This window comes from Ambystoma mexicanum, chromosome 9, assembly GCF_040938575.1.
Source record: "Ambystoma mexicanum isolate Mex_15411 chromosome 9, UKY_AmexF1_1, whole genome shotgun sequence".
NCBI classification, from domain to species: domain Eukaryota; kingdom Metazoa; phylum Chordata; class Amphibia; order Caudata; family Ambystomatidae; genus Ambystoma; species Ambystoma mexicanum.
The window spans coordinates 1,492,996,564-1,493,068,652 of record NC_090931.1 but is presented as its reverse complement, the minus strand read 5'-3'; the positions used below and the strand labels follow the sequence as shown (position 1 = coordinate 1,493,068,652).

Below are 72,089 nucleotides of genomic sequence, written 5' to 3'. Positions count from 1 at the left end.
TGTTCAAAGTTGAGTCTGCCTAGTTGCTGCAATTGCAGTCAGTTAGTCCAAGGAAATGTCCATAGCTATGTTGTTATAGGCCTTATTAATTTCTCCAGAATTGAACACCACAATAGCTGGCGCTTCGCCCACAGTCTTTTGTTTTTGTGCTAGTGACGGAGCCTTTTGATTCTTTGTTGAAAGCCAACGTACCCCCTAATTTGGGTGGGGCTGCCTTCATTTGCAGAGCTTCGTTGCTTTCTTCCTTGAGCTGGCTAAGATCAAGAATAACATCGTCATTTGACAAGTTACAGAGGTTTGTGAATTGTGCCCTTTGATCTTATGTGAAGTATAAAAAAATATGTTTTGGTCTCCATCCTTTTGTTGTGTTTTTCTATGAGCCCTTCTTTTAAGTGCTTGGAGATGAAGCCATGTATCTCTACGTGATTAGAATTGCTTCCTCCAGCTCAGTGGAAGCCTCAGGAGTATCTATACAACTAAGAGTAGCTTCTAAGTCCTGGTCGATTAGATTGGTTAAAGCCGAAGGACTGTCTGGATTATCGGAAGTGTGCAGAACCTCTATAATCATATCCTGGGGCCGTGCACAGCAATTGGGTAGATCATCTTTAGATGGCAACGGTAAAGTTTTGCACAATGTTTGAAACTATTCGATTTGCGCTGTATTGATGGAAACATTATGGCATAATTTAAGATAGTCAATATGTTGGTTACTTTCGTATGTGTCTTCAGAGTTGAGAAGAGCTTGCGCTTAAGATCGCCGAGCTGGATTGCTACTTTCCTCAACGCAAGATGTTTGGATTGCTTTTGAGGAAGTTAAGGTCTCTATTGTTTGAGTTCCTAGCGACCTTGTGGACAACTGCTGTAGTTTAGTGAATCTGGCTGAGCTAAGGGCCATGATAGTTATTTCAGCACACATAAATCCTTCAAGCTTATTTAATTTAGCCAGGATGTCAGACATTGATGTTGTTAGGTCCCCGAGCTCATAATGGGTGAAGTCATGGCCCTTGTCCAGCAAATTAAAATGCGCGTAAGCAGAGGAAATGAAGATTCAAGGTTCAGTAAGTCATGCGTTAACCGTAAATTACTAGTCGAAGTGCAGGATAGCTTCATGCATATTCAAGAATGCACGTTGGGATTGCAGTGACTTAGTTAAGTCGAAAGGTTCTTGAATGCAGTCTACATTTGGCTGAGTGTAATTAGAAGCATTAGGCTTGGGAGAACTTTCAATAGGCATCGAATAAATTGAGGAATTCTGTACATCATTTGTATGAGTGGTGTTTTTGTCAAATGCCGTTCCAAGGCCTATCATTATACTAATACACGTTATCATTGCCAACAGGCGGGGCCACTACTGGCGTACAGGGACCCAAAGAAAGGGGCACTCTTTTCTCCAATTCCGCCATTACTGCGGAGGCAAGGATAGAAACCTCAGACGGAGGAGCATTTAAAGGGTCAATTAATGGAGTGCTAGAACACATGTGTGAGCGTTCGCGCATACTGAGAAAGTTCCGTTGGTGTGAAGGATCAATATCAAAAGGCTTTTGGAGATGAGAAGTGTGCGGCTTTTGAGTGGCATCCAAAGGTGTATGCATTTGTGTTATGTCATGTATAGTGCCATCATCCTCATTATGCGGAGTAGGGTTGATAATGATAGAATTCTGTGGTGTGGTGGTAAAGAAGTGTGGTAGAATTGGTAGCTCGGGCAAATTGCCAACAGCCTTCTGAGTAGCTGTGGCCTGAGAAGGCCTGGTCTTTATTATCTTGGGTTTTACAGATCCTACCACTTCTAAGGCTTCCAACCATACTAAGATGGCTGTCCTGATAAGTTTGAGAGATAGGGTGATGCTAGATGTAAACGTGGGGCAGCTACCTAGAACGAACTGCGGAAATACAAAAGGATGAAGCACTAGGAAGTGAGTCCATTAAGGTTGAAACTTGCTGTGCTAAGACAGCAATATGAGTTAGTGATTGTCCAGCCGTGCAATCTACTGAAAGCGGCGCATCAGCAAGCAATTACAGCATGGTCCAAAAAGTAAGTACTATCAAAAGCAATGCTTGGCAAGCCAAGGCCCACAGTGAGAATTGTAGCATGTACCGTAAGACATAAATATGAGACCGTGGAAGGCTATTAGCGGCCTGCAGCATTAAAGTGGTTGTACCCATGTACTAATACGTGCAGCGCGATATAAGAACAAGCCATCAATTCAATTGGGGCCGACAAGGCGAATGCAAAAAAAAAAAGTCCACATGAAATCACAACACACAGTGAATCACTGCTGCCAATGCATTAAGCAGTATCCAGAAGTTAAGCCGCGAGAATGGATACTGCAAGCGTGGCACAGGAGTCCATGGTATAGAGTAATGAGCCAGCCGTATATTGAAATCTTCCCATGCAGCTCGTGCCCCGCTCAGCCAAACCGCACTTTGGTCGCGGTTCTGGTGCGTACGCGCTGGTGTGCATGCCCCCTTGCTGAAATAGGGCTGCTGGGAGATGGTGGGCGGGGCTAGGCAGCGGCGGTGTTCTGTAATATTTGGTATCCCATACCGATCCGGTATCCCCTGGTCTTCGGCTGATCGCTGATTGGCTGCAATAAGCCTGAGCACTGGCCCCTCTTGCGAGCTGTCACAGACATAAGCAGCAGAGCACCGCGCGAGCGGCCTCCGTTGCTGAATAGATAAAACACTGTTCATTCTGAGAGAAAGCTTTGCATTAAAACGCGAGGCTGCCCCTGAGGAAGCTGCTGATGTAAAGCTTTCTCTCAGAATAATAAACAGTAATTAATTTATACCCACAACGGAACGAAGCTCGGCATTGCATAAACTTTAACTTGTCATTAAAATACGAGGCTTCAACTGAAGCCATTAACGACTCATTACAGTTCATGAAATGTCCAGCTGCGCTTTGTGATAATAACAAGACAGTTACATCTCACCGATATGATTTTGTCATGAAGATGTATATTACTGCAAGTACATGGTTTTTTGTATGATCTTTGTAAAAGTTGATGTATGTACCCCCTACGCACCCCTCTATGCAGTGTCAAGCAAAATAAAATAAAGGTTAAAAAAAAAAAGACAGTTACATCTTATGAAAAGCCTCCCTATATTATCCTGTAAATGGAGTATTCAGCATTGCAAGATGTGTTGAGGGGGACAGCCACGGTGAAACGCCTGCTACTTTCCCCTCAAATGCAGTGCACGCAATTCCAGGTTGTCTCATTCGCGCCCACAAACCGCCCACCCCTGCCCCAATCTATTTTTTTGGTAACATTACTAGTGGCATCTCGCATTTTAACACAACAAAAATGAAAAAGGGCAGAATCATTACAGATGCAGGGAACTCATCTATTAGAGCTCTATCCAGGCGCTGTGGGGCAAAATACATGCACATCAACTCATTTGCTTATGGATTGCACCAACAGACATTACTTCACAGAAAGCAAATCGCAAGGAGCATCAACAGTCTTTGATACTTGGAGGCACCATGGAAGTGACTTTAGAATAAGTTGTCATAAGTAAGCCAAGTGGCAAATAATTTTCTGGTGCAAAATACCTAAATTGCATTGTTATATATGGAGCAAGTCAGGCTTTTTTTTTAAAATTAAATAACAGCATGATATATTAAAGCTTTGAAGTGAGTCACTTACAGAGCTGCAGATAAGACACAGGCCCTCCTTACGACCCTGGCGGAGAACCATGGTGCAATTTGCACCATGGTCCATGGCGCTAAACTGCCAACTCCGCCATGGTGGTTGGCGGACTTACCGCCCCATTCCGACCTTTGCGGGGCGGTAAGTCCCCAATCCCCATTTACCCTTCCCCATTCCCATTTTTGCCCCATAGGGTATAATGGGAGTGGGGAAGGCGTTAATTACGCCACCGTAAATTACGGTGGCGTAATTAACAACAAGTCCCGTAGCGCCATGGATTTTTCCGCCTGCAAAAAGCAGGCGTAAAAATCACCATGGCGCTACGGGAACTCGTACTCAGGCGGAAAGGGGCGCCATGGTTTACGCCGGCGTAAACCCCTTTCCGCCAGGGTCGTAATGAGGGCCACAGTCTGATTACATGGTCTGCCCAGGATCACACACTTTGGTTAAATGGTGAAACTGGGATGTGGACAATTTAAGCAACTGAGCACTTCTTCACAGTTTTAGTTTATATAGATTTTTATTAATGTTTCCCTTTGCATTTCATCTGCTTAAATAATACTTTATCTATGTAACTGGAGGGTCAGCTCATGAACAAGTGGGAGGACTTAAGAGCTAATGATACTTGAAATGAAAGGGATGGCGTCCAGCCACTTACTTTTAGTCTCTTGACCTAAACATTTTGGTCAAGGCTAAGTTATTCAGCATGCTTAGTATGGCAAAAGCTATTTCATGAAGCTAACTGTCATACATATACAAAAAAGACGAGCTTTGGAGCCCTTCAAAGGTGCACTGTAGCTTTTTATTTAGCCATTGTCAGTGAATGCAGGGGGAATTTTTTTTCCCGCATTTAAGTCTAACATGAAACTAATTCGTTTTCTGGTGTACATAAGGATCAAATTACAGTCATCTTATTAAACAAATGCAACAAAGAAAAGATAGCAAATGCTTAAGGGAAATTAAGAAACAAGGCAAATGAATGCACAATCGATGATTTGCCTAGATGTGCAATGGATGCAGCAAAACATGGTGTATTATTTAAACACAAGGCAAACACCTATGTGGGATGTGTGGAGTCCAGACCATGTGTCAGAGAAAAGACTTTCTTTCTTTCTGAGACTGGGTAGATTTGTTACTGGCTCCTAAAGGAAAGGACCTAGTCGTTGGTCAACGACTAAACACGGATCGAGTTGTGAAGTGGGAATGGGGGAATAAAGCCCTCAAAATGATGTAGTCCTGTGACGTTTCGGCGGAAAGCCTTCTTCATTTGCCTTGACTTGGTCTCCCCTATATGGAAAGCAAAGGAAAGAAAAGAAAAAGAGGGAAATGGGCTCAGAAAATATTGTAGAGCTCGTCTAGGAGGTTCAAATCTGATGCTAGTTATACTGGCATGCAATAAAATCTAATTGAGACCATGTGAGTGAACAATATGTCATTGTCCACTGGCTTGCTGGCACTTGGTTACTGACCTGGACAGTAATCAGAAAGTGGTGTTTTCTTCCAGTTGGTGGTACCAGAGGACTGGGAAAAATGAGTGGCGGACCTCTTCAAGCAGTAGGAGGGGATTTCTGCCGCTAGGTAACTGGTGTGCTGGATGCACTTGGGTATTGGGAAAAATATTTTAAAAAACACAGAAAGCATATATGTATGAGTAAATAAATGGTAGTCACTAATGTGTAGTGGAATGCTTGACTAAAACAGTTGACATACAAGTACCTGTTGGCACAGTCTTGCAGCCGTTTGGAGATTCTTGGCTGTGTTCAGTTGTGCGAGGACCTTATGAATGATGCTTGTAAAAGGCAATCAGGCGGTGGTCCACATATTGGTGGGGCTCCCAGGATTATGGGGTCTGAATTTTGCCGTGCCTTAATGTGGCTGCAGGACCCTGGAAATGAGAAACCAGGGTACAGTTTATCAAGAAGAGATTCAGAAAAATCTGATGCTATGAGACTTCTGAAAGCAAGGGGCGGAAGGCGCCCGCCCGTGTTGTGTTGGATCGTGCCGTCGTGAGAAGACAGGAGCTTAGGACACGGGTAGCTTCCGTGACGGGGGCGGTAAACCCCCGGCTCCTTCGTGGCGAGCCCTGCAGGGCGCTCTTACCTATGTGTCCGAAAAGTGAGTCGATCGCTTTCTTGGGCTGTGGAGGTCGGCTGCGAGAGCCAGCGTCGGAACAGAGACAGTCAGAGCTGTGTCGCAAGTACGCTCAGCTCAGGCGCAGGTAAGAAGTGTCTGTTCCCCTGCGCATGCGCGAACCATGCCGGTCCAAGGGTTGGCATGGTAACCGAACAGTGTATGCGAAGCGTAATATGGCGTTCAAGGAGTGGGGTGGAATCAGAGCTTCTATCGTGTGGGCTGTGAATGGGAATATTGAATAGGGAAGATGTTGGTTGCGATTACGGAGGGCACAGATGTACATCCCCAATATACTGGTAGATTCTTATGGATTGAATAGTAAGGCAGTTTGTTGCCGCGATGACTGTAGGCTGCGTGTTGTCTACAAAATAGACAGTGACACAAGCATTTCAAAACTCAAAGTAAATATGCTCAGCATCAATTGGTGTGCGTATATATATATGTACAAGTGATACCAAATAGGAGTGAACCATGGCATATGCAGGAAAGACAAGGTTGGCACAGGATGAAACCCATTAGCAAATAAACTCTTATTGTGCATAACATTAATTGCTTTGCATGAAATGATTTCGTGTACATTTTCACGAATGGTACATAAGGAAGCACATTGCTAGTTAGTGCTCCACTTTATAGAAAATATAAAGCACCTAACAATACGAGGACATGATGTCTACTTGTGCGGTCTGGCGTTGATAGCACACCTGGCATATTGCTCGAGTACAGCCACATAGTGGACTGTCCTATTTGTGTGAAGGAAAAGAAGTGGTGGGTCCACCCACGAGTTTAGTGAAAGGGGTTGGGACTAACCGGTCATCTGAAGGTATTTGGCATGGCCTCGTTGAGACCCTTAGTAGTAGCCTTAAGTTTAAAAATCCACCATGATTCCTTATTGTTCAACGCATTGTATGCATTGGTGGTGTTGACTACTGTATCTGCAATCCACCAGTATATATCATCCGCACTATGTTGATACTCCATGAAGTGCGAGACTAGTGGTGCTGTGTGGACTCGACATCGAATCCTAGAGCGATGTTCGCCAATTCTTTTGTTGACTTGCCGCTGGGTCTGGCCAACATATCTGAGTCCGCAAGGACATTCAATGATGTAGACACATTTGTAGTTTTACAATTTGAGAAATGTTTGATCTTCCATTCCTTTCCTTCAATTTGGAATGATGTTGTTTTCCTAGTAAACCTGCACACATTACATAATACTTTATAGCAATGCCTTGGAAGCAAAGCACATTAATAAGAAACTACCCTTTCATTATTAACTTTAACTGTACATCATTATAGAAATATGTTGAGGAATAAGAGGATGGATTTAGTTTTATTGTCCCCATCCTGCATGCAAAGTCACAATAGCATCATGCAGATTAATGTGAGCCTAACAAACCCCCCTTGGGTAAAGCCATACTCATTATTTCATAAAGCCTGCAGCACTATGCAACCGTCTCACACCTGATCACTCCCTCCCATGCACATTTCTAAATGGACAAATGTTCCTGCTAATAGTCCACCCTCCCTTCCATCAGTGCCTAATGGTTCACATTGAAAGGCTCTTGACACAGAGCAACTTGCGAGCCCCTCTGCTGCTGCCTGGAGCTCCTTGGGACATTATCCTGGCAGAGGTTTCGGAAAGGGTAAGGTGTCCTGCTGCCAGGACAATTACTGTGCTGAGCAGGAATTACTCAGCACACATTATCCTGCCAGGGGGACACCTTTCCCGTTTGGGCACCCTCATTGAGGTGCCGAACAGGACAGGTGGCCCACTGACGAAAGTCCCGGTCAGGCTCTCAAAAGAGCCTGTGGGGTGGCAGTGTGCCCTCCCCAGCCCCCGCTCGGTACGCCACTGTGTCCAGGTGTTCTCCAGCCGATCAAGATATGAAGCTTTACAGTCCCTGGTGCCACATCTATGAGTTTATGAACCACCCTTGTGCATTTCACCCATCCTACAGATTGAAGGGCTTTAACACACCACATAAGACTTCCTCCATTAGGTTCTACACTTTTTTTGTCAAAATGTTATATTCAAGAAAGAGCGTAAACAGTAATTTCAACAAAGTGATACATCCTCATCATATACCGCCACAGATTCCTTACATAAATCAAGAAATGCAACCTTTCAAATACAATTTTCCATCAAAGAGGCACTAATAAAAACAACCACAAACAGCAATACATAAGGAAAGTCGGTGGGTACAAGGTGTGTTTGTGACAGACAGCAACAGGAACATCGACAAGATGGAGCACACTGATACAACAAGCATTAGCAATGCGAACAGTTTGGGCTTTTTTGTAGGCATGGCAAAGGCACTTGTCAGGCACAGTCGTATTGGTATTAACTGCCCATTGGTAGTTGCAGGTGCAAAATGTGGCAGTATCTGGGCATCTAAGCAGTGCCCAGCAAGTTCCTAATATTATACACAAGCCAAAACTGTTGGCTTTGACAATGCTTGTGCTTAACAGCACTTCAATGAAATCAACACAGAGTGCTTATAAATTAAGTGGCTGACTGCAGACCTGGCTTCAGCATTTTTATTACACCAGTAGCGTGTTTACAGCAGCAATTAAGTCTGCAAGCTGTGTGACCCTCCTCATATGCCGACACCTGAAGGGCTTCTGTCAAAGAGGCTGATACCTTAAAAGTAGGTACTGGGACAAGGAAGAGGAACATGGAGGTAATATGCCTGAGAGATATGTATAGAAATGAGTATTTCTACACATGAAGTTGACTTACGACTGTGCCGGCCAGGTAACAGCGGTGCCGGTAAGCCTACCGGCACTGTTGTTACCGGACCGGCACAGTATGACTCTGCGGGCAGGTGCCGTCCCGCCCGCAGAGTTTCACGGAAGCACCAAAACCGTTATTAACGGTGACGTTGCTTCCTTGGTCCCCATTCCCATTGAGTCCTATTGTTAACAAGATACAGTATTATTCTTCATAAAGTACCTATGCTGCTATCACACCCGGCTGGTGTGCATAGTGTAGTTCATTCCACAAGCAGGAGAGCCCCATGGGAGCAACCGCTCTGCCTGCCGCTCTGTGCTTTTCTGTGCAGCGCCCTGCGAGACCCTCACACGCCTCCTCGACCACGAACGGCGTGCCCTTGTGGCGTCGGGCAGAGCGTTGCGGGCAACACAGTATGCTGTGCCGAAACATCAACACAGTAGGCATACATGGTTCTGCTTCTCACCCCTTACAGCATCTGCAGGTAAGAAGCCCTCAATTCTTCCGAACACAAGTGGGATACTGCTTTGGTGCATGGGTGCAGCAGGCACGCATTATGTTGCCTCACTTTTACAATGGCCTGGGCTCAAACCCTGAGTCAGGAGATAAGAGAGATGTTGTGCTGCTGCAAAGTGCCACATCTTCTCTCCTGCATGTCCTTTGGTCTCACGTCCTTAGTTCAGAAGATGTGCATGAGTGGAGTACTGTACTGATGTATTCCTCTTTTGTACAGATCAATACAGAAGCCCTGCCAGATTATTTGTCAGTGAGTAGGATTGATACAGCCTTCCCTTTCAAACCCCACTGCCACAAGCGTGTTAAAGCATGTTCGCTGCTTCTAGTGCAGTTCTTGGTGTAATCCCCTGGTTTAGCAAAGTCTTCCATACCAGATGATACTCTTAGAAAGTGGAACTGCTCCTATTTCATCAACCTTGCGGCAGTGGAAGCTGCCAATGTTGTCAACGCTGTGAGGCCTCATTAGAATATGTTTCACCATGAAAATATATTAAATAAATAAAATAAAAATTGTACCTACTCCTGCTCACATGGAGATCACGGTAGCAAGTGTATTAATCCTCTCCACAGCAATATTACCAGTCTAGCTATTTTATAGGCTGTGTATATCATACATTTGTTAAGAAGGAGATGCATACAGCAGGCGCAGGCAGTATGTAAAAACAGATTAATTGGCATGCTTATTAATGCCGTTCAAGGGTGCCCCAGTGATTGGTGGTGTTCCACAGGTGGGGATTATATTTATAACATGTGTTTATCCCTTCCATGATGATTTTCTGGATGCCATATTGGATGCTGGAATGGTAAGTGGGGAGCAGGTGCAAGTGGATCTCGGTCACCTGGCCTAAGCTCCGCCTACCTGGTGCCTTCCTGCCTGCTGCTCTTTTTCACCACTTAGCAAGCCCCGCCCACCTGGTGCCTTCCTGCTTGCCGCTCTGTTTACCTACTTAAGGAGCCCTCCAGCCTCTTTTCCTTTGCAGATGGGGAGCAGGTGCAAGTGGATCTAGGTCACCTGGCCTAAGCACCACCCACCTTCTTAGCCCTGCCTCTTCTTTCCTGCTCTTAACTATTAGATCAAGGGCGTCTCTCGCCTGGGCGTCCTAAGCGAAGGGCAGACGAAGAAAAGGGCAATTCCTGTTTGGGCCTGCTCAGACCAGGAGGACCCAGGGCCCGACCCCCTGCTCAGACAGCAGGTACGCATGCACCAACATGTGTTACCCCCTCTGTCCCCACAGGCCATTCCCACCCTCTCTGGTCCCCCTGTGATGTTCCCTTGTGCCCCAACCCTTCTCGCACACAGGTGTTGCCTGGTTTGCTTGATTCTTCTACCCTGCTCCCCCTACCCCCTTCCAGGCTACTTCTACAGGAGTCTGTCCTGATAAATTCTGGTTTCACCATCACCGTCTTGTGGCCAATGCTGGATTTGACTTTTATGGACTTCATTCATTCACGGTGCGTCACTCTTTCTCAACTCTCATGCTGGATTTCCTTTGCATCTTGTACTCATGGTTGCCCTGAATCATGCTGTTCCCATCTTCATCTTGTATTCTGGCTTGCAACATTATGCGTTACGACTGACTTCTGCAATTCTATTCGCTCTCCACTCTTGCTTCTCCACTCTTTTTGGCTGCTTACTCTCTGTTCTCTCCTCTTTTCCCTTCTCCCTTTTCCTATCACCTCCCCTTACTTTCTTCTATGCACTTACTCTATCAGAATTGTCCCTGGACCTAATATGATAGCAACCTCGTCTGTTTCCTCCACACTTCCATTACTGTTTTTTCCTCCCCACTCCACCTCCAGCACTATCTGAAATGTCGTCACGCCTAGTATGATAGTCGCTTGTTTTGTTCCTCCCCTCCCTTTCTGCACCCCTCTCCCTCACCTTTTATTTTTCTCCGGCTCTACCAGAAATGTCGTCAGGCCTAGTACGGTAGTCGCCTGTCTGTTTACATTTCCTTCCCATTCCCCCCCTCCCTTCCTTATCTATGTCTTAGCTCTTGCACTATCTGAAATGTCGTCAGGCCGAGTACGATAGTTAATTACACATCCTTGCTGTTCATGGCCTGTAAGAATGTCATTGTATTTTCCCTTGTTCCCTCCCTTGCCTTGAAGCGCTTTGAAACACATTGTGTATAGGCGCTATATAAATAAACTATCAGCCGGTCAAGTGGCACAGCGAGTAGAGCGCCCGCTTTGACACCCGTGCAGAGCCTGTTAACGCAGGTTCGAATCCCGGCGGGGCCAAACTCAGCCTTTCATCCTTCCGAGGTCGATAAATGAGCACCACACACCGTGGGTAATAATAAGCAGCGCTCAGATACCTGAGGGTTTGTAGCGCTATATAAAAGCCTAATTATTATTATTATTATTATCATCATCATAAGTGTTTGTCTTTATCTCTCTCTACCTGTCTCTCTCACACAATCTTTGACAAAACACCCTCCATAAACTAAATGCACTCTTGCCACTGCAATAATACACCTTGACCATTAACCTCATATATAATTTCAAGGTCTTTGATAGACCCTGAAAGTATAAAAGGTGCAGTCTAGAGGTGTTCCTCAGATCTCTGTGGTGGGGACTCAACCCACAGAACAACCTTACTGGCTCAACAGATGGCTATAGTCGGCATGGTCCATAATCGCTGTCCATGATCGGCAAGACTTGACCATGATTGGCGATGCTTGGCAATGGTTAGCTATGATTGGGGATGGTGGGCCATGGTTAGCCATGATTGACTTGGGGATAGGCAACTGTGGTTGGTTTGGACGCTGGCAAATGTCAGCAATGGCCAACTGTGTTTGGCAATGGTCGCCTGCTGTCTGATCCTAAAAAACGTTTGGTAATATGAATAATGCAAAATGCAAAACCTTTTAACTGCAAATAACCAAGACTAAAGACAGTTCAGCCAAACAAAAGCCAGACTCTGTATCTGTCTCTGCCAACCCTTATGTCATGCTTTCGCCTACTTGGCGCTTATCTGATCAGGTTTCATTTTGGAAATGCTTTCAAATTGCGTCCCGATCCAAGATGGCTCCCAGACGCTCTTGCCACGCGGTGACATCATCGCGTTCACGTGCTCGGCAACATCTGATACCCGGAAATAAATAAAGGTTTCAGAAGGCTTCTCGCATTGCAATTGTTTTGTATTGCGGAACGCTAGTTTGCCTTGCAACCTCGTGTTTTCTACTTGTTCCTGGTTCCTGTAAAGACAAATTCCCAGAATAACAATTGTACCTGGAACGTCTTCTCAGCACCCTGTTTTTTTCCCCCTCAAGGTTTTTTCCCCCCTGGGACCTGGCTCCCGGGGTAGCCGTAGTGCTTACCTGTTATCCTGTAATCGGGTTGCATGGTGGCTACCTGAAAGGACAGGCCTTACCGCTTCCCAGCAAAGCAGTCGAGAAGCAAAGAGGTAAGGACTGAACCTGATGCCTTATCTCCTAGTCATCATTTAGGGCATTAATTTTGGCTCACATGCAGAGGGGAACTAAACCACCACCTGATGGAGCCAAAACTTATAAATTCAAATGTAATCAGTACTCAAATAATTCTACTAAAATAAAAAGTCAAATAAAAAATGAATCAAATAAGAGATAAAAGTAAGTTTGAGTCCCTGTAATATAGCCAGGGGTGTTAATGTCTCTGTTACAGAGATATTCGTGTATCCTACGGGTCCGAATTTCCCATTCCCAATTAGATTGCACAAAGGGTTAATATGCCTGCTCTGATTTGTCTGTTACATGCACTGCACATTCCTACCATTCCAAACAATGGAAGAGCTGTAGCCCCTGCAGCCCACCCCTGAAAAACAGAAAAATACATTACATTTGCTCCTCATAAAAACAAATGTCCCTTCTTCTGGGTGCTCCAGCACGGGAGCAGGACTTTTGTCATTTCAATAGGGCACTGCTGCTACACCAGAATTGGACAGCCTTTGAAAAACTGCCCATGCTGGTGTGGCAGCGGCGCACTATTTAAGTGATAAGCTCTCCGCTCGTACACATCAGCTTAGAGCTTTTCATTTAAATAGGACGTTGCTGCTACACCAGTACAGGGTAGCTTCTGAAAGGCTTCCCTGAGCTAGTGTGGCAGCGGTGCCCTATCACCCACCAGATACAGAGGGACACCCTGCGGCAGACCGGGTTTACAGCCGCCCGTCTGCCTCATGGGGTAGAGCTTGCTGAGATGGGTCGTAGAAAGGTTCTGGACCGAACAGGGACTTGCCTGTACTTCAGATTCCTATTCTAGAATCAGAAGACGCTGCTCTAGTATTTGTGTGAGTGGGTTGGGGCTGTGCATGGGGGATGTAGCCGCTTCTCTCGTGTGCTGAGGAGGGACACATTGAAACAATCAGTGAGGGATCCTAGCATTCTCAGTGTCCCAAAAACGAGTCTGTTTGGGTTGTAGCTGAAGACTGTGATGGGAGGCAGGCCTAGTTCTCAGTTGTCAAACCCTCAGAGGAAGCCACTCCCCAGGGTTATGATCAAGCTCAGTGGGACAACTTGTCAACTAACTGCCAACTCACCCTAGTTTTGGCAGAGCCCCCATTGTTTGTGATTTCCCAGATACAATTCCCTTTCACACTTTCCCTTCAACATAAAAAACATACAGTAGTCACTCAGTGGCCGATTAAAGCTTGCACCCTATGCCTGTTTAACCGCTGTGAGAAACCTGAAGGTGTCACCCTGGCTAAATCCCAGAGATCTGTCGTCCAGGTGGCCAGGACATGGCCATCGCTATTGGATCCTGTGGGTGGACTAGTGAGGGAGGACCACCTGGATGGGGTGTCCTCGGGGAGCGGGAGTGGGACACTGACGGGTGAGACGTGGTATCCCCCTTCCTTCAACACCTTTTCCCCATCCTCTTCCGTAGGACATTCAAAAACACTGCCCCCCCCCTTTTCCGACACGAACACTTTCGCACAACATGAAAGACAATGGACTAACACCAGAGCCGTTTACCTGACTTGTCCCAATACCAGGGTCTGGCAAAAGTCAGGCAATTTATCAGAATCATACACACCTGACGGCCCTTTCCCTTCCCCAGAGGGATAAAAATGGGAGCAAGAGAGCATAGAGAGCACAGCACGAGCGAGGCAGACCGCACAATGAGACAGCTATCAAGACCAGGCAGTTCAAGAGGAGGAGAAAGGCGACAAACATCGAGAGGCAGACAAGGAGCGACACAACCTTGCCCTTCTTGACAAAACCCAGCGAAACCTCTGCAAAAGGAATCGTAAGACCGAGGACAATAGACCAAGTGTCCTGCAGCAGATGTCAAAGGTACACCGAGCGTATTGACGCTGATAAACTGGATCGAGGGAGACTCCTGCTACCATGGTACCGGCCTTGACTCCAGTTGTGAAGAAAACCAAGCGGTTCATCACAGCCAGTGAGTCGAAGGAAAAACTGATAAGAACTGGGCTGTGAGGAATGAAAGTAAAAGAAGTTCAAAGGAAAATTGTAAAGGGGAGACCAGCTGGAGAAGGGGACCAGCACCACGTGGGTGCTACTTCGAGAAACTCTGGTTGACTCTGATTGATCCCTGAGTGAAACTACAGATACCAGAAGGCCGTTGGAGAGCCGTCGAGATAGCTCAAAGTGGTCATACAGGAGGTCAAGCAAAATCCCTGTACAGTCGAAAGCCTTTGACCTAAGATCTATAAGAAAGCAATGGAAGTAAGGAACAAGTTACTTACCTGTAACTGTTCTTCTCCAGCATGGGTCTGGGATGGATTCGCTGGGAATCCTTGGTAAAGAAAAAATCAGTTTCAGTTTTGTTTCTGAGCTGTCTTTCTATTAGTAACCAATGACTGGCCTCTGGGTCATACTGCCCCCAAACAATGACTGCCCTCTACCTAAGCCCCTCCTCTGGCAGCCATCTTCAGATTTGATAGCACGTAAAGTGGCAGTATGACCAAGAGAAGAGTCGCAGAGGGGTTGGAGGGAGGGTTCACATGTGAATCCATGCCAGAACCATGCTGGAGAACACCAGTTACAGGGAAGTAACTTGTTCCTTCTCCAGCATGTGGTCTGGCATGGATTCACATGCTCATGAATACAAGAATACATAGCAGTACACACATGCAGAACCACGGGAGGTGGCAAGGCTCAACATTAAGCATTTCAACAACTCAACATTAAGCATCTCTTACCTCCTCACCAGGCTCACCTTCAGGCGAACAGGTTGCACAGCACTGCCTGGCCGACTCTGCACTCCTCCCTGGAATCCCGGTTGACGCAGTACAATCTTGTGAAGGTGTGCATCAACCTCTACGTAGCAGCCCTGCAGATGTCCAGCAGGGACACACCAGACAGGGTAGCAACAATCGCTCTGGTTGAATGGGCTCTCGGACAGCCAGGTAACGGTCGGTTTGCCAACCGGTGACAGAGCATGATGCAGTGCATGATGCAGCCGGAGAGCCATCTGGAAATGGAAGCCTTTGAGAGAGCCTTCCCTTGGTTCATAGGTCCAAAGTTCACAAACAGCTGTGATGTCTTCCAAAGACTCTTCGTGCGGTCCACGTAGAACTTCAGCACTCTAGCCACATCCAGCGAGTGCAAAGTCCTCTCAGCCGGCGACGAAGGCAACGGGAAGAAAACAGGTAACACCAAAGGAATGGAAGTCCGACAGCACCTTGGGCTTGAAGGAGGGGTGCATCCTCAGCACTACCTTCATCTCGTGGAATGTCAGGTATGGAGGTTTACAGGAGAGGGCCTGGATCTCTCCCACTCGTCATGCAGAGGTGATGGTCACAAGAAACACTGTCTTCCACGAAAGGAACTTCAACGGTGCCAAATGCAGAGGCTCGAATGGCGGCCCCATGAGCCTGGTCAGCACCACGTTGAGCTCCCATGCCGGGGCCAGAGCCTTCACCGGCAGGAACGACCGGAACAGTCCTTTCATGAACTCCTTCACCAGGCGATGAGACCACAGAGATGACCGCCCGAAGTTCTGGTGTAGCGGGAGATAGCCGCCAGATGGATCTTGTTGGAGGCATGTGCCAGCCACGACTTGGCCAGCGATAGTAGGTACGGCATCACTTGAGGGGCCGTAATCCGCAGAGGGTTAATCTTCTGTGCACGGCACCAGACAGAGAACCTCTTCCATTTGTGTCCATAGCACTTGAGAGTCGAGGACGCCCTGGCGTTTGCAAGCACGCACCTCCTTGCAGTCCGCCGGGTTATTGTACCCTCCGAACTCTAGTGCTGCAGGAGCCAGGCCTGCAGGTTCAGCGATCCTGGGTCATGATGGAGGAATAGCGCCTCCTTCCCTGGCGAGAAGATCCGCGTCCGCCGGAAGTTTGACCAGGGGGACGCTGACATGTCCAGAAAATCCGGGAACCAGATCTGCCTCGTCCACGCCGGTGCGTCGAGGATCATCCTGCACCGGGACCGTCTGAGTTGACCGAGTCGCAGCAGCAACGGCAGCAACGGCAACGAAGGGAACGCATACAGGAACAGGCCGTCCCAGTGGAATGAGAAGGCATCGCCCATGCTCCCCGGCTGGGGAAACCTGCTGGCGAACCTCTGGCACTTGGCATTCGTCACCGTCGCGAATAGGTCGATCTGGGGATTGCCCCATCGTCGGAATAGGAGATCCACTTGATCCTGCCGAAGCTCCCACTAGTGGCACGAGCGCAGCTCCCTGCTGAGTGAGTCGGCAATGGTTTTCTTTATTCCTGCCAGCTGGAAAGGTACCAGGAACATCCCTTGGGCAATGGACCAGTGCTACAGATCCTGCTTCCTGATGAAGAACATTGTGGTGGTGTTGTCGGTGAAGACCCTTACCACCTTGCCCTTGAGGGACGGAAGGAACGACCTGAGGGCCCAGAACATGGCTTGGAGCTCCAGGACGTTGATTTGTAGTGACCTCTCCTCTGGGAGCCAAAGGCCTCTTTCGTGGAGATCTCCGGTGTGCGCTCCCCATCCTTCCAGGGAGGCGTCCATCGTCACCGTTTCCTGATGTGCTGGGTCTGGAAGTCCATGCCCGCCGCTAGATGCGCGCAGGTGCCCCACCACCGGATCGCTTGGCGGAAAGTCTCGCTGAGTGAGATCCTGTCTTTGAAGCTGCCTGCCACTTGCATCCAAAAGGCGTCGAGGAACTCCTGCAGTGGTCGCATCAGCAACCTGCATAGGCGCATGCAGTAAATGCACGATGACATCATGCCGAGTAGGGACTTGATGGACCTCACCCTAGCCACGTCCATGGTCAACAGCCGTTGTACCTTGCCAAAGATGGCCTTCGTCCTTTCCTCCGACCGCAAAGCCAATCGTGCCACTGTGTCGAGTCTGGCTCACAGGAACAGGGCGTCTTGCTACAGTAACAAGTAGGGTTTTGCGCAGTTGATCGAGAATTCCAGATCCGTGAGCAGTTGGACGGTCTTCGCTGTGTGATCGACGGCTTCGGATGAGCCAATCGTCCAGGTAGGCCACGAATCGTAGGAACTTTCGATGTCCTTTGAGAATGGGGATGTGGAAGTAGGCATCCTCCAAGTCCAGCGACGATAGGAAGTCGCCTTCCTCCAGCTGTCCCAAAACGTGCTGGAGGGTGACCATCCGGAATTTCTGGGACTTGATGCATTTGTTAAGACGACGAAGATCCAGGAGGGGTCGCCAACCGCTGGTCTTCTTTCGGGCGAGGAAGTACCGCGAGTACACTCCGGAGCCCCTGGAGCCTCTTCGGGACAAGTTCTATCGTGCCCTTTTTCAGCATTGCTTGTACCTCCGAAGTAGCTGTGGGACGTGGTTTTCCTTCCTGGCCACAGGTGGTAGACGGGGACACTTTCTTTGGAATTCCAGAGTGTGCCCGCGGCCCAGCGCGTCCAGCACCCAACGGTCGGTGGAGATGGACTCCCACACGCTGACGAATTTCACCAGCCGGCCTCCCACCGGGGTGCTTCGGTGGGGGCCCGATGCCGTGGCCGGTTCAATCCTGCTTCGCCAAGGCCTTGGCGTCTTGGCCTCCCTGGCGACGACGACGACGTCCTTTGGCCTTGCCACGGCCTATGTAGGCCTCCTGTGATGATGAATGGGCCGCTTGGCGGTACGACGAGGAACCACCACCAAATCCTTTGGGGGCACCTTGAGACTTGCCCCCGGAGGTCCGAAAGGGTGGCCGTCGTTGTTGGAGAGAACCCAAGGCCCGGGCCGTCTCGGTGTCTGCCTTGATGGCCTGCAGTAACTCGTCCACTGCCTTGCCGAACAGGTTGTTCCCGTCGAAGGCCGTGTCCAGTACCCTGGTCTGCATGTTCTGACGGAAATCGGTGGCCTTAAGCCAACCGCGCAGACGAAGGCAAACGCTGTTGCCTATTTGGCGAAAGCCGGTGTCGGTGATGTCCGTGTCCACCGGGATGCCGTTGTCCGAAGCCACCTCACCTTTCTGCAGGATTTCAAGGGCTTCTGCCCTCTTGTCGTCTGGGAGGAAGTTCAGGAGGAAAGCGATCTTGAACCACAGCTCCCTGTTGTAGCGCACCGCGATCGCGAGGGCGTTGGCCGCTTTGATGGTCGTTGCCGCCGACGAGATGACTCGTCGCCCCATGGCGTCCAGCTTCTTCTCCTCGCCGTCCGGTGGGGAAGTGGAAGCTGATCCCGTCGCCCCTGCCGATTTCTTCTTGGCCGCTGCGCAGACCACCGAATACGGGGACGGCTGAGCTCTGAGGCACATCGGGTGGAATCTGGGACCCGGTACTTCTTCTCATAACGGTCCCTCATCGCAGGAGCCGTGGACGGGTTCTTGAGTAGCGACAGTCCTTCGTCCCAGATGTCGTCTAGTAACGGTACTGAGAGGACGGTCTTCCTCTTGGCCTCCCGTCGCTGGAAGAGGAAGCCCTCCTTCTTCTGTTCTTCGGTACAAAGTTGGAAGAGCTCCGAAGGCCTGGCGATCATGGCGTGGAAAGAGCCAATTTCGTCGGGAGGGGAGGCCCGGGCAGGAGGTGATGGGAGATCCGTCCCGTCGTCACCACCATCGTCGTCTGTCCCCGTCGTCACTGTCTCCGTTCCAGTCTCATCCCTCGGTGGAGGGGAAGGAGGTGAAGGCTGGAAAGGAGGGGGAGGATGGATTCACCTCTGCTTGTTCAGTGGGCTTCCCGACGGTCCAGGTGCTGCTGGATCATCCGCTGGGGTTAAGGGCATTCTTGTCCTTATCTCCGTACACAGGGCCTGGATAGCCATCAAGATTGCTCCTGAGTTGTCCTGTCGCATAGGCACCAGTTGCGACGGGAGCGACGGCTGGGGAGTAGGGTCCTCCATCTCCTCCACAGTCTGCGGCTCCTCGTCGGCTCCACCGTCGCTTTCTACGTCTGCCTCGTCGGGATCCCTCCCGTAGAACTGGACTTCCTCGAACCTCTTGTCCAGGATCTTTGCGATGCCAGCCAGCTCATCTTCAGAGGTGGTATCTGTTTCCGTTATTGCTACCGTGCCCCCCCCTCTTTCTCCACCCGGGGTTTCACGGGGGTCTTATTGATAGGCTGAAAAGAGGATTCCCTCCGGGGTGGCAGGGAAACTCTAGGCCTGGATGTCGTCTCTACTGGGTTAGCCTCCACAGGCTTCGCCAGGGTCGCCACGACTCCTTCGATCGAGGCCTTAGCCGGGTGAATCAGGGCCTTTGTGACTTTGGAAGCGGCTGAGGCCTTCACCTTGTGGGGAGGATCACTGCCTCGCTCCCCCTCGGCTGTCGCCGTCTGGTTCGACCGGGGCTTTCCCCTCCAGCCAGTTGGCAAGTCGGGTACAACGATCCCTCATTGTCCGTTCCGACATGTTCTTACAAAACGCACAGTCCTTCTCCACGTGTGATTTGTGGTTGTGAAGGCAGTAGACGCACCGGGAGTGCTCATCTTCCTTGAAGACATTCTGTAGTCCGCATCCAGGGCAGCTTCTGAACAGCTTGGGTCCTGGAGTCGTGTTTCCCTTGTCCTGGGCCATGACCACGCGGCGTAGGCCTCAAAGGTCTTCCGGAATCCTCCGAGAAGTGAAAACTCAACGAAAATTTGCCCTTGAGGGGCGTAGAAAATTCCGAAACTGGCCCCTGTTGATCGGAAGTAAACTCTTTGAAAAATCGCAAAATGCAGTAAAAGCTCGAGAGCTATAGCACGAGGACTCTTGAACGTGCGGTAAAAATCTGAAGATGGCTGCCAGAGGAGGGGCTTAGGTAGAGGGCAGTCATTGGTTGGGGGCAGTATGACCCAGAGACCAGTGATTGGTTACTAGTAGAAAGACAGTTCAGAAACGAAACTGAAACTGATTTTTTCTTTACCGAGGATTTCCAGCCTGACAACGGGGAATATTCATGAGCATGTGAATCCATGCCAGACCCCATGCTGGGGAAATCCTGCAAACATTGAAAGTAAATGTGAATGTGAAGTTGGACAGAGTGAACCCGGAAGAGTGATGCTGACTAAGAGGGGACAAAGTCTAAAGTCCCAAAAAACAGTGCCTTGACAAACGTGAACCTGGTAGAGAGATGTCCACTATGAACTGTTAGAAAAGACATTAAGATTTGGGAACCAAGAGAAAGCCATAGTGAACCCGGTGGAGGGAGATGGAAAGCAATGAGGGGTCTGCGCCCGGAAGAGGGGGACCCAGGGGTGAAGTCATCCCCTGAGGAATACGTAGAACAGAATTTTGTGTTTGTTGGTCATTTTTGTAAACCTATCAGGCCCTCGGAAACAGGAGACTCAACCACTGAAGGCCTTGATATCGATAGGAACTGTTTTAGGTTCCAAGCCCAGAAGAGGGGGTTTCCGGGGTGGAAGTCATCACCCAAGACCCACTGAAAGGGGACTGTATATGTGATTTGTGGAATGGGATTGGTACCTGAAAAGAAACTTTATGTTTGTTATTTTACTCACCCTAGAAGGCAAGAGACTTTTTGAAGATAAAAGAGACTTGGCCATCGAGGCTCCTGATAAGCTAAAACAGAACTGTCGTATCATGCTGGGAGAGCTCGAGACTGTGCTGTGCTCCAAGACCCCACCTTAACCCGTGCTCAAAACGTGGGCAAGGAAGACCCAGGCTACCATATCCTGACATATTATTTGTGAACACTTCTTTCTTTTTTTGAAAACTATCCCACACCCTTTTTCGATTAGTTGGAAGGCTTGGCAATAGGTTTCTTAGTATAGGCCCTTTTTCATTTGACACAATGCCACTAGTACTGCCTTATTTTCGTTTGATGGTCGACGCTTGCTCCTACCTTAGATTTAGGTTTAGATTAGACGTTTTTCCAACCTGCATACAGTCTAATAAACACCCTTGAACTGTGCTCACTTGTGTCTGTCTTTACTGTTGCCATCAGGAGTTCCTTACACCGCCCTCCCCCTTTTTCTATCTGCCCCCTCATCCACACAACTTCCTGACAAGAGTTCATATCTGCCAACTAGATGTATGCCACCACACGTAGTGCTATGGGTCTATAGGAGGTACAATTAGTGGGGTCTTTCCTGGGCTTCAGGATTAGCGTAATCATGGCTTCACCATAGAAGGAGGGAGGGAGCCTTACTGGAAAGCTTCTTGCCAGACTTTCAACAAGTGCATGGACACTTTAGGACTAAATTTGTTAAAAAAATACAGCCGTTAAACCATCTGACACCAGGACTTTTCCTCTACAGGAGCAGTTGCTTGGGGTGTGTATGCCTCAGGATCCTCTGCACCCTGGTATGGAGGCAGATAAGAAAGTAGAAGTGGAAGGGGAGGGGGTGAGACTAGGAATGGGGCACCGGATGGTGAGTGTTAGAGGTTACAGTTTGTCATATTAGAAGTTATTATATTTAAATGTCTATGTATTGATGGGCTTTGTGTGCAATACATCTCATCCATAACTTGGTTACTGTTGTCATAATATGTTCACTGACATCACCTCCTGGAATGTGGAGTCTCAGGATCTGGGGGACTCCACATTCCACTAGGTCAGTTGCGAAGATTTCCCCTGGCTGGGGGTCGTTGCTGTTACTAACTCAATAAAGAGTTAATTATAACTTTTGCACAGTGTGGACCCATCATTACGTGTCTTAACAGTGAGGGTGTGTAGTAACGGATCAATTGGTGAATAGCCATATGGGTGGGAGCCCGGAGAGGGAATTGAGACAGGATCTAAATTCCTCCTACAGGGGGGAGGAGGATAAGCTTTGGCTGGAATCACTTCTAGATGTAAAGCTCAAGCCCCTTTAGACCATCCTAGAGTCATTGCAGATGTTTAAGTCTGGGGTAATGAACACACTGGCTATCCTGGATGACTCAGAGTTCTAACAAAAAGAGTGGCAGAAATAAGTACGGTTGTGGTTGGGGCAAAGTCGGTAAGATACTATTGGGGGTGGGGGGGTTCAGGGGTGACCGTCCTGGCCCGGTCACTGAGGTTGGCGGGCTGGTGATGCCGGCAAAGGATAAGGCAGTAACCACACAGTTAAGCTCGGTAACTGTTAATACAAATTTTACGGGTACTGGGAGGTCCGACTTAAGCTTTAGGACTTTCATAGGGGACACTGGGGCTAACATGCATATAGAAGGGCTGTAGAAGAGCATTTTGAATTTACTGTCTGCAGCAGCCCCTCTTATGGGGATTATCATGGGTGTACGGGGGCTCCCTAAGTGTGGATTTGAATTAACTATTTCACTAATGAATAAAACAACCTATTGGATCAACACCAACCTGAATGGAACGAGCATTGACCAAAGCCTTATATTAATGGCAAGAAGGGTAGGAAGGGTAGGCCAAAAACCCAAATGTATGAAGGGGCACTGCATAGTGGTTTCCTTCTCGGATGCAACAATGGTTTGTTATTTGGTCAACTCTAATTTATCCAGAGGCCTAAAACCAAACAGCTACAGTCTCCATAGTAGGCCTGTCTCTCAGGATTTGTTTTACGGTTGTACAGGGAGGGTGGCTGATTCAGGGAACCGCTTGAGCAAATTTGTTAGGAGGAGGGAAGCACAGAGTTACCCCACGCACAGGGGCCTTTGTATCCACCTCTTGGCCACAGATTACCCTTGGGTTGGAGGTCCAACCCTAATTTAGAAAGATTGACCCCACAGAAGGGAGAGGCGCATACTATTGGGGTTGAGCTAGCTAATCGGTATGAGGCCCTAACCTCCTGTGAAGATCTGGACTGACGTACGGCTGACCGGCCCAGCCCAGTCGACTGGGAGCTTTGTGAGGGGGGGCGGGTCCTGAGATTGGGGGGTACACATGTTATCTAAAGCAGCCCCTTTGGTAGCTAGCTTGTTATCCTGGAATATAGCCAGGCCAGGGGAAAATTCAAAGGGGAAGTCACTGTGGAGATTTAAAAAACCCACAACTAGAAGACCCAAGAGTGGAACAGGGTACCCTGCGGGCTCCATCGTAGCCCAGAGCCCTTCCGCTGACCCTCAGAGGCGCACGTAGCCCGGTGCCTGGAGGAGAAGTAAACCACGAGAGCGAGACCCGACTACAGGAGAAAGAGAGTTCCCCCTGAACAGAGGCAAAGGAGGTGCCCCCCATGCTTCGTTGGTGAGAGAGACCTTCCCGGGGGACCCCTCGGTGCCGTGGGGCAGAGAGAGGGCTTGAAACCATCTTGTTGCGGAGTAGGGAGGCAGACGACGGGCGGTGGCTGGGGGGCCTCAAAGCACACAGGGGCCTCGCAGCACACGGCCCAATGCCACCTCGCCTCGGAAGGATCCAGAAGAAGAGGTGAGGAGGTCACAGGGGAATGAGGAGGCCCAGAGGAAGCCAAATCACGAGCCAGGCTCCCCCCCCACACCTGGCATATATAAACGCTCCGAGACACGCTGGAGGGAGCGGGGGCCCGAGAACTCTCCCAGACCCTCTTTTTCGGTGTGCACGGGCCCCAACGTTGGAGGGGAGGGCAGCTTGTGGACTCCGGGGGCTTGGAGGGGGATAAAATAGCAGCCCTCTGAGGCTTCCACATCGAACCCCGGGGTGCCAATAAACGGGACCCCGACCCATTCCAGCGCAGAGCCGGGGAACCCCTCTGGAGACTGAAGCAGGCGCAGAAAATAAGCAGGCAGCAGGTGCCACGCCATCCCAGTCCTCGGTGGATCTCCGAGCCACGCAATCCAGCCCACCCACGCCAGAGAGAGACAGAGAACACGGAGGGAGCTTAAGGCCAGAAGCAGAAGGCTCAACACGGGAGGCCCCACCAGAAACTGGGCCCCAGACCTCATCTGAGGAAACTCTAAAGAACTCTGGGCTTGCAGTGTGGCCCCTCCAGGACAAAACAAAACAAAGGAGTCTGGAACGAGGTCCCAGGGAAGTCTGCACCAAACTATTGGAACCCAGGGGACCGGAAACCTGGAGCAACCATTGATAGGCACCCCTGAGCAACAAGCACTTACCCACGCAATCCTATCCCTCCAGCGTTTCTGTAAGCCTCAACCAACACTAGGAGCTGTGCCTGGCGACACGCACTACAATATGGCCACCGGAAGTGCCCCCCCCCCGCACCACTTACCAGGTATGATCTTAAAGACATTCTGCAGGAAATCAAGGCCATAAGGACAGATACACAGTCCTCGATAGTGGCTCTTAAAGGGAGAGTTGACACTCTTGAAGAGAAAATGGAAGGTATGGAGAATAACCACCTCCAGACTGATCTGCTGGACATGAAATATGAAGCGAGGCTGTCAAACCTGGAAATGAGAGAAGAGGACATGCTTTTGAAGATGGACGACCTTCAAAACAGGGAACTCCGATATAACCTGCGTATTCTAGGGGTGACCCAACAAAAGGGGGAAGACAGCGGCGGACGTTGGGAGGATAGTCCTAGGCTTAATAAAGCAACTCTGCACCCTGGAATTGGGCAAGGAAGTCCAGCTGGAAAGAGCTCATATGGGTGGTGGAGGCAGAGGGAAAGGCCCAAGATCCATCGTGGTGCGTTTCCTCCACTACAGAGAAAAGATGGAGGTCCTAGAAAAGGCGAAGAGACTGGGGTGCTTCTCCTTTGAGGGGGACACAATCAGGATTTATCAAGATCTCTCCGCCCTCACACTTACCTGCAGAAGGGAATGCCGTCCCCTCACACAATGGCTCACTAACAGGATATACGATATAGATGGTCCTACCCATTTGCCTAGACGAGAACTACAGGACCCCTGGGCCAAAAAGAAGAAGATGAAGGGCAAGAGAAAATATTTCAAAAAACAACACCCCGACGCATGATCTAGAGGAGGATTAAAAGATTGGGGCTGCATCAGAGGTGCAGGAGTCGGGAAAAGTTAAAGGACCCCAGCCGGGGGTGGTGAGGAGATAAGGACAGCGAGGGACGGACGGACCTCTTCCCCGAGTGGCTTGCCAACTGGCAAGCGTTGCAGACAAGGATGGGAGGGGGATCGAGGGGAGGGAAAGGGTTGGGAATGTATGGGGTCAGGCACAACATAGATCGGACTCAAGAAGTGAGCTGAGCGGCTTCCATATGGCCGGAAGAGGTGTGAATCCATAAATGTCATTCAATGACAGACAATGAGAAAATGGGCCGGGTCGAAACTTTAAGGCTAGGATCGCTTAATGTAAAGGGCCTTAACTCACCAACAAAGCGCTCACTCCTGGGGAGGGAAACAAAGAATGCAGGTCTGGGTGTACTCCTAGTACAAGAAACTAGAACAGTGAAAGGGGAAGAAAGGCGCATTCCAGGTTCACATGTGGGCCAGATATTCTGGGCATCAGGCCCCACCAAAAAGGGAGGTGTTGGGATCCTACTCTGCAGAAACCTTAGGCTAGAGTCGTCAGTTTGGGGCAGAGCAGATGGAAGAGCAGTGGTGGTCTCGGGAAACCTGGAAAACTCCAGAATTACCATAGCAGCCATTTATGGCCCAAATATGGGTCCGATGCAATTCATCAAGGAGGTACTGAGGGAGGTATTGGATAGGGCTGAGGGACTCATCCTCTTGGGAGGCGATTTTAACATGTTGGTGGACCGGGGATTGGATCATAGTGGGAAGCCGATCCCCACAGGTAGTAGGGGGGGGCAGCCATACAGAGGGTTCTTGGACTTAATGGGGAACCACAGGTTGGTAGATCTTTGGAGGGAGACTCACCCAATTATGAAAGGCTATACATTTTACTCTGCAGTCCATGGCTCCAGAACCAGGATTGATTATATATTTCTGGAACACCAGCATATGAGCAGAACTGATGCTTGTAACCATCACCGGGTTAGCTGGTCAGATCATGACCTGGTTTGGGCAGACATTATTATATCGGGTTTAAAACCGAGGGAATCATTGTGGAGGTGCAGCAACCTCCTATTGAGGGATGCGGTTTTTAGAGAGCAGATGATGTTTTCAGCCATTAGAGAGTACTTTGAGTTAAACAACACTGGTGAGGTTCACTTGGAGACGGTATGGGAGGTGGCTAAAGCTACATGGCGGGGTAGATTGATTAGTGAAGGGGTGGCCAAGAAGAGAACTAGAACGCTCTTGGCCCACAAACTAAGATCTGAGATACGCCTATTGGAGAGAGTCGAGGGGAAAGAAGAGAAAGAGAAGGAGAGAGACCTGGGGATCACCAAAACCAAGAGAGAGGAGCTTAGAGAAATGGAGATGGGTAAAATTGTAGCAGGCCTCCAACACCTAAGACAGAAATATTACAAAAAAGGGGATAAGGCGGGTGCCAGGCTGGTGGCGAAGCTCCGTGCCCAGCGGCCAGATAGATGGGTGGCAAAGATCAAGAATGGGAAAGAGGGGGAAAGATTGGACCCAGAGGCGATAGCTGGAGAATTTGCCAGTTTCTATGAGATATTGTACGAGAAGGAAGGAGTTATAGGTGGGGAAACATTAGAATCCTATTTGCAGGGAGTGACCCTCCCGACCTTTACACCTGGAGAAATCTTCACCCTAGTGGCCCCAATAAAAGATGAGGAAGTCCTCTGGGCAATATCAGGTTTGAAGCTGGGGAAGGCCCCGGGAAAGGACGGGTTCACGGCAGGCTTCTATAAGGCATTTGCAGGCCAACTGGCGGATTCCTGGCGGATCTGTTCACGAATATTATGTCATGAGGGAGGGCCCCTCCGTCGTTTGGGAAAGCATTCATCACGGTCATCCCCAAAGAAGGAAAAGACCCTGTAGACTGCCAATCTTATAGACCAATCTCCCTCCTGAACGTGGATGCAAAGTTGTTCACCAGAATAATTGCAACAAGACTAGAGGACCTCCTTCCGGGGCTCATCCATTCTGATAAAGTGGGCTTCATACAGGGGAGGCAGGGAGCAGACACCCTCAAGAAGACTCTCCATTTTATGAGGGAGGCAGCACCCAAGGGGGGCAACCCAGTTTTGGTGGCCAGAGATGCCGAAAAGGCCTTTGACTGAGTCAACTGGGAGTTTCTACATGGGGTACTAGAGAAATTTGATTTCGGTGAAGGTGCCCGACGAGCGATCAAGGCTCTGTACGCAGAACCGTTAGCCAGAGTTACGGTAAATGGTTGGCTATCATGTAGATTTAATCTTCAGTGAGGGACCCGACAGGGCTGCCCCCTCTCGCCCCTATTTTTTGCAATGACCATGGAGATTTTGGTGGAATATCTGAGGGGGTCCCCTGATGAGATGGGTATAGATGTGGGAGACAGAACCTTTAAACTCGGTTTCTATGCAGATGATATAATGCTCCACGTGAGGCAGCCAGCCCAATCTGTCCCAGCTGCCTTGCGGGTGATAGAGGAGTTCGGGCATTTTTCAGGATTGAAGGTGAATGTGGGCACATTTGGTCCCCACCAGTGATGGACGCGATTCCTGGCCACAAACATTATCAGTCCTGGTTTGAAGCGGGTCTTTGCAGGGTGGCTCAGTTGGTGAAAGAAAATACATTCATAAGCATCCAGGAACTGGAGGAAGCACTGGGCATTGTCAGGCTGTCCCCACTCCTCTATCTAAGATTGAAGGGGTATTCATGGCAGGGAAATGGAAGCAGCATATACAGAGGCCACTCACCCCAGTAGAGAAGGTCTTGCACACGCATGTAGATATGAAAGGTCTCATCTCCCTCCTGTATACGGCGCTTTTGTCCCGCCGTGAAGGAGCAATTAGGGGTCTAAGAACGAGATGGGAGAGGGACTTGGGCTGTGAAATTGGGGACGGTTTATCGGTGCGACTCTGTAGTAGGCCATTTAAGACCTCAATTTCGTGTCAATATAAGATGCACACCATAAAACTGCTTCGCAGGTGGAAATATGACCGGGTAGTACTCTCCAAGATGTTTCCAGTGGTGATTCCCCGTTGCTGGCATGGATGCAGGGAAAAAGCCAATTATTGGCATATGTGGTGGACATGCCACAAAGTGCGCACATATTGGACAGAAGTGTTGAGCTGGATCAAAGAGGCGGACTGAGGATCCCACCCACTAGACCCAATCTTAGTATTATTTGGACTTGAAAGAAGGGATGAGCGGTTGGACAATCTTCCACACCTGTCACATTGTTTACTTTTAGCGGCCAGAGCCTGTCGAGCTAGAACTTGGAAAAGCACCTGCCTCCCCATGAAGAAAGAATGGGTGGCAGTGGCCAGGAATATTATTCTTATGGAAAAGATCACAGAAGCTATACAGGGGTCCAGCGTTCTGATAGAGACTGAATGGCTCGGGTTCTTTAGTGCTTTTAGTAACATGGAAAGTACTGGTTGAAATTCCCAGAGAACAGTGACTCGGCGCCATCAAATAGTTAACTTGGAAAACACAGACTTTAATTCAGAGGAATCAGCCCATTTCCGACGATCTAGTGCCCGGTCGGGACTGCCGACAATGGATTGAACAGTATAAGTGAAAGCAGCGATCAGAGACTGTGCCTTGAAAGGGGGTTATTTTTGTATAAGGTTTATAGGGACACAAGTCCCTTTCATGTTTGCTCCGAAGGTTCTCTGTTGTTTCATAAAACCAATAAAAATAAATAAAATTAAAAAAAACACAATGTCATTCTCCTGCAAGAGACCTGAGCCTTGGTGACCACACTGTTAGATGGCTACACATCGTAGGGGATCTCAGCAAAAAAAATGCTAGAGTAAGATGTTATGGGGGTCTGGCGATTTTGATTGAAGCCTCCCTAACCTGTAGGTTTAGGGTAGTGGAGACTAACATGGACTACCTACAGGTGCTCCATATTTTACCCTCTCCGGGGGACACGTTAATCATTTTGAACCTCTATAACAACCCCCATAAGGCTGAGGCAGACAGGTTAGCCAAAGTCAAGGCGTTTATTGATGAGTTATTTCTAAAAAGGAGGAATCGTAATGAGCAATGCATATGGGGAGGAGATTTTAACCTCAAAATGGGTGTAGATCTGCCAAAGGATCTGTCAGATCCGCTGGAGGACTGGTCACAGAACATCCCCTTGCCCACAATGAAATGTGGACGAGTGTGTGCAAATGGTCTCCAAATGTGTTTATGGCTCATCGAATAGGGGCTGCGCATGGTAAACGGATGCAAAGCACCCTATATACCGGGTAACCTCACCTTCAATAATCACCAAGGTTGGAGGGGGGTGTGGCCAGCAAGCGGGCAATGAGGACGTGATTCCTCACTGCTCCCAGTCCGCCAGCTAGATCCGGCCTTTATCCTGACAGTTCATGTTGTTAAACTCACAAAAATAGCTTCCAAAAGCGGAACCCTTCTACAACGGGTCGCTGCACTATGGACCTGAACCAACGTGTGGTTCCGGAGATACGCGCTGGGGAATCCAGAAGCGGCTGACTGCGTATGCCAGACAAGATGGCCGCCGGGACTGCGAGCTAAGAGGAAGGTGCGCATTACGTTAAAGGCTCCACTGAACCAAGCGCCCCGCGACAGCAACTACCATCACATCGCTGAGGCCGAAATCAGGAAGACTAAACAGTGATCCCGACCCCAAACAACACTGCGAGTAGGCGGCGAGCGCGCCCATGAAAGCAGGCGGGCACTGGCATCCCCTGCTCCGATACGAGGTGGAGCAACCCTGCTTGAGGATGACAGAGAGGACCAGCCGACGTTAGGATCCTGATCACTGCAGCAACAAGGTGAGCCGCGCTCTGGGTCCTCCCCCTGATGGGATCTCCAAGTGCCAGCGAGGCTCGGCTCCTACCTGCTGCCCCGGCGGTCGATGGGGCGGTCCCATCTGAGGCTGCCAGAAGCTGCTGTGGGCCCTTGGGAACGACGCGACCCGAGCTAGCAGGCAAACCGAGGAAGGCTGCCTGAAGGCGCTCCGGTTGCAGGAGAGCCAGGCCGACAGCAAAGCGAGCAGCGCCTGCGACAAGGAGTGAGCGGGGGCAACCAAATCAAACACGTCTCCTACCCAGAGACGGTGCGAAAAAGCTAAACTGCCTACCAACAACGATACGCAGCAGAATTATCCCTGGACCCCAACCGCTCACAGTGGGACCCTGAAAGTGGAACGCGACTCGTGGATTCCAACACACGTTCCACAAAGCAACCGAGAATGGAAGGTAAGCTGCCTACGCTGAGGGCATGGCTGTTATAAGGTGAATGAGAACTGCGCACTGAATCTACAACGCTCCGAGCTCCCAATAAAGTAGTGATGTGGCTGAGCGCTGAGTGTCCAAGGTGAACCCAATGAGACTAATATCCTGTGAATACATCACCTAGCCGCCATAACACGCAGCAATAAACGTGGTTTACACACTTAAAATCGCTTGTGAGCCCAGACCGTTATCAAAAGCGACCACCTGCTGGGAGGCGAGCTTGTACACAACCGGTGCGCCGACCTGAGTGGCAGCACGCACTTCAGAAGCTGAAGGGATTTGAGAGAGCAAAACAACATTCTGATATCACGGGCCCCGATCAAAGACTACTACTGAGGACAACTGAAACAAGCACGTCCCCCAGGAAAGGAGGCAACTGGAGTACTGGCCTGCTTGTCCGTGGCGTGAAGCGGCAACAGGGCCCCTAATCCTGCACTGTATGAGTCTAAGACACACGTTTGAACTGAGACTAATGGAAACACCTCCTTCCCGAAAGATAGGGTGCCGACCAAGCCAATCCTCAGGCCAACAAAACAAAGGAGGGAGAGGGCATAGGTGATTACGCAGCGGACCTCTGGGAAGAAAACCACGAAGTGGACAGTGCATATAAACCGTAAGAGAAACCAAAAGGAGGGAAGAGGTGTTAGAGATTACAACAGCACCTCCCTAGCGAGATAGAAGCCAAGGCTTGTGGCTCTGCTGTCTTCGGAGTACCGCAGCCGGGTGGTCACGGACAGCACCATTTGGTAATAAACGCTGGACAGTGCACCTGCAAAGGCGGAACAAGTGTCTCTGGTGAACCACTTGACCAGTATCCAAAAGATCCTGAACCAACAGCAAAACTGGATGGTGCCTTGCCGAATCGTTGCGCTCGAAGCGAGCACCCCACTGACCTAAACAGCTACACAAACATCGGCTGAGAGGGAAGGGAGCAACTGCAACTCAACACTGGCTTGGCCACCATGGGGAAAGACAGGGCAAAAACGCGACAACGCAGAGCAAAATGGAGCAGTACACAATCACTACCCAAGTGCCCACGCAGGAGCAGGGCACCATGGCGATGCATTGGGACCGAAGGATGACAATATGTCCCTTAAAGACATCATGAATGCTATCACCAACTCAAGGACCTCCATGGAAAAAAAGATGGATGGCATAAGTACTGAGGTGTCGCTATTGCACCATGAGCTGCAAAAATTCATGGCTCGTACCGGGGAAGCAGAGGGCCGCATGTCGGAAACAGAGGACAGCCTGAGGACTGTAAATCACCAAATGACCGGAGCATTGGCACGCCTCAAGGCACTGGAAGAATGAGTGGAAGAGAGTGAGGGCAGAGCAAGACGGAACAACATCTGGATCCTTGGATTGCCTGAAAACTCTGAAGGCCCGAGCATGGAGCTATTCCTAGAGCAATGGCTTGCGGATCTATTCACTCCCAAGACCCTATCAAAATTCTTCTCAGTTGAAAGTGCACCAACGGACAGACAAATACCCAGAGCTCCCCCGCGTACGGTAATAGCAAATCTCCTGAACTATAGGGATCGGGACGCCATACTTCAGATGGCCAGAACTAACGGCTCCATAAAATTTAATGGCCCCAGAATCGCCTTTTTCCCAGACTTCACCAGGGAGGTTCAGAAAGCGAGGCAGTCCTTCGACCCACTCAAGAAATGCCTTCAAGCTCTTCACATAAAATACGGACTTCTGTTCCCAGCACAACTGAAGATGTACCACAACCGTACGACATTGCATTTCACGGATCCCAGAGAAGCGTGGAGCTGGGTGGAAAGAAACCTAGAGGGTGACTGGAGGCCGAATCGGAGGCAAGACATCGACAGGAGTCGCCACCAACCAGAGAGAGCGCTTCCACAACAGGAGATGGAAGCACTGCCAAATGAAGGCAATGACTTCTGGAAGCAATCTCATCCTTTTTTTGAAGGGGATACCAAATATTACAGCTAATATAGTGTTGTAATATTTGGTATCCCCTTGATTTTGAGGGGTAACATTTAACAAAGCACTGCTTGAGCTATCCCTTGCATTGGGGAGGGGAGTACATCATAAGCCTACACTGTGACAGCTTCTGGAAGCCATCTCATCCTTTTTATGAAGGGGATAAAAAATATTACAGCTAATATAGTGTTGTAATATTTGGTATCCCCTTGATTTTGAGGGGTAACATTTAACAAAGCACTGCTTGAACTATCCCTTGCATTGGGGAGGGGAGTACATCATAAGCCTACACTGTGACAGCTTCTGGAAGCCATCTCATCCTTTATATGAAGGGGATACCAAATATTACAGCTAATATAGTGTTGTAATATTTGGTATCCCCTTGATTTTGAGGGGTAACATTTAACAACACACTGTTTGAACTATCCCTTGCATTGGGGAGGGGAGCACATTATAAGCCTTCACTGTGACAGCTTCTGGAAGCCATCCCATTCTTTTTTTGAAGAGGATACCAAATATAATGGCTAATATAGGGTTGTAATATTTGGTATCCCCTTGATGTTGAGGGGCAACATATAACAAAGCACTGCTTGAACTATCCCTTGCATTGGGGAGGGCAGTACATCATAAGCCTACACTTGGACAGCTTTTGGAAGCCATCTCATCCTTTTTTGAAGGGGATACCAAATATTACAGCTAATATAGTGCTGTAATATTTGGTATCCCCTTGATTTTGAGGGGTAACATTTAACAAAGCACTGCTTGAACTATCCCTTGCATTGGGGAGGGGAGCACATCATAAACCTTCACTGTGACAGCTTCTGGAAGCCATCCCATTCTTCTTTTGAAGGGGATACCAAATATAATGGCTAATATAGGGTTGTAATATTTGGTATCCCCTTGATGTTGAGGGGCAACATTTAACAAAGCGCTGCTTAAACTATCCCTTGCATTGGGGAGGGCAGTACATCATAAGCCTACACTGCAACAGCTTCTGGAAGCCATCTCATCCTTTTTTGAAGGGGATACCAAATATTACAGCTAATATAGTGTTGTAATATTTGGTATCCCCTTGATTTTGAGGAGTAACATTTAACAACGCACTGCTTGATCTATCCTTTGCATTGGGGAGGGGATTACATCATAAGCCTACACATGGACAGCTTCTGGAAGCCATCTCATCCTTTTTTTGAAGGGGATGCCAAATATTACAGCTAATATAGTGTTGTAATATTTGTTATCCCCTTGATTTTGATGGGTAACATTTAACAAAGCACTGCTTGAACTATCCCTTGCATTGGGGAGGGGAGCACATCATAAGCCTTCAATGTGACAGCTTCTGGAAGCCCTCCCATCCTTTTTTTGAAGGGGATACCAAATATAATGGCTAATATAGGGTTGTAATATTTGGTATCCCCTTGATGTTGAGGGGTAACATTTCACAAAGCACTGCTTCAACTATCCCTTGCATTGGGGAGGGGAGTACATCATAAGCCTACACTGCGACAGCTTCTGGAAGCCATCTCATCCTTTTTTTGAAGGGGATACCAAATATTACAGCTAATATAGTGCTGTAATATTTGGTATCCCGTTGATGTTGAGGGGTAACATTTAACAACGCACTGCTTGAACTATCTCTTGCATTGGGGAGAGGAGTACATCAGAAGCCTACACTGTGACAGCTTCTGGAAGCCATCTCATCCTTTTTTTGAAGGGCATACCAAATATTACAGCTAATATAGTGTTGTAATATTTGGTATCCCCTTGATGTTGAAGGGTAACATTTTACAACGCACTGCTTGAACTATCCCTTGCATTGGGGAGGGCAGTACATCATAAGCCTACACTACAACAGCTTCTGGAAGCCATCTCATCCTTTTTTTGAAGGGGATACCAAATATTACAGCCAATATAGTGCTGTAATATTTGGTATTCCTTTGATTTTGAGGGGTAACATTTAACAAAGCACTGCTTGAACTATCCCTTGCATTGGGAGGGGAGTACATCATAAGCCTACACTGTGACAGCTTCTGGAAGCCATCCCATTCTTTTTTTGAAGGGGATACCAAATATAATGGCTAATATAGGGTTGTAATATTTGGTATCCCCTTGATGTTGAGGGGCAACATATAACAAAGCACTGCTTGAACTATCCCTTGCATTGGGGAGGGCAGTACATCATAAGCCTACATGTGGACAGCTTCTGGAAGCCATCTCATCCTTTTTTTGAAGGGGATACCAAACATTACAGCTAATATAGTGTTGTAATATTTGGTATCCCCTTGATGTTGAGGGGTAACATTTAACAACGCACTGCTTGAACTATCTCTTGCATTGGGGAGGGGAGTACATCATAAACCTTCACTGTGACAGCTTCTGGAAGCCATCCCATTCTTTTTTAAAGGGGATACCAAATATAATGGCTAATATAGGGTTGTAATATTTGGTATCCCCTTGATGTTGAGGGGCAACATTTAACAAAGCACTGCTTAAACTATCCCTTGCATTGGGGAGGGCAGTACATCATAAGCCTACACTACAACAGCTTCTGGAAGCCATCTCATCCTTTTTTTGAAGGGGATACCAAATATGACAGCTAATATAGTGCTGTAATATTTGGTATTCCCTTGATTTTGAGGGGTAACATTTAACAAAGCACTGCTTGAACTATCCCTTGCATTGGGAGGGGAGTACATCATAAGCCTACACTGTGACAGCTTCTGGAAGCCATCCCATTCTTTTTTTGAAGGGGATACCAAATATAATGGCTAATACAGGGTTGTAATATTTGGTATCCCCTTTATGTTGAGGGGCAACATATAACAAAGCACTGCTTGAACTATCCCTTGCATTGGGGAGGGCAGTACATCATAAGCCTACACTTGGACAGCTTCTGGAAGCCATCTCATCCTTTTTTTGAAGGGGATACCAAATATTACAGCTAATATAGTGTTGTAATATTTGGTATCCCCTTGATTTTGAGGGGTAACATTTAACAACGCACTGGTTGAACTATCCCTTGCATTGGGGAGGAGAGCACATCATAAGCCTTCAATGTGACAGCTTCTGGAAGCCATCCCATCCTTTTTTTGAAGGGGATACCAAATATTACAGCTAATATAGGGTTGTAATATTTGGTATCCCCTTAATTTCGAGGGGTAACATTTAACAACGCACTGCTTGAACTAGCCCTTGCATTGCAGGGGGGGAGTACATTGTTTGTCTACACTATGCCTCCTTCTGGAAGCTATCCCACCTGTTTTTTGAAGGGGATACCAAATATTACAGCTAATATAGGGTTGTAATATTTGGTATCCCCTTGATTTTGAGGGGTAATATTTAACAAGGCGCTGCTTGAACTAGCCCTTGCATTGGGCAGGGAAGTACACCATAAGCCTACACTATGACAGCTTCTGGAAGTTACCCCATCCTTTTACTGAAGGGGATACCAAATATTACAGCTAATATAGGGTTGTAATATTTGGTATCCCCTTGATTTTGAGGGGTAACATTTAACAACGCACTGCTTGAAATATCCCTTGCATTGGGGAGAGAAGTACACCATAAGCCTACACTATGACAGCTTCTGGAAGCTATCCCACCCTTTTTCTGAAGGGGATACCAAATATTACAGCTAATATAGGGTTGTAATATTTGGTATCCCCTTGATTTTTAGGGGTAACATTTAACAACGCACTGCTTGAACTATCCCTTGCATTGGGGAGGGAAGTACACCATAAGCCTACACTATGACAGCTTCTGGAAGCTATCCCATCCTTTTTCTGAAGGGGATACCAAATATTACAGCTAATATAGGGTTGCAATATTTGGTATTGCCTTGATTTTGAGGGGTAACATTTAACTAAGCACTGCTTGAACTATCCCTTGCATTGGGGAGGGAAGTACATCATAAGCCTACACTATGACAGCTTCTCGGAGCTATCCCATCCTTTTTCTGAAGGGGATACCAAATATTACAGCTAATATAGGGTTGTAATATTTGGTATCCACTTGATTTTGAGAGGTAACATTTAACAACGCACTGCTTGAAATATCCCTTGCATTGGGGAGGGAAGTACACCATACGCCTACACTATGACAGCTTCTGGAAGCTATCCCATCCTTTTTTTGAAGGGGATACCAAATATTACAGCTAATATAGGGTTGTAATATTTGGTATCCCCTTGATTTTGAGGGGTAACATTTAACAACGCACTGCTTGAACTATCCCTTGCATTGGGGAGGGGAGTACATCATAAGCCTTCACTGTGTCAGCTTTTGGAAGCCATCCCATCCTTTTTTGAAGGGGATACCAAATATTACAGCTGATATAGGGTTGTAATATTTGGTATCCCCTTGATGTTGAGGAGTAACATTTACCAAAGCGCTGCTTGAACTATCCCTTGCATTGCAGGGGGGAGTACATTGTTTGTCTACACTATGCCTCCTTCTGGAAGCTATCCCACCTGTTTTTTTAAGGGGATACCAAATATTACAGCTAATATAGGGTTGTAATATTTGGTATCCCCTTGATGTTGAGGGGTAACATGTAACAATGCACTGCTTGAACGATCCCTTGCATTGGGGAGGGGAGTACATCATAAGCCTACACTGTGACAGCTTCTGGAAGCCATCCCATTCTTTTTCTGAAGGGGATACCAAATATAATGGCTAATATAGGGTTGTAATATTTGGTATCCCCTTGATGTTGAAGGGTAACATTTAACAAAACACTGCTTGAACTATCCCTTGCATTGGGGAGGGGAGTACATCATAAGCCTACACTGTGACAGCTTTTGGAAGCCATCTCATCCTTTTTTTGAAGGGGATACCAAATATTACAGCTAATATAGGGTTGTAATATTTGGTATCCCCTTAATTTTGAGGGTTAACATTTAACAAAATACTGATTGAACTATCCCTTGAATTGGGTAGTGGAGTACACAAATTCTTTCTGTGCACTGTGACTCTGGGCCAGCCCAAGGGGTGCTCGGGGCGCCGACACACAATTAATGTGGCAGGGATTACCCTGATCGCCGTGGTCACACGACAAGACCGCAGCTGCCGTGGGCTCCCGGACAAGCAGCTGCTCTGCGATCACACAGCGGGCCTGTGGCCTGGAGACACCCTGGTTACACATGCTTGTCTGGGGGCACCCAGACTGCACCCAGACTAGCAGGGCCGCAGGCCTGTGATCACACAGGGTAGGCTTGCAGGCCCAACACAATGAGACACAGAGACAGAGTGCCATTACATTTAGTCTACCGCCGTGGTATTGCACGTGCGTGCGCAGGCTCCTTCTTTTCCCAGTCAGGTATGAGGCTGTCATGACACAGCCTTAGAGGGACAATACATGTTCTTAAAAGGGAAACAACACAAATACTCCCACTATGCTATGAGATGTGTAATATATATATATATTGTCAGTCTGGTTTATTGTGTGATTTATCTGCATTTCATGTCAACCCTGTAAAATGAAATATTATTTGTATGTGTTTTACGTGCCTGCCATGATGACTGCACCGCTACGCCACACCCTCTACAGTGAACCCATCTATCGGGTCAATTTCCCTAAGGAGGTAGTATTCCGGAGTATTTTTTCAATTTCCAGCCATAGTTTGTGTAGTCATTTCCATCACTGTTGGCAGCTGTGATTTATTAAGCTACTAATTATATAACCCACTAAGTGTTGGCAGCTATGATTTTTTAAGCTACAAATAACCATATAACCAACTAAGTTTCATTCAACTCAAAGCAGTTCGGCTGACTCATCAAGTAACAGTGGCGTACCGAGCCGCGGGAGTGGGGGGGCCAAGCTGCCACCCCACAGGCTCTTTTTAGAGCCTGACCGGGACTTTCGTCAGTGGGCCCCCCGTCCTGTTCGGCACCTCAATGAGGGTACCCAATGAGAAAGATGTCCCACTGGCAGGACAATGTGTGCTGAGTAATTCCTGCTCAGCACAGTAATTGTCCTGGCAGCAGGACACCTTACCCTTTCCGAAACCTCTGGCAGGACAATGTCCCAAGGAGCTCCAGGCAGCAGCAGAGGGGCTCTCAAGTTGCTCTGTGACAACAGAGCATTTCAATGTGAGCCATTAGGAACTAATGGGAGGGAGGGGGGACTATTAGCAGGGACTTTTGTCCCTTTAGAAATGTACACGGTAGGAAGTGATCAGGTGTGAGAAGTTTGCATAATGCTGCATGCTTTATGAAATAATGACTGTAAAGATGTGCTCAGTTGCTTAAATTGTCCACATCCCGGTTTCACTATTTTAACCAGTGTGTGATCCTGGGCAGATCATTTAATTAGACTGTCTTATCTGCAGCTCTGTAAGTGATTCACTTCAAAGCTTATGTGTTAATATATGATATTTTATTTTTTTAAAAGCCTTACTTGCTCCATATATAACAGTGCATTTTAGGTATTTTGCCTCACAAAATTATTTGCCTCTTGGCTTACTTATGACAACTTATTCTAAAGTCACTTCCATGGTGCCTCCAAGTATCAAAGACTGATGATGCTCCTTGCAATGTGCTTTCTGTGAAGTAATTTCTGTTGGTGCAATCCATAAGCAAATCAGGAGATGTGCATGTATTTTGCCCCAGAGCGCCTGGATAGAGCTCTAAAAGATGAGTTCCCTGCATCTGTAATGATTCTGACGTTTTTATTGTGTTAAAATGCGATATGATGAGACAACCTGGAATTGCGTGCACTCCATTTGAGAGGGGAAAGTAGCGAGTTTTGATATGATGAGACAACCTGGAATTGCGTGCACTCCATTTGAGAGGGGAAAGTAGCGAGTTTTAAGAGGGGAAAGTAGCGAGTTTTGAGAGGGGAAAGTAGCAGGTTTCATCGTGGCTGTATGGAACTGGGCGTTATGCCGGTGTAATGCAACATTTGGTATCCCATACCGAGGCTCAAAACTTACCGAGGCTCGGAACTCTCCTACTTTGGTCTGTGATCTACGAAGACAGCCGAAGACAGGGGATACCGGATCGGTATGGGATACCAAATATTACAGAACAGCGGCACAGTTAGAAAGATAAAGAACTTGAAGACTTAGTAAAAGTCGCTAGACTCCAAGAGTCCAAAAGTAGATTAAACAGAATGAAGTGAGAGCTATTACTTGAAATGGTATGAAGGAAAGTTTTGCAGTGTTTATGCAATCCGTGATTACTTCCTTGTGCGCATGTAGAGAGATCCGAGGAGAGGTCGGCAGGGAAACAAGCCAAATAGCACTTCAGTTGCACTTCTGGTGCACTTTAAGACACTTGCCTTGTGTATCAGACATTTTTTAATATGCTTTTCCATGACGTGCCATACCATGACAATGAGTAATGATCATTTAACATGACATATGGGATAGTTTGAGTGACACAGAGGTGACTTAATCGAAGGTTTGGCATGTTGGCTTCATTGTGGTACTTGTGTTGGTAAAAGAGGAATGTCTTTTGAGTTGTAAGGGATGAACACAATTTTGCAATTCCAGGGGAACATGCCCAGGGTGGTTTGGTGGGCACAGCTGATTTGCCCATTGTTATCATGGAATGGGACCCGGAATGTGCCAGGGCTGTGTGCACTCCACAGGGGTTGGATTTTAAGTGAAAAATGTATCCACAAGCTGGGTACGGGCAGCCTCTTCACGTACCCTTTGCCCAGCCATTCGCAAGCGGTGTGCCTGTGGGTGTGGGGGCAGCACCATGTGCACCGGTAAGCCACGCCATGTTGCAACATTCTGCAGGACACATGCTGCCACAATGATCCTGCAGACTATTGGTGGTATGTATAGCAACTCACCACCAGAGTGGTCAAGGGAGCAGAAACGTGACTTGAGTACTCTAAATGTGCGCTCCACTATGGCCCGAGTTGCAATATGGGCAGTGCCCTATCTTACTTGGGCAGGTGTGGTGGGGTCGCGTATTGGCGTCATCATGTAGGTGCTCAGAGGGTAGGAACTGTCCCCTGGAGAGGTGATAATGTTTGTCATTAGTTGCATGTGTCTAACATGCATGCATGCATGTACAGGGCCATTTATACTCCCCAATGAGCCATGTGTTGCCATGCCTCCTAGCTTCCAGGGCCCGGTGCAGGGGTGACATTCTGAATATATAACTATCATGGGTGGATCCAGGATAGTTTGCATAGACAGGGGTAATGATGCCCTTGGCATCACATGCAACGTGAACATTGATGGAGTGCCAGTGTTTCCAGTTGCAATATATATGCTCTGTGGCCCTAGGTGGACGAAGCGCAACAAAGGTGCAATCAATGGCACCAAGCACTTTAGGGAAGTGCACCACGACATAAAACTCTTGGACCATGGCCTGCCCTTCAGCAGGTGTTCTGGGCATGCAGATTTGCCAGCGGACTGAGGGGCGTGCAGTCATTATTGCCAACACCTGGTGTAGGCAGCGTGACTGCGTGGCCTGTGAATTGCCCCCAACTATGGCATGGCTCCGCTGGAATGAGCCAGTGGCCAGAAAATGCAGTACAGTGAGCACCTTTTTCAAGGGGCTCAGTGCTTGGGTCACAGGGTGGGTGATGTGAGGTCATCTTCCCACTCTGTGACCATGTCTAAAATGATATGAGTGGGAAACCTATACCTGGCATAGACCTGGTCATCAGGCATCCCAAAAAGGGTGGTCCTTGGGTGGCAATTCCGGGGTCCCGGGTAAGCCCCGCACATTGTGTTCCATGAATCGACAAACGGGCATTTGCGTGCGATTTTGTGTGCAAGTCCCAGATTTTCAGTGCAAATAATTCCATGAATCTGGCTCTATTATTGTTGGTTGACAATTTCCTTAGATCTTTGATGACAAGTTCTTCGAAAATGTCTCTATTGGTCGCATTGTTATTGGGGCAGAAAGTAGATTTTGCTTTGAAACCACTCTCTCTAGGATGCTGGCAGTGACAAACATTTGTTTGCCTATGCAGGGTCCAGGAGCCCGTCACCCGAATTTCTAATGCACCAGCATGTTAATATGAGTGGCTGCCGAAATGTATCATTTCAAATGATTTTACATTTTTCTCTGACCAATATGTTTAAATGAATAATATGGTTCCTTTCAATGCCCTGATCCCTGTATTTTGAGATTTAGCTATATTTAGATCTCCATATAGTTTTAAACTTTAAATGATAGAACTTTTTGATTGATATACACTGTGGAAAGCGCATTCCAAAATGGCACCTGTTTTAGAAGTAATTTGAGCGCCATTTTAAATTGCAATCATGTGACCGCAAATTGAACTGGTCAGGTGATTTGGTTGTGCCTTAAGGGAATGATATAAAAATGGAGTCTGGACAAGTTACAGTGAGATTACACCTGATGAAGCCCTGATGTAAGGGCGGAATGCCTGGTGACCCTAGGAGTGCTGACTCCTAGACCCATGATTCTCTCAGTAAGTCCATTTCTGTAACTATGGTATGTTTTTCTACTAAAAATGAATACATTTTGAATGTTTTTAAAAAAGCGCAGATCGAGTGCCCTGGTTTTGTGTTTCAATACCTACCTACTAATACTGATTAAATGTATACAGATGCCAGCACGTGATTGTTACTAGGGTGTTTTTTTTCAGTGGCTAGTTTCTGAAGCCACCCAGGAGGCACCCACTTACAGATGCTGGTGTTGTGATTGAGATATATATATATCTGGCAGAGTCAAGAATGACCACCTTTGCATAAAAGAACTATTTTATTCACATTTATAATATCTCTTTTTTTCTCTCTAAATCACATTGTTCAAGCACAGTTGTCATCTGCAAAATCCTGCAGTACATCTCACTAGTTCAAATAAAATTCCAACACATTTGTTTTGTAAGGTACAAAAAAAGCTTAAATCAATAAAGCAATCATGTGCATCTCATTATATATAACAATGTTCAATGCAAAGCCCAAAACACAGCAGCCATGAACTAAAGGACCAGAGACCAGCATTGCACACTATTCAAGCAACCTATAACCCATTGTATCTTAAAAAGCTATTAAGGACAAGGCAGACTGGTAAGGGGTGCAAAGGGGCAATTGCCCCCCAGGCTGGCTGGGCTGTTGCCCCCATGGGCCAGAGCTCCAAAATGTAAAACAACAAATAAAAAACGACGACATCCTTCAGGATCTAGCCTGCCACAAAGGAATTCAGTGAAGCACAGCCTGGTCAGATTCTGTGTAAATGGGGCGAGGCATTCATCTTGATTTAAGCAATGTAGCAGATGTGCCTGGGTAGCGCCCACACATGGGCCGCAACAGTGAGCGAGAGGAGGCTAGGCTGCAGGGGCATGTTAATACCACTCAGTGGCAATGTATGCATTTAACTAAAAGATTCTGTGACCCTAGATTGTAACGTTGGTATCACTGCTCCCCATACACCATTGGTCTGTCAACAGCTTATCACGACTCATACTTGCCAAGGAAGTAAGGGTCCATATCTTATTAGAATGTGTCCTTGGTTTGATTCTCTGATTGCTTCCCTTATATTCTGGTGAATTACTTGATCACCAGTGTGTTCATACAAAACAAAATGTACTAGGATCCAGAATGGCACCCATGGATGTTACTTAAATAGTTGTTATAGAAATGGCGTTGGACTGTTTGTGGTACTTACCTTTGGACACAGGTATGGATATTGAAAACCACACATAGAAAGATGTAATATACAGGTATTCATTATTAGAAGACAACTAAGGGGGTCTTTCAGAGTTGGGTGGATTTTTAATACAGCTGAAGGAAGTTACCAGCTCCGACTGTGGTATTTCTGGTAATCAACCGTACTCAAAGTTGAAAAGCAGCAAAGGTGGTATTTCTAGAATACCTCTAGGGCTATTTCAGATATAGAACCTCTGATGGTGGTAATGTAAAACTTTTTTTTTTAACATTTTCTTTCAGCCATTGTGATGGGAGAAATGGATTATGTACAGTAGTGGTTCATACCACTACTGTTGATTTTTTGTATGCACAAAAGGGTACATTCTGGCCTTCTTATGCCTTATATGGGTAAGGTGGTGAGAGGAGGCAATCAGAGATGCCCACTTTTTTACTCCCTCAACTGGGCTATTTGTAAAATCGCGTTTCTCTCTACCCGTGCTCTGTTCTGTTCAGTAAAAAGAAAGATTTAAAGAAATGTGGGGTGAGTTTCAATGCTTTACAATTTATTTTAAGCATACTGGTGAGAAGGCAGGATGCCAAGTGAGGATCTTATGTTGTGGTGGGTGGGTACACAGGGTGCAAGTATGGGTCTTGTACAGTGGGCAGGGGAGGCAGGAAGCCACGTATGGGTATTTTGCCATGCCAGCTCCAGTTTCTGAGAGCAAACCCAGACCCCCTGGTTCATCAGTGGCTCTGCTCCACCAATGAATGATTTCATTTTGCCACCTCTTTACATTGCTCTGAAAGTAAAGATGTGCTGGGAGGAGATATAGCTTTCTGACAATTTACAAACTGTAACACATTGAAAAGTGGGATTAAATCCCAGCTTTCCCATTTTACCAATTCTATTATCCGTGTGAAATTGTTTTACTATGCTTGGTATGTGTGAGAATTTCCAGGGGTCCGGGTCTCTAAGGAACCACAAACATAACTGAAAAATAGGTTGCAGTAAAGGAAAGTAATGTCTACTATATAAATTTAAGAATTTGTGGGAGGAGCAGAGATTGGTATTGAGATTACTTGGTTTGAAAGTTTGAGCTGCTGCACAATGGGCCAGAAATGCTAACTTGCTCCCCAGGACAAATGTTACCAGTTCCCCCCCCACCCCTGCTTAAGGGACATGTGACAGGATCACATCAAGCCAGCCAGCCTTTGTGTAGTGGCTGGCAGCATAGATATAGGGTTTTCTTGCTTGGAAAGCCCCATACCATAAATTGATGTCACTTGGTTGGAACATCCCAGGTTCTGAATGTAATTTGCACTTGGAAATTCCTCCCTCATTTGTATGATATAGGTATAGAATATTATGGGTTTCTCCCCTTAGCTTGTTGCTTGCTGAAATATTAGACCTTAGCTTCTTGCTAAATGATCAAGCCTCAGCTTCCGGCTGTTTTATCTCTGAAGCTTCAAGCTAAAATATCTACATGTCCTTAAGTCCAGGACTCTACGTCATGGGTCGTTGTGTCTTGGTTCTTAAGCAAAATGCTGCTTATACCTCCAACATGGAAATTTCAATGCATTTGATCTCTCAGCCTACTCATAATAGCTATGGGTTATATGTAAGCATATGGGTTAATGTACTGGCCGGCTCAAATCAACACATGTAAGCGTGTTTGCATGCATGTATGTATGATATGATCAAGCTATCAAGCAGCTTAGCGCTTTGCTTAATAAATGGTTACTAAAAAAGATAAATGAATGAAAACACAGAATACACTGCTTTCTTGCTATGTAGTTGCTTTCAATACAATGATAATATAGACCTTGTGGAGCCGCTTTGAGCATTAAGGCACTTTTATACTTCTGCTGTTTGTAGCACTAATGTTGCTAGTCCAAATATTGCATGCTTTGCAGTCCAGACTGCCTTTTAAGCATGAATCACACTGTTTACACTCTCTCTGCCATTTACAGCCAATAAGCCAATGCTAGTTCTGCTATTATGAAGGGATATTCTGAAATGAGATGGGGCTTCACCTGTTGCTCCTACCCTACAGGGCAAACTGGAGTGAAACACCATGGGCCTCATTCCGAGTATGGCGGTAAGGGATAGCGGCCACCGGTAACGAGACCGGTGGCGGTAATCCCTTACCGCCATACTCCGAGTTCCCTTTGCGCCATGGAGGTTTTAACACCTGCTTTTAGCAGGTGTTAAAATCCATGGCGCTAAGGGACCTTGATGTTAATTACGCCACCGTAATTTACGGTGGCGTAATTAACGCCTTCCCCACTCCCATTATGCCCTATGGGGCAAAAATGGGAATGGGGAAGGGTAAATGGGGATTGGGGAATTACCGCCCCGCCAACCTTGGAATGGGGCGGTAATTCCGCCATCCACCAAGGCGCTGCCGGTCCGGGTACGGCGTCAACCAAGGCGTTAATAGCGCCATTGGTTAGCGCCGTACTCGGAATGAGGCCCCATGACATCTCTAGGGGGTTTTAAGACTCGAACATGTTTAGTGCACCAACATCTGTTTCTTAGTGTTAATGTTCATTAGTCAGTGCTAGGGATTCTCAGCGCTTGGGTTTGATTCTCAACTTTTGAATTATTCTGTGTGTTTACGTAAACCGAGCTTTGTTTTGGTAACAAAATGCTTCTAACATTCGGTGCACTGATGAGGTTTTTCTCCAGTGCGTATGTGCTCATGACGAGTAAGATTGCCTTTTTGGCAGTTATTGCATTGGTATAGGTTTTTTCCTGTGTGTGTTCTTCGATACAACAGAAGACGGTTTTTGTGACTGAAGCATTTCTGACAGTCAATGCATTGATACAGTATTTCTCGTGTGTGTGTTCTCTCGTGATCGATAAGAGGGCGCTTAAGACTGAAACATTTCATTTCTGACATTCAGGGCACTGAAAAGGTTTTTCTCCTGTGTGTGTGTTCTCAGGTATAATAAGATTACTTTTATGGATTAAGCCTTTTTGACATTCAGTGCACTGAAGGTTTTTCCTCCTTTGTGTGTTTTCTGATGCTGAATAAGATTGTTTTTCTGACTGAAGCATTTCTGGCATTTCCTGCACTGATAAGGTTTTTCTCCTGTGTGTGTTCTCTCATGTTTAATAAGATGACATTTATTAATAAAGCATTTCTGACATTCAGTGCACTGATAAGGTTTTTCTCCTGTGTGGGTTCTTTCATGTACCATAAGATTGCTTTTGAGACTGAAGCATTTCTGACATTCAATGCACTGATAAGGTTTTTCTCCTGTGTGTGTTCGTTCATGATAAGTAAGGGCGCCTTTATGCCTGAAGCATTTCTGACATGCTGCACTGGTGAGGCTTTTCTCCTGTGTGTTCTCTCATGAACAATAAGTTTACTTTTATGACAGAAGCATTTCTGACATTCGGTGCATTGATAAAGTTCATCTCTTCCTTGCATTTGCTCATGCACAATAAGACTAGACTTCTGACTGAATCTTTTCTGACATTCAGTGCTCTGAGAAGGTTTTTCTGTCATCGCCATCTCCATGGCTGGTTTTGCTATAAATACACATACAGTGCAGGACAGCAGAAGGCATGGAAGAGACTTGCTGATGCAGGCCTACGGACTCAATGGTGCAGTTTAGGTGGTCAGTGTGTTGGAAACTCATAGAAATGTAGCTTCAATGGGAGCACATGTGTGGAACATCCCTTACCTTAATCCACATCCCATGCCTGTAACCCTCTGTATCCAGTCTTTCCATATAATTATACCCTCACCCTCAATATTCAATTTTTCTAAATAGCATCCATAAATCAATCACCTTGCTCTACAGTGTTCGGATGTTTGCCAGCTAGGTTTGATCTATGCAACACCCGATACATGCCAAAGCAAAACTCATTCCAGGATGAGGGTACACATGGATAATACTTAGATGTAATGGATTGAAATAGCTGCAGTGCTCCCTAGAGAATGCTTACATCTTCTCAAATGCAGCTTCACTCTGGATTGAATATATTGTTGCTTCCTCTATGGTCAGCTTCTATAGGTTGCCCCATATACTTCACTTGATGGATCTTGCTCTACTAATGATGACCTGATCATATTATCCTTGGGTGTGCTCTCTCATGGTAAACCTGGTATTTTGTGAAAAGATTTTCTGAAAAGAAACAGCAATGAGGTTTCTCTTCCACTACTGTCACGGGAGATCAGAATTCATTTATAACTGAGAACTGAGGTGTCTCCTGTGTGCTTCACAAAGATATAGTCCATATCCTGCTTCAGTTCAAGAACATAATGGGCTGTGCTGCTGGATTCGTGATGTACTGTTGGATGACGTTTTACAGTTGGCAGGTGAACAAGCTCCTGTATACCATGTAATTATTCAGACACCCATGTCAGATTCTCAATTCTTAGTGCTTCATGGTGTATAGCTGAAATAATATGTGGGCTTGAAGACCTCACTTTTTTAAGCAGTCCTGTTCTGGGCTCTTCCAATTCCTTCCTTATCACATCTGACTTCTGGTTCCCTTTTCCTTCCAAATAAGCCTCCTTAGGGTGTTAGCTTTAGCACGTCAATAAATCATCATTTCATCTTGTCTGGCCTGAGACAGTCACCTGCAGATTAAAAGTGAAAGGTTATGTTTATAGATGTTCAAGTGTAGCTAGAAACAGCATTAAAGAAATGCAAGGAGTGTTCTATGAATTAAAACAAACAATTGTAATGTTTCCATTCTGTACACATGGGAGGTGATTAGAGCCCAGTAAAGAGTTCCACGGTATGGCAAAACGTAACACCGATTTCTAAAGCAGTAAGAAAAAATTATAATAAATCAGTCACCCTTTCTTTGTGACACTAAGAAATAGGCTGGGCAGAATGCAGCCAGCCCACTGCATCAATGTAATCCTTCCACAGGAAAGCCTAGGGCCACAGTCACATTTCTGTCGTTTTTTAAAAGAATAATTTAAAGAAATGTTATTAGGATACAGTGACCTTAATAAACCCTTTCAAAGACAATTAAATCGAACATTATGTTGCAAAAGGACTGGTAATGGGGCTTGGTGATCTTATGTGACTCGCTTTTCAATAAATTCAACATTACAACTACCCAAGGCACGTGTTGCATCTCCATCTCCATCTCCATCAGCCCTCAGCTACATAATTGCACTGTTTGAATTACCTGTGAAAGGCCTCAGGTGCCTACCAGGTAATAGCAGAAGTGGATTCAGAAGATGGATCCAGTGTTGCTCTGTCAGCTGCTATTCCAACCACAACATAGCAGTGGTCATGCTCCTAGCAGAAACATAATATGATGGGTCTATAACAATACTAAAATAAAAAAGGGGCGGGGGGAATAGATGTAATCAGGTCAACTATAGATCAACTGCTCTAATTGATTGTGAGCAGCAAACCCTTTGCATCACTAGTTCTCAAAGAGCTGGGTGAGGGAAACCAGAAGACTGAAATATCCAGATTAGGAAAAAAGTGTGAATGTCTTTGAATGGTTTTATTCTGGTCTCCCTTCGGCGGCAGGCATGGTACAAAAGGAACTGCAGATATATTTGCAGCCGGGATTGACCTCTCTGCAAAGTATGATTTAGTGAACTTCTTGCTTTTTGTGGAAAATTGGTGGGATGGGGATTCCCGGAGGCTCTACTTAGAATCCTTATTCAACTCCACTCTGCAGCGTACTTTCAGATCAGATAGAATTCATCAGGTAGTTTGTCAGAAAAGATAGAGACGCATAGAGGGTTGGAACAGGGGTGTGTAGTTGCCCCTTGCCTGTTCGACCTGTATGTCTCAGATCTTGGAAACGCTTGACAAGGTACATTATTTCCCAGCTTGGTAGGGCCATCTTTGGAGAAGATGGCAACAGATGCGGACAGCATTATTCTTTTTGGTGCTACTCATTTGGCCTACAACTAATGATTAAAGTGCACAAAAAGGTCTGGGAGCCCCTCTACCAAGAACGAAAACGGCCAAATAACCTGTTCTAGTGGGAGGTGCCCACTCGGGAGGGTCTACAACCCTCTTCTAGCTCACTGTACCTTTCACAGAGGAGAAATAGCCATTTGCATATCAGTCTTTGAGGGTCATTACAAGGTTGGCTGTAAGAGGTTAACGGTGCCGGATCCGTCAACCCCTTACCGCTGCATTACGAGGTCCTTTAGCGGGTCCCGCTAAGGGTGCCTGGTTTTACCAGGTGCCCTTAGCGGGACCCGCTAAAGGACCAGCATGCTAACAACGGGCCCGTTGTTTGCATGGTCCCCATTCCCATTGAGCCCTATGGCGGCTCGAATGGGAATGGGGATGTGTTCCCTGAATGGGGAAATACCGGGTCCTCCAGGGTTGGAATGGCCCGGTAATTCCCCATTCAGGAAACCTGGTATGCGGTATGGGAGTAGCCATGGCGGAAATAGCAGCATGGCTACCTCCAACCTTGTAATGACCCACTTTGTCCCGCCCACAAGGGCAGTACAGCACCCGAAATGCTAGGCAATTCTCCTCCGAACAAGAGTACCAACAGCAACCCCAGACACATGTTTCGGCCTAGTCGGGCCTCATCAGTGAGGTGAAGCTGTGCCTCTCTAAGCACAATGAGCAAGGGGTCCACATCTAGATTACCTGGTGGGCAGAGCGGCACCCGCAAGCACAACATGTCCGATGCACCGGCACCGTTATAAATGGTGCTGGTGCATCCAACCTCCCCATTCCCATTCAGCTCTATTGGGCTCAAATGGGAATGGGGAGTAATGGATTCCGGCCCCTGGCAATGGGCACATACAACGTCCGCCAAGGTCGGAATGGCCCTGTACATCCGCATTGCCTGGGGCCGGAAAAAATGCAACTCCGACGGCAGCCGTGGCTGTGTGACAGGCACGGCTACCGCCAGGTTTGTAATGAGGCCCATTGAATTTTGGATTATGCCTTCAACTAGAAGCATTTTATTTTTAATTGGTTGTTCAAATTTAGGAAATGCGTATGTCTTCATGTTTATTACATATATAGGAAGTCAGTGGCTGCATCTCCTGAATAAGTGTGCCATACAAAATACCAGAAACTAGCTGAGAAGATTGTACTTCACCAGACTTTGATATTGCTATTGATTGGGAACAATATTACAGTTGATTCTGCAATTTTATTTTCATTGGTTACATTTGTAAAGACAGAAAAGGACAGTATTTGATGGATTACATTGTCAAATGTTTATTATGTAATTCAACAAACTACTCAAGATTGATTGAACCTGTTGCTTGATTTAGGAAGAAAATATATTGTTTGTGATATGAAATTGAGAATTAAATGTTTTAAATATTTTCAATTTTTCAGAAGACGACGACTGAAATTTGAATTTTAAATTACTGTTGGGAAACTTTTCTCCATTGAGTGCGGTTCTTCTCCTTATCCAGAGGTGGGTAACGGTACAGACACATTTATTTTAGGGACTTTTGGCTGGGTTTCGCCTTCACAGCCTGCACTGATAAGACTTCTAACTAGTCTGACTTCAGCTGGAGTTCAGGTGAGCTTTGACCTCCTCTTTCTCCTTATCTCACTACCCCTTTCAGTCCTCTTTTTATGTGTTTTGTCTGCTTTTTTATTACTTTTTCACCGCTTTCTCGCACACCCTCTCTCCCCCTGCTCAGCCCTCTATCCTCCTGCTCAGCCCTCTCTCCTCCTGGTCTTTCTCCCCTCCCCATAGCCCTCACCCTCCCCCATTGGGTGCCGACCTCGCTACTACGAGCAACATCGCTGTGCTGGCCTCACCTGTGCTCCATTTTGCAGCCGGAGCTCAGATGAGCTTTGACCCCCTCTTTGTCCCCCGACCCCTTTCAGCCCTATTTTTCTGTGTTTTGTCTGCTTCTTTTTTACTTTTTCGGCGCTTTCTCGCATGCCCTCTCTCCCCCTACTCAGCCCTCTCTTCTACTGGTCTTTCTCCCCTCCCTTTAGTCCTCCCCCTGACCCCATTGGCCATCAACCTCCCTACGGCAAGCAACATCACTGTGCTGGCCTCACCTGTGCTCCATTTTGCAACTGGAGTTCAGGTGAGCTTTGACCCTCTCCTTATCTCCTGACCCCCTTTCAGCCCTCTTTTTCTTTTCCGACACTATCTTTGAGCAAATAGAACTCTGCTTCGCCTGAGAAGAGTGTTCCCATGTTGTGGGCCGGGAGCCCTCCCCTCTTCCCACCCTCCGCCTCTGACTGGCCAAGAGGCCACCAAAAGACAGACACTCAGGGCAGCCGCTGCCCAGGCAGCCCCTTCGGTGAAGATCCTCAAGGCAAAGCACAGCACCGGAAGAAGTAGCAGCTCCAGACCGTGTTGGCCCGTGTTAGCCTGTGGGGCCTGCAGCCGGCACCCAGCAGCCACTGACTATGTGCGGTTATGGGCAGGGGGTGTAGCCATTACTGCCCCCCCACTAAACTGACCTACCCCATCCCACCTTATTAATTCTCTAATAGCACTGGGTCCAATGTACACAGCCAATAGTTTTTTTAAGGTAAAATTAGCCTAATCTATTGTGCCAGATAGCCATATTTCGCATTTAGCCTGATTGAGCCAGATAGCTATGGACCTAATTACAAGTGTGCTGGTCCGGTAACAACGATGCCGGTAATCCTACCGGCACAGTTGTTACCGGACCGGCACACTACGAGTCTGCAGACGGATGCCGTCCCGCCCGCCAGGGTCTCACCTGGTGGGCGGAACGGCACCCGCCTGCAGACTTTCACAGAAGCACCGGCACCGTTATTAATGGTGCCGGTGCTTCAGTCATTCCCATTCCCATTGAGTCCTATGGGTCCTATGGGAATGGGGATGGGGATTAACCATTTACCAGCGCCTGACTTCCGAAACACTGGGGTTGTAATCCTCTGGTGTTTCCGGCAAGCCAGGGGCCGGTAAATTTTGCAAGTCGGCGGCAACCCGCCGGTAGCACTGGAAGGGTTACTGCCAGACTTGCAATGAGGCCCTATATTTGGCACTTAGCCTGATTGTGCCAGATAGCAATAGTTCACATTTAGCCTGATTGTGCCAGATAGCCATAGTTTGCATTTAGCCTGATTGTGCTAGATAGCCATAGTTCGCATTTAGCCTAATTGTGCCAGATAGCCAGAGTTCGCATTTAGTCTGATTGTGCCAGTTAGTCATAGTCCGCATTTAGCCTGATTGTGCCAAATAGCCTGATTATGCCTGATAGCCATTTTTCACATTTAGCCTGTTTGTGACGGAAAGCCTGTTTGTGACGGAAAGCCATATTTCGCATTTAGCCTGATTGTGCCAGATAGCCACATTTCCCATTTAGCCTGATTGTGCCAGATAGCCTTATTGTGCCAGATAGCCATACTTCACATTCTCTCCAGCACCTATTAGTTTGTAGCCTACATGTACCAATCTCTATTTAGCAATTGTTACCCCATATAGATCCACTTTGTTGCCTAGCCTTGTATCACATCTAGGAGAACTGTTGTTTGGCGATATCTCACCACTAGACGAACTGTACTCTAACTGCGTTAGCTACTCCAGAAAAATTTGTGAGCACTAACCCGCATCACAATCAGCTACAACGATGAATATTAGCTTACATCACAACTAGACAGAACTGTGAATATTGGCTTGCCACATCTAGACAGAACTGGGAATACTAGCTGGTGTTTCATCTAGACAGCACTGTGAACATTGGTTTTCATCACATCTAAAGAGAACTGTGAACATTGGTTTGCATCACATCTAAACAGAACTGTGAATATTGGCTTGCGTCACATCCAGACAGAATTCGTGAATATTAGCTTGCGTCACATCTAGTGAGAACTGTGAATATTAGCTTGCGTCACATCTAGACAGAACTGTAAATATTAGCTTGCGCCACATCTAGACAGAAGTGTAAATATTAGTTTGCACCACATCTAGACAGAACTGTGAATATTGGCCACCAGCACAATTAAACAGAAATTAGGGGGATATTCAGGAGCCGCATCTAGATAGAATTTGGAGATTAGCAGGCACCAGCTCGAGAAGGAATTGAGAAGGTTAGCATGTGTCACGTCTAGATAGCGATGCCACTAACCAACCCCACTAAAAAAGAAACCACTAAAAAAGAAAATCTCACTCCTCTGCACACACCTCTCACACTCTAACTAAACACAACCACGCCTTTAAAGCATACCAAACCACACGCACTTCACTACACCGCAACAACAAAATAAATCACACATATCCTTGCGCTTCATTCTGCCCTGAGGACAAGCGCTGTTCAGACAATTGAAAAAACCTACCGGCGGACCGACACTGTGAGCGGCTCCTCTGCTCTCGCCGGATCTCCCCTCGCTTCCTGGAGGAGGCGGGGCTACTTCGCCCACGTGACTCGACACGTGACTACTGAGGCGCATATAACACCGAAGCTACTGCCCTCGGCTGTTTGGCGAGCTGGGACGATACAATCAAGTACACAACACAGCCCAGAGCCGTGTGGGAAGCAGTCCGCGGCGAAACCAAGAGTGAAGAGGTAAGTCCTCTAAATGGCCGATCAGGGCCCTCAAACTCGTGCTAAACTAAAACAGTCATTACAAATGCGTGACTACAATGTTAACATGAGGTCATCATGCGAGTTAAGGGGGAGACCTGACCAAACAGGGTCGCTTGAAGGGTATGATTGGTCAAGAGGAGAGCTCGATGAGCGTGTGGAAGGACAAACACTCTCATGTAATCCATCCAATGGGTCAAACCAGAAAGTATGCAATATACCAGCATTGCTCCTAACAGGTGAACAACCAAAAACTTTAGTACACATTGTGTCAGAGAGTCTAAGGACTTCAAAAATAGCCTCCAGACCAGCTGATGAAACCGACATGTTACTTAAATGACCATGGCTAAGAAATGAGCTTCCACTTCGTCCTCCAGCCGATACCGCCGATGGCGCTTTGCGGGTGGAAGCGGAGGTCTCGCCACGTGTGGCAGCCGTGGAAGCGGACCTTAGCGCCACCGCAAAGACAACGATCGACGGCCGGACTACCTGGAACCTGGAGAATAACATAGAAAGCGCTATAAACGTGATTGAAGTGAACATAACGGCCTTCCAATCGCCGTTTGACGTAACCGATATCGAGTTACTAGAATTAGAAGTACCTGTAAACCAGAGCGATTCTGGCCTGGTCAAATTCACTTTTCCCTGTAATGTCCTTGATGACAGTGCAAGCCGGTCCAACCCTGTACACCCTACATCCACAATACGTGATGCAAATCAGGCCCTGGAGCAAACACCTAAAATGCCGCAATCGACAAGTACGCTCAATATAAATCAAGACCCCTTGTTGGAAGCAAAAAAACTAAAGCCAGAGAGAGGAAAGGGAGTACCTGGCATCCTAATACAAAACACGTCGTCAAGAGCAAACTCCCAACTGGTATTAGCAGAGTCCAGTACCCCAAAGATAAACACTCTTGGAGTAGACTTAGCAGGTCGTGAAGCCAGGCTGACTGAACGCCTAAAAGCTGACTTTGAAAAAATGAAGGAACGCCTGTCTGAGAGCCTCATAATTGATAAAAACAAACAAAAAAAAACAGTGTGCTCCTCAAATGTCAAATCTCTGATGGATGAATGGACAAATGCTCATCAGAACACAGCTCCGAATAGTACAGATCGACAATGTTCAGATGACCAAATGCGGAACAAAAATGGCGATGCTAGCTGTGGTGAAAATCTGTCTCCCCGGAATCAAAACACCACCAATCAAGCAAACACGCTTAACTTGAATCGACTTACAAACTCATCGACAGTAAGGAGCTCCTCATACTGCTCCACTCCAAACATACAACAACACATGAATAGAGCATCTAAGTCGGGGAAAGGGACTGCGGACCACGCAGCGCAAGGCATCTCCGACTCGAGCATATTGCCCGATGAAAACAACTCAGCCGATCTCCACAAGGAGGCCCTTTCATTTTCGAAATCAAATTTGTCAGCCGCAGCCGCGATACAGATACACAACAATGTCCTCGCAGCAACTTCACTAGCGTTAATTCCATTTACAAAACTATATGAGAATCTCCACGAAGCAGTCCAAAATAACGGTGCATATATGGTCCAGCTTAACACCAAGCTTTCAAAACTAGAAACTATGAATTTGATGTTGCAAGACCGTCTGGACAAAGAAGCTGAAACCTCTAAATTGTGGCATAACAGATTGAATGAAATCACAGGAAAAGACACTGCCGAAAGAAAAACAATGATGGATACAATAACTGCATGTATGAAACACCTGTTGGAAACTAAGAGTGTAAAGCAAGTTAGTTTGACTGAATTGATTACTATGGAAGCTAACAAAACGACTCCCGTATCAAATCCGCCTGAAGTGGATGCGGCTTTCACCTTGAGCGACGGGAGTTATCAGCTAAACCTTGGAAAGGGCATCAAGATCCCCGGGGCGAGCGTGACTCCCGCAGTCCAGAGTGCCGTTATTCTGAGCGATCCTACCTCCGTCATAACTGCTAATCAACTCCACAGCTGTTTAAATGCAGCACCTGCTCCTGACTCAATCGTCAATGTAGTTACAATAGCAACCAATCAGCATCCTGAAACAACCGAAATACCTTATCCACCAGTTGTTGCCCAGTGTTCGTCAGCAAAAACATCATTCGGAATTTTCAATGGGCCAGCTAAAACGCTGACGACTAAGATCCCTACACAGAATCTGCAAGGGATCAGTTCTGGTCCTATTAAAAAGAAACAAAAAGAAAAAAAGAAGCATTGTACAGTAAACAAGCAAACCAGTAAAACAAAGAAGTTTATAAGAAACTTGACTACACCTGCCAAACTTGGACTCTTCGAAAGAGGTACTAAAGGTGAGTTAGTAAAACCGAGATACACAAAAGAAATGAAACTGGTGGAATCCAAATCGATTACACCTCAAAAAAATAACTCTAAAAAACGTCAAAGAATAGACTCAGATGTCGAATCCGTTCATTCAGAGTCGTCATCTGATGCTTTATGTAATCTCTCTACATACTACGATGAGAATGAGGACGAGCCAAGCGGGGAGGAACTTTTCGATACTACAATCGTTCAAAACAAGATGGAAGGTGTGGTCGAATTGGCCAGGAAGACAACACTAAACCCATGGCTTGCAATCTCGAAGTCTGGCAAAAACGATACTGTACCTGAACATGTGAAATTGAGAGCATCTGAAGCACAACTGACGGGGAAATCAGCAGCTCCTCGCCAAGCAGCTAAACAAGTACAACGCCCTGGTAGCGACGAGCGGATCTCAGTAATGAAGGAGACTTTGAACCCGAAACAAACGGCCACACAGAGACTTAAAGCACAAAAACACTTTGAACAGGCAACGCCCAAGGAGAACAATGCCATGGTAACAAAAATTCTTATTGAAAATGTTTTTGTAGACGAAAATGAGGTCAATCTAAATAGAGGAAATGTTATTCGACTTTTTCACTCAGTTCCAGCACTCAGAACGGTGTCCTCTCAGGACATCCAAATCGTCGAGTACATCTCTGAGACATACGCAGACAGAGTCTACCTCCATATAAAATCACAGGCGGTCCGCAAGACAATCGTATCGGCAAAAGATGAACTCTTATTCTTGGGTTTCGAAGTCTCTGAAGTGCAGACTGAAAAATCTCACATCCAGTCAGAAACCAGACTAAAAGCCTTGAACATATCGGGCCATGCAAATCGCCGTGAAGAGTTACGTCAGCATCTAATGACTGCCCCAGGACCACAACCGTCGACAAGCAAGTGGAAATCAGGAAGGACTAATCATTAACTATGCCAGAGTTGGGAAGGAATCCCGCTGACACTGATTTCCTGGAACACTCGAGGTTTCCATCATTTGTATGCTGACTTTCCGGACGATTTGACCAACAATCTAGCCATTTGTCTACAAGAAACATGGTTGAGGACCTTACCGACTAAAGATGGATATGTGACCCTGTTAAATCCGGCAAAGAAAAATGCACAGGGCCGCCCGTTTTCTGGACTCATAACCATGATTAAAATCGGAACCGCCTGGGAAATTATCGAAACGGACAACCCAAACATCTTCGTACAAAGTACGTTATTACAACACCAAAACGGGAAAAACTCCAATAACCAGTACATCCTGATAATTAATATATACTGGAATCCTGCTCAGATAACTCCAAAAAAATTCATATCTTCCGTAACGAAGATCATAGATAAATTTCAACAAATAGATGGTGAAATTTGCATTCTTATTTGCGGCGACATGAACACATCCTGGTTTGACTCAAATAGATGCTATATCGTAGAAACCAGGAAAGAAGTGTCACGCCAACAATCGAGAAGTGCACTATGGTCTCTCGCAATGGACGCACGAGATTGCGAAATGATAAATGGACGTGTAGAGGGCGACACACCACCGAAATATACCTGGAACAATATGGGCCACAAAAAAATGTTGGACTATTTCTGGATCTCAAAGCACTCATGGCATAAAATCAAGAACTTGAGAATTTTGGAGACATTAAATAGCGATCATGATGCTCTAGTTCTAACTATGACTCTCCCTTCAAAATCAGATGGAATGAAAATGAACCAGAACCTAGAGATAAACAATGGGCATAATAGATTAAGAATAAACAGCAAACAAATAACTAGGCTGGACAAAGACTTCCAAAATTTGAAATGGACCAAGGATACAGTGCTAAATTATTGTATGCTCTTACCATGCAGGAAAGAAATTTCTCTTTTGAAGTTGCCACCTCACAAAACACATGCCCATGATTGGAGCCTCAAAGTCAAGATGGAAAAAAAGAAACTGCATAAAGACATACATAGACTAAAAATTGAGGGAGGGGTGGAGACTGCGTTAAGGATAAAAAAACGTAAACAAAAATACCGCAACTGGGTGAAATCCTATGCCCACATGCGCGACCAAGAACGTGGTGAAGCCATGTTGAAGCTCATAAAAACAAACAACTGTAGAGAAATTTGGCGAATCATGAACAAATTTGCTCGTAATCAAGCCGACACAATGGCTAGTGGAGTCGCTGAGAGTGACTGGAAAAACCACTTTAGTAAAGTGTTTGCGACTGAAATTAACCAAATGATCCCAGCCCAAATAGAATCCAAAGCTAAATGGGATTGTGATGAGAATATCGAAGACATCAGTGTGGCCATACTAAAACTTAACAACTCCCGTGCTGCGGGCCCAGATGGCATCACCAATATGATGCTGAAAGCCAACAAACAAGAATGGGCGGCCTTCATCTGTAACCTGTTTAAAAAGATTGCAGAGCTGAGAAAAATCCCGCCTTCTTGGACAACAGCGATTATAGTACCCATTTTCAAGAAGGGTAATCGGGCGGATCCGGCAAATTACCGCCCTATCGCTTTACTTGACACAATTGGAAAGGTGTTTGCTGGCTTCTTACAAAAGAAACTTTCTGCTTGGGCTAAGTTGAAGAATATCAATGACTGCCGTCAAACCGGCTTTACCAAGGGAGTCGGCACAGAAATCAACTTGACCTTGGTAAATATACTAAAATTGAATTCCTTAGAAAAACGGTCAAAGTTATTCATGGCCTTTATCGATATGCATCAAGCATTCGATACAATAAATCGCACAAAACTATGGCAGAAGCTAACCATTTGGGGCTGCCCAGAGAACTTACTACAACCCATTAAAGCCCTACACACGACAACATCTATACAGATCCGACTAAACGAAAAAGGAATTTTGTCAGACTCAGTGATGACCCATAGGGGCGTGAAACAAGGTTGTCCGATTGCCGTGTGTTTATTTAAACTCTACATTGCGGACATGCCGTTGGCATTGAAAAATGTAAAGTGTTTCCCGCCTAAAGTAAATGGACAGCACATCAACTGTTTAACGTATGCTGACGACATTGTTCTAGTTGATACAACCCAGATAGGACTGCAACGTCTCTTAACTAAACTACACCAATACATGACCACAAACGACTTAAAAATAAATGTAAAGAAAACTAAGATAATGCAAATTGGATTGGCAAAAGGCACCAAAAATAAAAAATTTGTGTGGAAGATCGACGCCAATCCAATTGCTGAAGTTAACGAAATCCGATATCTTGGGATAACGATAAACAAATCAATTCGAGAATGGAGCTGGGCTCAGGATATCACACAACGTATGAAAACGCTGGCAATTCAAGGGCGTCGAATTCACAATCTTTATGGCAAATTTTCGCTAACACCTGTTAGAACATTCTACTATCAAAAGGCAATACCCGCTATCACCTTCGGGTCAGAAGCTGGGTGGAACTTAGACTATCAAATTTGGGCCAAGCTTGAAAGCATGTTTTGGAAGACAGTGCTTCAGTTACCAAAACATGTTTCAATTATTGCCATTAGACACGAGTTGGCGCTAGATGAATTATACTCTAGTGTCCTTTGGAAATCTTTAGCGCTTCTACGAAAAATGAAGATCCCAAATCCCGAACCAGCGTATGAAATATTTGCCTCATCAATCGGACACCCGCACACAGATGTAACTTCAAAATGGGTCCAAGGAGTAAGGGAGATCATGCTTGCTGCAGACATCAAGATGGAGTTGCTCCTTGGGCAACCCCAAATTGCAAAACGCAAGTTATATGAATGGGCCTGGATGACAAACTTAGGAAAACTAGATAAGTTAGTATCTGCACTAAAACTTGGACCTATCAAGATTCAACAGAATGTAATGCCAAGCTACTTGGTGCAATTTCCATCACGTTACCATCGAGACAAATTCCTCCGCCTGCGACTAAATGTCATTAAAGTAAAGGAAATGCTATTTATGAGACGTGATCAGTCCACTTTGGATAATATCTGTAGACATTGTGGAGATGCAGTAGAATCCTCTAGACATTTAATAGCAGAATGTGCAACTCTCAAAGATCTACGAACACTCCATCTAGCGAAGTTTGCGCCCTCAAATATGAATATGGACGAGTGGTGGTTTCGCGTTTTAAGTGGAAGCTCGGTCCACTTGACATGTGCAATCGTAAACTTCATGGATTCAGTGATACATTGAACAGAAAGTGATGTCGACGATAGCGAAGAACGGCGAGACCACCGAAATACAATTAAATAGAGATGGGAATGAGAAAATGGGAAGAGCTCTGAAGTAAATGCTGTAATCAAAGTGAATGTTTTGTAACAAAAGTTTGTAATAAACTATAATTTACAAAAAAAAAAAAAAAAAAAAAAAAAATATCCTTGCACAACAGAACATGACGGCTACCAACCGAAAGCAAACCTAAGCTCAGCGAACAGTGTTAACCGGACTGAAGCTGCCAACAGCACATCACAGCTCTCTTGCACTTTCTCCCACTCGTTCCCACTAACTCACCCTACCCCCTTTCATTTTCAGATTCGCAGAGCGCCAGGGGACCACCCGGTGGTGTGCGTGGTACAAATGTCCTTTAACATAAGATAACTATTAACCAGAACAGTAAGGATCTGAATACATAGGTACAGATGGTGTCCAGACATTTGGTCGACCTAAAACTGGTCGAATGACATTTGGTCGAATGACATTTGGTCGACGCAATTTGGTCGAACAACAAATGGTCGAATTTTTTTTTTTAATTATATATTTATTTTTCGGGTTTTCGTTTTTTACAAAAATGGGTTTTTAGAAAAAAAAGGGGGCTGGGGGGACCCCCCCAAAAACAAAAAAAAAGGGGTGAAAATAAAAAAAATTAAAAATTCGACCATTTGGTTTTCGACCAAATTGGTTCGACCATTTGTCTGGTCGACCAATTTTTTTCGACCAAATGTCTGGTAACCGGACAGATTCATAAAAAGAAGCGCAAATGAACAGAATGCGCTTGTTTATGAATTTTTTATGCTTGGATAAATGCCCACATCACCTGAGCGTTTCTGGAGGGGCTGGACAGTTGTGCAAAGATGCGTTGGACAGCCCTCTTGCATGCATTAGTGTTTGCCAGGCTCTCAGCAACCACATGATTGCTGGGAGCACATTTCACCAAGGAGGGCCGTTAAAGGGCCAGTCTCAGTGAAATGACCAGGAAAAAAGCTGTTCCATACCCATTTGGGGAATGGAAATGAAAGTGTGACAGCTGCGGTTTAACCTGCAGATCTCACACTTCAAAATAAAATCATGACAGGGTCAGAGGTCACCCTGCAATGATGTGTGCTTTCTACCTTGCATGTTTCAAAAGGCACATGGAGAGTGATGGGGGGACAGACCAATGGACGAACCCCCAGTTCTGAGGATTTTTAAAGCGCATCCCGAAATCGGGATGCGCTTTAAAATGCCCAGAAACATCCCCTTATTTGCACAAATGTGCATGGGGCGGGGAAATCGAGGGATTGAGAGTCTGGCCAATAGAGTGCACCTGCCTCTTAGGAATTTTTTTTTCTATATAAATCCAGATTCTAATTGGATTTTTTGGGGAGTATCTGAAGAATAGAGCAAAGCAACCCATACAAATTAGCAAAGGATTCCGTTCCTGCGACGCTGTTTAAAATTTCTTCTCACTTTTTATTCACTAAAAAAGAGCCTATCTTACCCAAAGCGTTTTCAGTTCTCTACACTCTACCCTTTTATGCCTTGTTCATTGTGTGTTTTGCATATAATAAGCACACACATTTTAATCATATGAGGCAGGGAGTAAAAGGTTTAAGTTGCAGTCTAATAGCCAACCATAAAAAGTCACTTGCCACCTCAATTCTATACATACAGACAGCACACCATCTACCATTTCTTACTCAACAAGAGTCCATTATCGCTAGCGACTAGAGCAAATTCTGCTCTAGCCTAGGTCCCCCTCTGGGGACCTCTTTGCCTCGCGATCACACTCTCCTTACACTACTCTTCTCCCTAGCTCCCTAGCATCCCAGAGCCCTAGGGACAGATGCCCTGTCCTTGGCCTGGCCCTGTGACTTTCCTCTCCATCAGAGACTCTTGCTTCGCACTGAGAGGGGCTGTGGATCATTCTGATTGCACCCAAGTGGCCGAGGAAGACATGGCTTCCCCTGCTGCTTAAACTCTCATTGACCAGTTTTACCTTGTCCATGAGGTCCCATCCTTTGAGGTGGCCCCATCTCCCATTGACGTTGTTAGGTGTCTTAATCTGACAGCCTGCTTCTTGAGATGCTAGGGCTAGAGAATGAGGGGCGTTCTTCCGAGCTTGCTACATCTATCCAGGGTTCCATGAGGCCCTCTACTCTTGATGCCTATGCCCGTCATTGCAGGCCATTCATCAATTGGTGTGAACTGGCCCATCTTGACCCACTCACTTACATCCCTGTTCAGATCCTTGTGTTCTTGAAACAGGGATACTCCCTTGGCCTTACCATCACCTCCTTCAGGGCACAACTTGAAGCCATATGGGGAGGAAGGAGAGTTCAGGAGCAACACGTTTGTCTTAGAAGCAAGACAATGTAGCACAATACAGGTTTGAATCCCGATCCTGTGCTTAGAAACAACTCGCTGGTATTAAGCGTGTCATAAAAGAACAATTATAATTATATGTAATGATCAGTAAACTTGGGCCTGCCTTCCCAAGGGGTTTGAGAGTTCCCGCCATCATATCAGGTCCCAGTTTCCCACCTGGGACCAGCCACTTGTTCTTAGTGTCCTATCTTCCGAGCCTTTTGAGCCTCTAGATTCATTCCATTGCTTCACTCACCTACAAGTGTCTCGTCCTGCTGCCTATTTCCGCAGCCAGGCAAACTAGGGGCTCTAATTTGTACTGCTTCCTTTCTCAGGTTTATTCCTACGAGGTTGATCCTGCGGCCTTGACCCCTGTTTCACCCCACAGGGTATTTCATGTTTACGGCCTTGACCCCTGTTTCACCCCACAGGGTATTTCATGTTTACGCCTCCATGAATTGGGAGGAAGGATAGCTCAGGGGCAACGTGTTTGTCTTGAAAGCAAGGCAACGCAGTGCAACACAGGTTTGAAACCAGATCCTGTGAATACAAAACCACTCGCTGGTATTAAGCGTGTTATAAAAGAACAATTATAATATAATTATAATATTGCGTACTTCCCATCTTGGACCCTACCACTGCATAAAGCCCATCCCTTCACGCATTGGATGTTGACAGGGTGGTCCAAATCTATATTTTTGATAGAGGCACTCAACTTTCTCATCAAAAAATACAAATAGAAGTACTGCATAGCTGGCAACTGCCCATAAAGGTTACCTTCGGCATGTTGTTGAGCAAACATGTTGCATGCTGGGAATAGACCTACAGGCACATATTTAACGGAACAAGGGAAACTACAACTCCCAGAATCCAAAGCTTTGTCGGGTATCATGTTTGCAGAAGGTGAGTATCATGGCATAGTCACTTGGCAGCAATGACTTCTCTACACGCGCCCTGGGAAGCAACTCTCCTCATCTTACCCCTGTCCGGGTATTTCTCTGTAAGGACTTTGGGTGGATTTCTCTACAGTGATCCTGTATGGATTCATTCCTTGTGATCTCTAAAAGGATTCCGTGAGACCCAAAAGCCAGAGACCACAAACTCGAAGTTCTCTCTGAAGAGTGAAGACTGGGGTTCAAGCCCCGGCGCTGTACTGAGGCTACGCAAAATCACTGTAAACACCAAAGTGCGAGATGTAAGTTATCAACGCATGCGCAGACGTAGCCTCAGCGCTGCATCTCGATACTAGTCATCAGGGCATGCGCAGGCGTAGCCTCAGCAGTGCATCTCTGTACTAGTCATCAGGGCATGCGCAGGCGCAGCCTCAGCAGTGCATCTCTGTACTAGTCATCAGGGCATGCGCAGGCGCAGCCTCAGCAGTGCATCTCGAAATCAGTCATCAGGGCATGCGCAGGCGTAGCCTCAGCAGTGCATCTCTGTACTAGTCATCAGGACATGCGCAGAAGTATCCTCAACACTGCATCTTCCTAGTCATGAACGCATGCGCAGACGTAGCATCAGCACTGCATCTTGATACTAGTCATCAAGGAATGCGCAATGGTGGTCTCCACACTGCAGTTTAATACCAATAACCACGCCTGCCCGTCGCGTGCTCTTGATGGAATCATCAGGGCATGCGCAAAGGCGGCCTCGGTATTGCATCTTGACAAAATGGCACACCCGGGGTCGTTTTTTTTTTATTGCCCCGAAGCGACTCAGGGTAAACCTAGTGTGACCACATTTAAAAAGTACAAAACCGAGACAGGGCAACTAACATAAACGTAGGACTAACTCTTGAAAGTGTCTGTCAAGGAACTACACTTCAGTAGCGTTTGGAGAAGGTGGTTTAAGTGTTACTTACTGTTCAAAGAAAAAACATAATTGATCACAAACAAACACTATCTTAAGCTGTAAAATGCAGCATTTCTTCTGTGCGAGATTGTGCATGCCTGCCTGCCTGCAGGGCAAGACTTAAGGGCAGCAGTGCCCTGGGCAAATTGGCGCCCCCCCTCGCTCTGCGTGCCCCTGGTTGTAAAGTGGCAGGGTGGAAGGGGGGCGGGGCCAGGATGAACCACTTTGTTTTTTATTTTTTTAAAACCTCCTCGCTCTGGCGAGTAGGTAATGATATGAATAGGGCGCGTCAGCACCCCATTGTCATTAAATGAGCCCGCCGCCGCTGGTGCATTTAATGACAATGAGGCGCCTGCCACGCCTTCTGCCACTACGCCAGCTCAGAGGAGCCCTTGAAAGACTCCCGCAAGCTGGCGTGGTGGGGGCTAATAGCGCCCTGGGGGGGCGTGGAGCCCCGGACATTCACCCGGCTCACCCCCCCTCCAAGGACAACTCTACATGCCTGCCAGCCAGCTATGAAGACCTACTACAAAAATCCGGGACTACTGCAGTTTCCAATGTGAACATAATCTTAAAAAAGGGGGACAGAGCAACACCAAATACCGGGACAGTTCCGACAAAACAGGGACGTCTGGTCACCCTAGTGTAAACCCAATGTACTCTCATCAGTCGGAGATCATTTAATTGCCCCTTTCACAGGGCGGTCATTGTTCAGCTCACCCATCCGCCTACCCACCTGCCAATGTCAGCTCTCCTGAGGCACTGTGGAGCACTGGGGACAGGGATGGTATTTTTCTTACTGGTCATCTATGATAGATGCCCAGTAAAAAAAAGACCAAACCTGCCCCCTGTGCCACCCAACTCCTCGCATACACACATAAAACTTTCACAGGGCCAGTTCGCCCAGGAAGAACCTCCCAGCCTGCAGCGTCTCGAATGGATACCGACTACAACATATGGGAAGGGCCGGCAGAGCCGGAAGGCGAAGCCCGCCCTAACCAAAGCCCTCTACTTAAGCCCTAGATCGTCTGTCTTGCCCTGTCTGGGCCTGAAATCCATCAGAATCTGTCATGCTGCTACACTCCAAGCCAGGCAACGAGGATCACACAGTGCACATCCTTGCCCCACGTGGCAGGTAAGAAATCCACTGCCACCCATATTCTCACTTGAGACACCTTACCTTACCTCAGTTCTCGCCCCTCCCTATGTCCCACCCTACTCCACCCTGCCTCGCTCATGTCTGCGGTCAACATGAGTGCCCGAAATACTTCAAATGCCCAGCCTGTCCTAAACGTGGAGGCAGAAGGGTATTTGTCCTCACCGATGCGATAAACATTTTCACAACCAAACTATGAACAGCTGGGGCTAACTCTAGTCTCCTTGGTCGCGGCCGTGCAAGCTTGCGCTGTTTGTGCCACCATAGTGCGTGATTCAACACAGCACCCTAATGCTCTGGATTTGTCTTCTAAGCTTAATGCTTAACCCACACCTTGTATACTGCTTATATTGCTTGCTTTCTGCAACTCACCTAACTTGTCTTTTACCTTACGCAATACTTTTAACCAACCTGCAATGTTTCTTACTCTGTCTCTCTGCCCTACCACTTGTCTGTTCTCATACCTGAAGTATCTCCTTGTATCATGAGGCAAGACTTTTCCAGAATGTAACTCACTTTACCCACATGTCCCCGCATATTTGATGTAGACCCCATACTATGAAGCTGAGGCTTGCCAATCTATGTACCCATACTAGATGAAGCCTAGCGTGGCTTTTCCGAGTGCCCGGATTTGACATCTCTGGAGCCCCCGCCGCCCTCGCACCACGATGGGACATGTGGGTTGAAAGGCTGGAGATGTACTTCGCCACAACCAAGGATGTCGACGAAGCGGCCCAAAGGGCGATGTGTAACGCTCACCTGATTCCCACGGAGGCACTGGGCTTTGCAGGAAGGTGTCTGTGACTCGAAAAGTGATGTGCAGGACTCGATTGGCTTCTGGGGTCGAACCTCTTCGCACTGTGTGTCGAATTCGAAGGGTGAGGTTTCTGCAGGTGAAAGAATATGGGGGTTAATGGTCTGGGTTGTTGAATGTCCCTCTCTCTCTCTCTCTTCCTAGCTTCTTCGTAGAGCCCCCAGGTCAACGTGCTCACCTTAGATAGGTGAATGCTGGACTCTCCATCAGCGTCTGGTGCAGGGTGCCGTTGCCAGTTCCTTCACTGGTGAAACATAGGCCTCTTGAATTCAGAGGATGGTTTCCGTCATTATCTGCACGAGCGGTGAGTTTCTGGACACCTTTTTGTCTTTATAGTCTTAGGTGCGTGGCACGTTAATATTGAATGAGACTCTGTATAATGCTTTTCCCTTTTGGTCTTGCAGGACTCTTGAGATGGAAGATGGAGTGAAGCGCCTGGAAATTCGTAAGTAATGGCAAGCGCTCAAACTGTCTTTTTCCTTGCAGCTTAGTTCATGCTGAAGAGACGCCGGAGTATTCGCAGGCGTTCTATTGCGACGAGCGCGATGGGCGTAAGTAAATACCTGTCTAATGTCTCTTCTTTTGTCTTCCAGATGTTGATTTGCAGCGCCAGAGTCCGCGGAATGCCAGTAAGTAAATAACAATGCTTTTGTCTTCACAGGCAGCGATGCAGCATGAAGAAATCCGGAATTCACGGTGTGCCGGTAAGTATAACAATGCTTTTGTCTTTGCAGGCGGGGGTGCAGCGTGAAGAAACGGCCACAGCCGATGGATTAGGTGAGTAAGCTCTGCGTGTAAGGTTGCCTTGCTAACCTGTTGTTTTCTTGTCTTTGCAGGTGCTGCTGATGACAGGATACAGGAATGGTAAGTATAATTCTTGCAGGTTCAGGATCGAAGGAAGAAAGGCTGGAACAGACTCGGTGAGCGTTCTGCTGCAGATGCAGAATAACTCGAAGCACGTTTCATCTATCGGGTGTGGTTTAAATAGCCTTGGAGTGATGAGGCGTCTTCCTCCACGGCCCCGCCTAGGTAAGAAAAGAGTTCCAGTTCCAGAAGAGTTCCAGTGCTGTATCCAGGGAGTGGAGCCTGCCCCAACCAGGTTAGAAAGTAGTTCCTGTTCAAAGAGGACTTCTAAGTGGCTGGTAAGTAAGCAGCATGGTCTGCTGCAGGTAAGTCCACCCAAGCATCTTCACACATGTTATGAGCCCGGCGCTTCCAGTGCCGGGACCGATGGTTTTGATGAGCCTGGTGCCACCGGCGCCAGGACAAGGTCCAAAAGGTCCCAGTGGGGACCGGCTGGTGCCTAGGATTAGGGTTAGGGGCCTGCTTCCAAGGACGTTGGGCTGGTCCTGGCTCCTTGGAAGCAGTGATCATGACAGCACCCTCCCTCAAGGCCCCTCCTAAGCGTTTCTTCTCCGGGGGTTTTGGCTTGTCGGGGTGATTCAGATGGAATTTCTTGACCAGACGAGGTGCGTGGACATATTCTGAGGGTTCCCAAGACCTTTCCTGGGGACCGTATCCTTTCCAATCAACCAGATAATATAACTTAGATTTGGAGATTTTGGAGTCTAGGATGTTCTTTACTTCGAATTCAAGTTCTCCATCTACTTAAACCGGTTCTGGGAGTTCAGTCAATCGGGTTTCTGGTTGTACTGGTTTTAATAAGGAGACATGGAATACTGGATGTATTTTCATATGCGCAGGTAATTCCAATTTGACAGCCACCGGATTAACTACGGTAGAAATGAGATAGGGTCCAAGGTATCTCGGGATGAAGGTGCGGGGTCCTTTTAGAGGTAGGTGCTTAGTGGATAACCAGACCTGATCCCCTACTGTGTAGTGAGGGGCCTCTTTTCGGTGTCGATCTGCTCCTTTTTTGAATTGAGCTTTAGCTCTTTGCAGATGGGCAGTGGCTTCCTTAAAAGCACGGGTGATCTCCGAGTGCAAGTGATCCACAGCAGGTGTTTCGAATTCTTGGGGAGGATCCAGGTTTGAGGTTCTAGGATGGTGTCCGTATAATAGGAAGAAGGGAGTCTTCCCGGTTCCAGAATGAGTCGAATTGTTGTAAGCGTATTCAGCGATCCAAAGAATATCCTTCCAAGGGTTTTCAGTTTGTTGGAGCATGCAACGTAGATATTGCTCTAGAGTCTGATTTGTCCTCTCGGTTTGTCCGTCAGTTTGGGGATGGTGACTGGTTGAAAGTCTTACATCAATTTGGGCTAGACGACAGCAACTTCGCCAGAAGTGGGAGATGAATTGACTTCCCCTATCGGAGACTAAAACCGAGGGAAAACCGTGTAACCGAACAATGTTTTCTAAGAATTCTCGGGCCAATACTGAAGCTGAAGGTAGGCCCTTCAGGGGAATGAAGTGAGCCATCTTGGAGAATAGATCCACGACTACTAAAATGGTGTTATACCCCGAGCATGGAGGTAAGTCCGTGATGAAATCCATGGACAGGGTATGCCATGGACAGGGAGGGATGTCTAGTGGGTGTAATAGGCCGGCTGGTTTCTCCTTCTGACTTTTATTCTGGGCACACACACCGCAGGAGATTACAAAGTCTCTAATATCCTTCTTCCATGATGGCCACCAGAAATGTCTTTTGATCTTTTCCATGGTTTTGGTAATGCCAGGGTGACCCTCCATTAGAGAGTCGTGATAACAGGAGATTACTTGTTTTTGTATTTTCTCACAGGGCAAGTACAATCGTCCTTGGAAATATGGTAGGTCTTGATCCACTGAGAATTCTTTTCCCTTTAATTGCCAGTCCTGCAAATCGGCCGGAGTTAGGAGTGATTTGACTGTGGTCTTGATGTCTTCAAAGGATTGAGCGCTGACCAAACCCAAAATCCTTTGTTCTGGGATTATGGGTATTGGTTCTGGATTGGTCAAATGTTCATCTACTCCCATCCGGGAGAGGGCATCTGCTTTTCCGTTTTTACTGCCTGGTCGATAAGTAATTATAAAGTCAAACTCGGCCAGAAACAGAGCCCAGCGAAGCTGTCTTGAAGACTGAGCTTTGGCCGTCTTTAAATATTGTAAATTGCGCTGATCAGTCATTACGGTGACTCTGTGTCTGGCTCCTAAGAGATAATGCCGCCAGGCTTTAAAGGCCGATCTGATAGCTAAAAGTTCCTTGTCTGTAATTGAATAGTTGATCTCGGGAGCCGAGAATTTGCGGGACCAAAAGGCTACAGGATGTAATTGGTGTGTGACCGGATCTCTTTGTGATAAAACTGCCCCCATAGCGAGACTAGAAGCATCCGTTTCCACGATGTAGGGGAGTTCTGGGAGAGGATGTTTTAGAACAGGTGCAGAAATGAATTTAGCTTTTAAGTCCTGAAAAGCTTGTTCAGCTTCAGAAGACCACTCAAAACGTTTGTTCTTCTTTAACAGAGCGGTGATGGGCTGGACTATCTGAGAGAATTCAGGAATGAATCTGCGGTAAAAGTTAGCGAAGCCTAACATACTTTGAACTCCTTTTACAGAGGTTGGTGATGGCCACTTGATGATTGCATCGACTTTCTTTGAATCCATATGTACTCCGTTAGGTGACAATATAAATCCCAGGAACTCAACTTCAGTTACGTTGAAAACGCATTTTTCAAGCTTAGCAAAAAGATTGTGTTGCCGTAATCTCTCGAGAACCTTTTTGACGTGTCTCTGATGTTCCTCTTCAGATGATGAATAGACGAGGATGTCATCAATGTAGACAACAACACACACATCAATGAGTTCTCTAAGGACATCGTTCATAAAATATTGGAAAGCGGCAGGAGCGTTACAAAGTCCAAAGGGCATCACTTGATATTCGAATAGCCCATACTTGGTGCGGAAGGCCGTTTTCCATTCATCGCCCTCTTTTATTCGTACCAAGTGGTAGGCTCCTCTGAGATCCAACTTTGTATATATGCATGCGTCTTTGACTTGGTCCAGGAGTTCAGGGATCAAAGGTAACGGGTATCTGTTTTTAACAGTGATTTGATTCAGGGCGCGGTAATCTATGCAAGACCTAAGGTCTCCTTCCTTTTTCGGAACGAAGAACAAAGCCGATGAAGCTGGAGATTTTGAAGGACGGATAAACCCGTTAGCTAGGTATTGGTCCAGATATTGTCTGAGGTGAAGATTCTCTTGCTCGGTGAGGGCATAAATCCTGCTGCAATGAGGAGTTGTTCCGGGTATCAGATCTATTTGACAGTCGTAAGACCTATGAGGAGGCAGGGTGTTAGCTTGATCCTTCCGAAAGACGTCTTGGAATTCTTGGTATTCGGGAGGTAATTTGGGAACCTCCTCAGAAGAGATTGCCGCCAGTGAAACATCAGGCCGAGGATAACAAGTGGTAAAACATTCTGGAAACTGAACCGTCTTTGCTCGCCAATCGATCTGAGGATTGTGCTTCTCTAACCAAGGGATTCCCAGAATGATCTGGAACTGAGGGGCCTTGATCACATCGAACACGATTCTCTCCCGGTGTCCATCTTGGCTCACTAGCGTCACTTCTTGGGTGGCGTGCGTTACTGGTCCGGAGGCTATCTCTGTGCCATCCACTGTAGTAATGACGTCTTTTACTGCCTTAGAGACAAGGGGTAGATTCATCCTTGATACCATTTCACGGTCCACATAATTACCGATTGCTCGGCTGTCGATGTAAGCTTCAATTGCATGCAAACGATCCGGACGTTCAGGACTAATGAGGACCATGGGCACCACGAAATGCGAGGTCACGGGACAGATCTTAACGCTCGGCAAGAGGACCTCTACTCTTGTCGGGCTAGGTCGTTTCCCTGCTCAGAATTTGTGGTACAGGTATCTGCGGCTCCTACAGCCTTCTTAGCTGGTTTCACTGGACAGTCCCGAAGAAAGTGCCCTGAGTTTCCGCAATAGAGGCATAATTGCAGCTGTCTTCTTCTTTCCCGCTCTTTCTGGGTTAAAGGTCCTTTCATGCCCCCTATTTGCATGGGTTCCACAGTGTCAGCTCCCCTAGTAGAGGTCTGTGGTTTAGAAAACACTCGGGTATCAAATTTGGAACGATCAGCCTTCCTGTTCTGTAATCTGTGGTCCAATTGGACAACTAAGTCAATATAGTCTGAGCATTCTTGTGGAGGATTCACAACTTGAGCTAACACATCCTTGAGCTCTCCACGTAGGCCTCTGTAAAAAAGCGTTATTCTCTTATCCTCGGGCCATTGAGTTTCCACTATAAGTCTGTTGAATGAGGCTATATAAGTCAAGAGGTCTTGATTACCCTGTCGTAATGAAAGAAGTTCATTGTCCAAGGCCTGCCCTTGTGCATGTCTTGCGAACAGTTTCTCCATGCTGGACTGGAAGGCCTGGAAATCATGTAAAACCGGATCATCCTAGGTGACTAAAGGGATCGACCAATCTGCGGCGCTGCCACTGAGATAAGAAAGCACGAAAGCCACCTTGGTCTGGTCTGTTGGGAATGCAGCTGGTCTACATAAGAAGTGTAGACGGCACTGGTTGATGAACACTGCAAATTTCTTTGGATCACCAGAAAAGCGTTCGGGCGGAGCCAAGGGCACATTACCGGGTAGATTGATTTGCACTGGATTTAAAGATGATGCAGAAGGATAACTTGCTCCTGGAGCGGGCAAAGGTGTCTGTCCTGCCTGCGTTTGCAGCAACTGCCTAGCAAGGTCATCTGTTCGCTCCTTGGAAATTATCAGTTCTCTTCTTAGAGAGTTTGTTTCCTGACGAGCTGCATGTACTTCTGCTCTTAATTCCCCGAGCAACTGGGCTAATTGATCAGTGTCTGAGGTTTCCATTGCGCCTGGGTAGGAGTTTTGTGGTGGGCTTCGCGTTCTGTAACGCTCACCTGATTCCCACGGAGGCGCTGGGCTTGGCAGGAAGGTGTCTGTGACTCGAAAAGTGATGTGCAGGACTCGAT

At 46.9% G+C, this 72,089-nt stretch overlaps 1 long non-coding RNA gene across 1 annotated transcript; it reads right to left on the bottom strand.

Annotated features, from left to right (window-relative positions):
- Positions 1-42,083: 42,083 nt before the first annotated feature.
- LOC138489283 (uncharacterized) lies at positions 42,084-63,553 on the bottom strand. The gene is made up of 2 exons (XR_011274768.1): positions 63,338-63,553; positions 42,084-47,584 (listed from the first exon to the last, which is right to left on the bottom strand). It is a non-coding gene; the product is annotated as an uncharacterized lncRNA (long non-coding RNA).
- Between the last annotated feature and the right edge of the window lie 8,536 nt (positions 63,554-72,089).